Below are 72,089 nucleotides of genomic sequence, written 5' to 3' on the forward strand. Positions count from 1 at the left end.
TTAAGCTATTAATTTATTATTATTATTTTTTTTTGGTCATAATTGGTTTTTTCTATTATAAGGTGAGCATCCATGATATAGAAATTTCACTCCACTTGAATAAGACTGGTTTGCGTCTACCTTTGATATCTAATATCTTTTGTTACTAGGTTCTGTCTAACCAGTGGATTAGTCTAGTGCGGCTGTGAGTGTCAGTATTTTGTGAGAATGTACCCAAAACTGTTCATGAATATGAGTGTGTCTAAAAAGAATATGTTAATCATTGGTTAGAGAAATCATCGTTAGAAAAGTTGGTTCAGTACATTTCTTTCCTACAGCAAGGACAACAATACTGATTTGTTCTTACGCTAATCCTAAAACACAACCAACTAGGTATTGGGAGGAAAGAAATTTTTGAGTGTCGAACGTAGAGTATTTTAATTTTAATTTTTTATTGTTGGTCAGTAGAAAGACTCCAAATCTTACAAGGGAGAAGCGGGAAAGGGAAGGATTTGAGAGTCGATCGAGAGACTAATATCTCTATGGACTAAGTTGGGTCTTGGGAATACCTAGATTAATGTTAAACGCTTTTCCAAAACACAATCAGGTGGAGTGGCAGTCAGCCAGCTTGAAAATGACTTGGTAAGATTAAGGCTAGAAGCATTAAATTTAAGTTCACCCACACTAGACTAATTTAGACTCAAATTGGCACCTTAACAAGTTTTTTTTTTTTTTTTTTATATAAAAAGACCCAAGCCCAGATTGTAATGGTTATAGATATCTAATGGGTATCCAATAATCTTTTTTATGGTGTGTAATTACAAATTAGAAATGTAAAAGTTATATGAAAATAGCCTTAAAAATAGTGGAATAGAAAGAATGCAAAGAGTCCTATAGGGTTGCTTTTTTAGGGGGACAATGTGAAGCAAGCTCATTCCCATTCCGACCAGGAGCTGCTCGAAAATAATAGTAATAGATGAATTCAAAGATGCTAACAGAGTGATCTATGCACTTGTATCCGTCTGTCCAGAGGCGGTTTAGTCCACTTTAGGGTTCCAATAACTTAGTTGGATCTGTCAGTTTCCCCCTAGTATAGAAATCGTTGTAAACAATTGTCATTTGACTCCAACAAAATTATCACTATGCTAATTAAGAATAATAATTGAATGTCATTTATACCAGAAAAAAATGTTAGATGTTTCAAAGTTCTTTAGATTGGAATACTCTTTAAACAATAAACTGACATAGGACGCTGATACAGTAGAGTTTTTGAATTAATTCTTGATGGGTGGTTTACGTGCTTGTGAAATTGTGTATACACATAGATTATGGGTTATGGCAGAGTCTATTCTAGATTAGGATCTTGACACAGATTATAGTAAATCAAATCTAACTAAGACCTATGCAGAGTCTGGTTTGGGTAGGATTTGAATCTATAGTCCATACTAATACAAAGGATGTAAATTGAATTTCAATAAGACTTGACCCATTAACATTCTTATTAGGATCAGAAGAAAAAATTACCAATAGTGCTTCCCCACCCACCTCTTTCTTCGCAGAAAATAAAATAAATGAGTCTTGTTTATGCTGTTTTCTGATATAGTAAAAGACCTTGGTAAGTAAAACTGAAAAGTGCAAAATAGCAAATCTAAAATTGAAATATTACCGCTGAAATATTTGTTTGCTAGAATTATAAAGTCATATTCGCTCAATAATAAGTTGAATTTGAGTACTGAATAACAATACTTTTTTTTTTTAAAAAAAAAAACTTTTTTATTTCAATTGATGGAAATAAGACAGTACATAATGTCGATCAGACTCCCTTTCCGTGTCACAGGTAACACGAAGCATATGACCATCATGCAGGCATCCTTTTAATTAGCATGAAGTTATATGTCAACAACATGTTCTATTATTATATTAAATTAATTTTTAAATATTAGTTTTTAATTCTAATAAATTTGTATACTAATAAATGCGCCTTTGGAGAGAAAGTATGTGTTTATATGTTGTAGAGATTAAGATGTGTACATCAAGAGAATAGTCATTTGCTGATGTTTAGGAATGCCAATTAACTCATACTTTACTGGCATTTTTATGTAATGTAATTAGTGGCACTTCGACGGAGTGTAGGGGACACTGATGCCTTTTAGAACTTAAAAAATGCTATTAAGAGAAACTAAAGTAACACTATAGGTAATTATCCGTACTTTTCTTAGACAATTAGTGAGAATTTTTTTGTTTGAGTAATAAGAATAAGAATGGTCAATGATTCCCATGACTATAAGTTCAAGTAAATAACTACAAGACTGCATTTTGTCAAGTAAAATAATAAAAGGCTTTACTAAAATATAATCAAAGTTTTCTTTGAAAATCTTGTGTTTTAATTGCTTATTAAAGGAAAATGTGTTTTAAAGATAATTTGTATGTTTCTGAGTAATTAGTGTGCAAAAATATGCTTTCAAAATATAAACATTTGAGAAAAATATTATTTACAAGGCGGTGAAATTTGATTTTTCCCGGTCAAAATATTTCTATGCTTATCTAAAAATATTTTTTATTTAACATGCAAATGATTTTCTTAGGTAGAAAAGAATTATTTTTGTATCAAATATTTTAGCTAGTGTTTTAAAACAATTAGGAAATGATGTTTCCAGATGAAGGGAAAAATGGAAGTCCATGTTGGTTATGGATTTTAGACGACTGATTCTTAAAAAAAAAAAATGGAATTTCAGTTGGTGAGGAAAAGGAAATTTAGTCAAGGGAGCTTGATTAGGAAAAAGGAAAAAAGAACAAGGGGACTTAGGTCGCCTAGTAAGTGGAATAAGGGAAGGAAAAGGAAATTACTTTTGAAGAAGGATTTGGAAGTTGTGTGCAGCTATTGTTAGCTATGAATACCCCTAGCCCTAAAGCTTGAAACTTGAGAGCATGCGTTCACTTTGAAATCAGAAAATTCTAATAAGGAAGAGTACAGTCTCGGACAAGGCTGGTGAGACGAGATAGATGCAATGTGACCAAGAAAATGAAAAGAGTTAACCTTAGCTGAGGTATTTTCTAGCCTTCTTAGAAATTCAAGAATTTCAAATTTGTTGAGATTGTCTAGGTTAAAGTTTAGATCTCAAACGATAAGACCTGGTACAAGTATCTTTTTTGAATCATTTAAAGATCAAGAACACTTGAAACAAGTGAAGTTCTGTATGAAAGAAAATCAAGAAATCGGAATTAGGGTTTCTAGTTCTTTAGGCGTATTTCTGAAATTTGTTTCAGATACTAGGCATCTTTTTATTGAGTGAAAATTTTCAGGTTGTTAGGGCTATGTGTCTAATGTTAATTTGTCTATAAAATTTCATGTATAAAATTAAATGTTTAACCCTAGTTTTGGGATTTTGTTTTTGTCCCAAGTCCTATTTGATAGAATAGGATATTAAATGAATTTTTGTCAAGAAAAGAATTTGGATAAATTTTTCGTCCAAGAGACTTCCACAAGAATGTTTAAAAGTTATTTTTGAGTCAAATTATGAACATGCTATGATTTTACAAATGTTACAAATCTAGTTCTTGAATTAAAGAAATTAGTTTCCTAATCTATCAAAACCTTGTTGATTCAGGTAGTCAAAATTTTTGTTGTAAAGTCATGATTTTTGAAGTAATTTTTTAGAATAAAAACCATGATTTGAAGGTATCATGACTGTACTATAAATCTGGAGGCTTTGTGAATTTCTTAATGAGTTTAACATTTGTTTCTTTAAAAATATTACATTTTTTTGTAAATCTGGAAATTCATCTATGAAGGTTGATTTGGGATGTTTGAAGAATCATAATTCTTGATAGGGATCCTTGTTTTTTTGTGGTGAAACTTAGCATGTTTGAAACCAGAAATAAAGTAGTCTATGCAGTAAAAAATTCACAAGTTGTTAATCATTGTGTGAGTAACTACAAATTTGGATAAAAGATCAACCTGTGACAATTACTGTTTGAGGATCAAGTCAGATTTTGAAAATAAATATTTTCGATTTTCAAATCTGAGTGTAGTTTCTAATAGTGTCTTTTCTTTTCTAATTTGATTACTGGATTGTGAGATATAGTTGTTTTTCTAAAGTGAGCTCACTCTGGAAATCTGTTTTGAACTTGTAGTGTTATAAGAAACCAATGACAAAGTCAATAGGACTCAAGTGAACCTATAAAGATTTAATAAAGTTTAGAATAATCTCTTATGTATTAATTAGATAATTTAGCCTCAGGTTGAAAGTTGAAAAAAAAAAGGATCGAGGAAAAGATATTGTTGTGAAGTTGAAGTGAGTGATCTCACTGCCTTTGTGTTGAAAAGCAACGTTTCATGAAGTTTAAATGCGATTTTTCTATGTGAAAATCGGATCATATGTGGCTTTATTTCAATGGTATTTGAAGAGTAAAAATTTGAACTATGTAGGTATAATGTTTATGAAATAAGCATTGGTAAACGATATGAACAAATCTCATTTGTAATCATAACTGTCCTCGGTAAGACTTGGTCCAACCTTATGAATATAAATATGAATACGAATTCGAACTATGTGATGGGTTCTCAATTTAAGTGCAAGTTAAATTCATAATATACCCGTTTGATTGTAAATATACAAATCAAATAGTAGTTTAGAGCATGTATCGGGTTAATCCCATCAGGAATTCTATTACAAGTACTAAGTCCTTTACATGCTCTATTATTTAGACTATCTATCAAATAAAAACAATAGAAATAATAATACTTGCTAGTTAACTAGTTTAACTAAATAACCTGCAAGATAACTATGGGCAAATGTCACTAAATACTTGAGTCTAGGGAAATAGAGTCCACTTATGATACAAAAGATGCAAGTGAATAGATTTACCTCTTATTACTACTTTTGTTTAATTAGAGATTCATTTTCAAATTTACCAAAACTCACTCTCATGATGTAGTGATGTAGATTAGTCTAGTTTTTCCTATTCTCATAGTGAACAACTAGATCTACTCTTTTGTTCATCATGAAACACAAAACTAATCCCCTTAAGTGTACTTCTATTCTCATGAGTCTACTTATTAAACTCCATTTATGTTGTTCCATCATTATTACCAATTTTCATTAAATAATAACAACTAAGAACTTGTTATTGGTGATTAAGCAATAACAAGTAATAAGCATGAATAAATGGACAACTTAATAAAAGAGATAACAAGTCTAAATCATATTCAACTCATATCAAGTAGCCATAAGTTTCGTTTACTCCCTAGATCTAGAAAGTTAGCTACTCATGTGATATAAGACAATAAAGAGCATAACTTCATTGCATGCAAATATAATGAATCACAAGTAAAGAGAAAGATGGAGAAAGCTTAGCCAAGGTGATGAACAAGATCCCAATATTCTATTTCTTCAACAAAATAAGTGATACAATGAATTCTCCAAATTTTTCTTACAAGTTTCCAGTTAGGGAGAAGAAGAAAAAACTACAACTAATTTCTACCAAGAACTAGCAAAAACTTCCAAGAACTCCCTCTCTCTTCAATGATTCTTACATATATAATGTTAAGAGAGTCAAAAAGTGAAAAATGATATGACATAGAGCTTTTCTTTTCTTCCCTAAAGAATCTTGAGCATGTGCAGTCGAAATTCTAAAGTAAAATTGAGTTGAAAAGCAGTATGAAAATAGAACAAGTTGCATAAAAATAAGGCACAATACGCGATCCTGCTATACGCGACCTAAGCCCACGTATTTGAGGTCGTGTATTGGCTTCTGGTACGTTTTCTTGCTTCTTTTCTGCACCAATTGATCAAAACTTCCTGCATGTTCAAGTGTTTGCCCATGTAGTTCACCAATAATACTTGTATTTGATGCTCTTCTACTTTCCAAATTACCGTTGAATCAAGCGCTAATGAGTTTGAATTGAATCCATCTCGATCCAACATTGATAATTCACCTCAATTCCTGCAATTTTAGCCAACTTTGCACATTAAGTTGCTCAATTGAAACTCACAAAATTTAGAAACTTAGAGAGTAAGTTACATCTTAAAACATCCTAATTTGTACAAAAAAATAGACACAAAATACTACTTAGAAACACTCATAATAAACACTTATTAAATTTTTCCACACTTAAATCATTGTTTCTTCTCAAACAATAAGAAAAATGATTCAACAATGATTTAAGAAGTGAAACAAATCAAGTGAATTTGAACATCAATCTCTCTCAACTCGACAAACTTTCATTAAGCAACCATTCATATCACCCTCAATACTCATCATATTATGCAAAAAAGAAATAATTATACCCAAAATTCAATCTAACAAAGTCAATATCTCTATCTCATCTAGTGTTACAAATAACTAACCAGCATAGTTACCTTAGAGTTTCATCCTTTGAAATGAAATGTTAACTTTACGAACCTAAAGAGGTAACTATTCACTTTATTTCTCTTTTATTCATTCTTAAAAGGGTAAAAGTGTCTTTTTAAATGAAAATCGATATTTTTAGATGAAAATCCCCGGTTACTCAACACTTCACTTCTTTCTCCTTAATTCAAATACCTTTTTACGGAAAAATTGACATTTATAGATGAAAACTCCTGATTACTCAGTACAAGAATTTATTAGAGTTTTTTTTTTTTTGTTTTGAACAATTCCCTCAATAATGTAGATACAAGGAAGAAAACATTTTAGCAACTATTTAAATCAATTACATGTAAAATCAAGTAAGACGAGAGTTTTATTTATCATGCAAAATTGTAGGCATAATTTTTTCTATTTTACAAGATATACTTTCTCACATGCAATAGTAGTAATCACACAATAATTGCTTTCAAGTCAAGTGAATATTGACTTTTCAAATTGCTTATTTCATCTCACTAATATAGGAGAAATTGAAACAAAAGGGACTTAATTTTCATGCATTTGTGGGCTACTCAAATGAATGACTTATAAAAAATTTTGGCACAAATTTTGAATTATGGACAAGATTTTGAAAAAATTTTGATAGAATGTTTCCTTAAAATTGGACAAAACTCCCTACTAGTAATACTCAAAAATCAACAATTTAAATCACAAAATAATTTTTCAATAACATGTCCAAACATTTAAATGCAGAAGTAACCTTTATTTAAGACATTTAAGACATTCTTCTCCCTACACTTAACATACATATTGTCCGCAATGTGTAGGGAAAGAAAATAAAGAAAATAAGAACAAGTTACTCCCCAATTCAATGGCTACGGTCCAATTCAACCTTGAGTCACGAACCATCGACGACCAAAATCAATTAAAACTGTCACAAATTTCAAGTGCAAAATGATAAATGAAAATTAAATATTCTACAAAGAAAAGATGAAAAGAAAACTACTAAGAAACATGGAAGCAAAAGCAAAAGGCATCAAGAGGCCAGTGCGTCTTCAATCATCTGCGGTTTTATCATCCTGAGGAGGTGATATGTCCAAATGCTCTTCAATGCGCCACATGCGAATATCCATTAACCCAGTTGATATACAATTGTATCCAATCGACTAAAAAATCTCTGCCAATTGGATTGAGGTGGTGGAGGAGATAGAGCAGCAGTGAAGGTCCAATTTTGTTTTGGCCATGACATGCTTTCTATCGCCGCTCCTGAGTAAGCAAAGGAATATGCTCTATAGCAATTTCCATGCCATGAAGTGAAGAAACTAATAACTCTGTACTGGGGCGAATAGCTACTCGAAAAACTCTATTCAAATTCAGTCTCACCCGCTTGTACACTAACGATAGGAGATGGGGAAATGCAAGCTTGAAAGAAGTAGTGCGCTGTCTCGCCATCGACCTTATGTTACTGATGATGATGTTGGCAGCAGAATGCAAGCATAGGTAGGTTCCCGATTGTAGAACATATAGTCCAAAAAGTAGATATCACTTTTTTGGACCTCCCCGTGACCACTCTTTTTTGGGATCATGTTATGCGCTATCATATAGATAATGAGACGATGGTGAGTATAAAAAACGCTAGCAACCATGTCTCTTTCCTTGAGTATCGATAAGGTTGATACTCGAGATCAAATCGAGACATGGCGTGTGATGGATCCCATCTCTTATTGCAAGCGACGAACCCTTTCTTCAAATCAACAACTGGACCAGTATTATTACAACTCAAAATGCGCGCAAGGAGATCACGAGTCAAGTAGATTCAAGTACTGCACACCCGAGAGTCCACCAACTCTCTACTGTGACTTGCCTTGTTGATAATGTTGGCATAAAACTCACGCACCAAGTCCGAGTAGTAATGAGTTGGCAAAGTGAGAATCGACACCCAATCAAATTGGGTAAATGTCTCAAAAATATGATAAACCATCTCAATCTTCGAACTAACATGTTTTTCAAATATAAACTCCAAATTAGCATGAGTTTCGTGCCACTCTTGATTCCTTTGAATTGAAAACCTAACACTATCATAAACATCGGCCTCGGAGCGTCTAGATGTACTCCCTCGTTGACGCCTCGTCACAGGTTGAGGCGAAAGAGATCTCTCTTCTTCACTTTCTTCTATCTCCTCGCACATCTCTATCTCTTCACTTTCTTCACTATTCTCGGTGCTAGAGGAGGAAGGCTCACGAATAACAGGTCCTTTTCCTCTTGTCATGGTATCTCAATCACATAAAATGATGTTTGAAGAAAAAGATTATGCCAAAAGCCTTATGAAAATCACCTCAATTGACCTCCAATTGAAAATTTTAAGAACTAAGAACCCTAACTCTCAATCTCTTAAAAACTGAATTTTTGGATGTTTTTCTTGGATTTCAATTAATTAAAATGGCTCTATGAGGGATAAATGGTGTTGGGTTGATGATTTTTAACAAAGAAATGGAGTAAAATTGAGTGTTTGTGAATTGTGTGAGTATTGGTTGGGAGAAAACACGAGAAGAAGAAGAAGAAAGGGAATGAAAGAAACCTGTGTTTTTTGTTATTAAAAGAAGCTTGAAATGCAGGAATGAATATGTAGGCTTAGACCTAAGGTCGCATGTTAGAGACCGCATTTTCTATTGAAATGTTGCAGAAAGGAATACACGGCATTAGAAAATGTGACTTTTTGTCGCGTATTGAGCCGTGTTTTCTCTGTTTTGCAATTTTTCTGCAGAATTTTCTAACTTTTCAAAAAATTATACTTGTTGCCCCAATTGGTCAAGTTAAAAAATTTATACTTGTTGCACCAATTTAGCAAGTTAAAAAACTTTACAAAATACTACCCTCTTTTTTGTATAATAGAAACAATAAAAAATTTGGAGTGACTCTTCTCCTTTTTATTATCAAGAAAAAAGTCAAAACATTAATATCTTTCTTCTTGGCAATTTTATTAATATTAAAAAAAAGAAAAATAGGGGGGAGAGAGAAAGAGAGAGAGAGAGAGAGAGGGAGCTCAATTCCTTTTTTAATACAAATAAGAATGAATTCAATATTTTTATTATCTTAAAATTACTTTTACTTTTTTGTTTACTACTCAATTCCAATCATAATCTCGAGAACATTAAAGTAATATAATAATATTAGATTTTCCCTTATTTTCTTTCTTTGTAAAATCTAATTTTTGTCTCCTTCTATCCAATCTCTTTTTCTTTTCCTAGTATTAATAAGTGTGAAAAAAGAAATTTGAGAAAATCCTTTTATTTTTATGTTTTTGGAATCTTACAGTGGAAAAAAAGATAAATAATCATTCCAACTTTTTTATTTTTAATTATATATAAAAAAGTAAATATGTTTAAAAATTTTGGACATACTTTTTAGATTAACGATAGGGTAAAATATCTAGAAAATAATGTCAGAGAATAAAGCGATTATATCACTATAATTTAAAGGGATAAAGTGATAATAACAATGTAGTAATGCTATAAAATAAAAGAGTATTTTTAACCAAAATTTTATTAACATGCTGAGTTGATTTATCTATGGGGTAAACTGACTAAACAATAACATTAAGGGATAAACCAATAGTAGTGATATAGTTTAATGGAGTAAAGTGATAATAACCCTTATTTTTATTATACAAAAGAGAGGGTACTATTTTATGAAATTTTTTAACTTGTTAAGTTGGTTTAATGATGGGATAAATTGCCTATAATTAATTCTAGGGGGTAAATTGATAATAAAGTTATAGTTTATGGGGGTAAATTGATAATAATTTTAAAGATTAAACATGTTTTATCACAGAAATTAATAAACTCCGTTAAATTTGACTATTAATTTTGGGGATAAAATGACTATAAAAAATAATGTTATGAAGGAAATTAATAATGACACACAACCTTAAGGGGGTAAAGTGATAATAGCCCTCTTAATTACCACATAAATATAATCAACTCATGGTCTTCACTCCAAACTCCCTCAAAATCTCCCCGCATTTTCCTTTTTGTCGAAGAGGATAATTTAATCGACTTTGACCCCACCGGAAAAAAATTTATTTATCTCCTACATAATGCCGTCGGCTGTCATACCCTGTGAAATCTTGGAATTATTTTTCCCCTCAAACCATCCCTGCAACTCCTATTCAATGGCTGACAAAATTGCATACAATTCATCCCCATAGGCAAAGCCATCCCTATCAAAATTGAGTACAACTATCTAAATCCAGCCTATTAATTAATCATATTTTCAGCTCCTTCCATCTCATCCTAACGCTATAAATAGCCTTCAGCAGCCTGCTTTTTCTATATCCATATCTACATCTCCAGTTCTCTCTTCAAAGGTGTGCTATCTAATCCATTACTGTAATGTCATCCTTGTCTTCTTGTTCATCTTATCAGTGTTCATGAAAAGTTTTTATATTTGTTCCTGGGTTTTCTTTCTTTTCTTTTCTTCTGGGATTTTGGGCTTGACTGAGTTTCTGCAGCTTTTGTTGAGTTGGCGTTTTGGCATTTTCTTGTATTAGAGATTGAGAACTTAGCAGTTTGGATAATTAGAAAGATGACCTTACATTGGTATATGTGTAATTTATGAATTTATTAGAAAATTGCTACCTATTCACTTATTCTACAGTATTCAGTGCAAAGCTACCGTTAATGAATATTTCTGGTTCCAAGTTTAAGAATGCAATCTTATTGAGTATGTCCTGGGTTTTTGTTTCATCCTAGTCGTGTGATGTCTTGATTTCATGTTCTTTGTCTTTTCATCCTAGTTGTTTGATGTTTTAAGTTCATCCTAGACAATTGGAGCTGTCCTGAACTGTTTCAACAGATGTCTCAGTTGACAGTGACATGGTTCTTACCTTGAAGAATAGCACGGTTAATGTTAATCATTGATCTGGTTTTAATTTCTTCTATTGATATATGTTCATTTGCTTGTTTTTAATTGATTGGTTGTGTTCTGCTAATCTACAAATGGACTTGATGAATGTGTTAAACGAGAAAATTTTAAATACAAATGACTTCAAGCTTCTTTTGGTAATTTAGTAGGCACTTTCGGTCTTAATTTTAGTAGTTGGGGACATTTTTCTTTGTTTTTATGGGGTTTTGTATTGGTAATCAAGGAATTGAGAACTTATGTTATGTAAAAAATTCGAATAACCGAATTCTGGCTTCTTGGGTTGCCTTAATCCCTTTCTTACTTTCTGCATCACTTCTGAGTCCTCACAGACTCCACACCCACAGATTTCATTTCCTTAGTCCTCATGTGCAGTCTTATTGCACCCTTATTCCTCTTACATTCTCCGTCTTCTAGGTTTTCTCTGGGCAACATATCGTGAACCAAGAGCTAGAGGTGCATCATATGTTTCTTTCTAGGATCTAGATCATTTGAATTTTGTTGATGGCCAATGTGCTGGTCAAGTCGTTTAACAAATAAACATACTGCAAGGACCTTTTAAGCCCTGTACTGAATGTTTCTTTCTCAATTTTGATTTTCCCCCTACTTTTCTTTGAAGAATTGACTTATTCTTCCTCTCTATAAATATTTGTAGAGCATGATTCATTGAAATGCTTCCCTTGTCTATCAAGTTATAATGCTTTTTCTTTGTTTTCAATTATCATTAGTGATGAGACTACACCATTCAGTGTCAATTCAAGTTTCCCACTTATTCCAACATCATTAAAGGACATATTGGTTCTTGTCTTCTTATTAGCTTGATGTCTAATGGTTTGGCAAAGAAACTTATTCACCACTTTAAAAGGTTTGCAATATAATGGTTTTTTGCATTGTTAGACAAAAATTTGATCTTTAACATCAAATATTAATACAATCATGCCTTTTTTTGGGTCTATGTTGAATGCAAATTATTTAAAAGATAAAAAAGAATTCCTGTAGGAGTAACAGTGTTGGGATAGCTCATCTTTCAACATTTTGTCCTACAGTCAATAGTCATTGTAGATCAATTTTTGAAGAGTCATATTAGCATAAACTGTTTTTGGTAATTTTATCAAATTTGTAACTGCAAGTGAAAATGAACTGTCAGAGTATGATCATTTTAAAATTGGCTCAAAGCTCAAAATCTTTTGGACCCAACGAAAAGTAACCCCTAATCTAACATTCTATTATTTTAACAATATATTGTAGATGTTGATCTAGCAAATGTCCTTTTTTTTAGTATCATTCTTCGCTTGTAGTAATGGATAGGTTCTTGTGTTATTTGCTTCTTGGCTAACTGTATTTGAACTGTTTCAGTAGTGGTTATGTGAGATGGATCCAGCATAGAGTATTGGGCAAGTGTATTTTGATTTTTCCCTCATTATATTTTGTACGATCATATAGAATTAATCATGGACATGATTTCCTTAAGTTCTTACAAGTTGCTGGTTTCTCATTGTCATCAGTCATACTTTAACATTGCCAAAATATGATAGCAAAGTATAGGTCCGTAAATTATTATTTTTTTTTTGGGTCTGAGAGAATGATCTTTAATCTCTTCTTTGGTTGTTTCCATAATTGGAGAGACCATTTTAGAAATGGGCTTTCGAGATGTAATTTTCTTCATTCTTTCCCTTACTTTTGGTTGTTGTGAATGTAAAGCTTTTAACTATGCTGCACCATTTCTAATCAATTTCTTGTCTCTTTAACTGGTTTGGGACTTGAATCCAGTGATTTTATCTTTCTTCTTTCTTTAACTGGTTTCCTGCCATTATTAGAGTATTACCTTTGATGAGTTGGAGAATATGAAACTTCTACGAATTCTTTAATCAAATGATTTGTATGACTGCAACAATTACCATATCTTTATTGGTTATTGTTGTAGGTTTTGGTTGTAGTTGCTGGAACATTCCTACTTTTGAGCGTTTGACAATGGGAAGCGTTGCCGGAGAGAAACTTAGGTTCTGCATTGACAGAGGTGGGACATTCACTGATGTTTATGCAGAAATTCCTGGACACTCTGAAGGCCGAGTTATGAAATTGTTGTCGGTTGATCCATCTAACTATGATGATGCTCCTGTTGAAGGAATTAGGAGGATACTGGAAGAATATACTGGGGAAAAACTTTCACGAAGCTCAAAAGTTCCCACAGATAAGATAGAGTGGATAAGAATGGGAACAACTGTAGCAACAAATGCTTTGTTGGAGAGAAAAGGGGAACGAATTGCGCTATGTGTCACTCAGGGCTTTCGGGATCTGCTGCAGATTGGCAACCAGGCCCGTCCCAATATCTTTGACCTCACTGTATCAAAACCTTCAAATCTTTATGAAGAGGTCATAGAAGTTGATGAGAGAGTTGAACTTGTGCCTGACGATCAGAAAATAACTCCAGATTCTTCTGCATCTATAATTAAAGGCATTTCAGGCGAGCTTGTCAAGGTTACGAAGCCCCTAAATGAGGAAGCTCTAAGGCCTTTGCTTGAAAGTTTGTTGAAGAAAGGCATCAGTTGCTTAGCTGTTGTTTTAATGCATTCTTACACTTACCCTGACCATGAAGTTTTTGTGGAGCGGCTGGCTTTGAGTTTGGGTTTCAGGCATGTTTCCTTGTCATCTGCTTTGACTCCTATGGTTCGAGCTGTTCCTCGGGGTCTCACTGCCAGTGTGGATGCCTATCTTACTCCTGTTATTAAAGAGTATTTATCAGGATTTATGTCCAAATTTGATGAAGGTCTGGGGAAGTTGAATGTTTTGTTCATGCAATCAGATGGAGGACTTGCACCTGAAAGTAGATTTTCAGGCCACAAAGCACTTTTGTCAGGTCCTGCAGGTGGTGTAGTTGGCTACACACAAACTCTTTATGGGCTTGAAACAGATAAGCCGCTCATTGGTTTTGATATGGGTGGTACATCCACCGATGTAAGCCGATATGCTGGTAATTATGAGCAAGTCATCGAAACACAGATTGCTGGAGCAATAATCCAAGCACCTCAGCTTGATATAAACACTGTTGCTGCTGGTGGGGGATCTAAACTGAAGTTCCAATTTGGAGCTTTCAGAGTAGGACCAGAATCTGTGGGTGCACATCCAGGACCTGTTTGCTACAGGAAAGGTGGGGAGTTAGCTGTGACAGATGCAAATCTTATTCTGGGGTATGTGATTCCCAATTATTTCCCATCAATTTTTGGTCCAAATGAAGATCAGCCATTAGATATTAATGCAACTAGAGCTGCATTTGAGAAACTTGCAAAACAAATTAACTCGTACCGCAAGAGCCAGGATTCATCAGCAAAGGATATGACAGTGGAGGAGATTGCACTGGGATTTGTTAAGGTTGCCAATGAAACCATGTGCCGTCCAATACGGCAATTGACTGAGATGAAGGGCCACGAGACAAGTAACCATGCTCTTGCTTGTTTTGGAGGTGCTGGACCCCAGCATGCGTGTGCAATTGCTAGATCATTGGGTATGAAGGAAGTGCTTATTCACCGTTTCTGTGGGATTTTGAGTGCATATGGGATGGGGTTGGCAGATGTTGTAGAGGAGGCACAGGAGCCCTATTCTGCTGTTTATGGCCCTGAGTCCCTGCTGGAGGTCTCTAGCCGAGAAGCTAACTTGTTGAAGCAGGTAAAACAGAAATTGCAAGAGCAAGGATTTAGAGAGGGAAATATAAAAACAGAAGAATATCTCAATTTAAGGTATGAAGGGACTGATACTGCGATCATGGTAAAGAGCCCTGTTAATGAAGATGGATCAAGAGGTGATTATGCTGTTGAATTTGTTAAGTTATTCCAACGAGAATATGGATTTAAACTTCAAAACAGAAATATCCTTATATGTGATGTAAGAGTTCGTGGTATTGGAGTCACCAATATATTGAAGCCACGGGCCCTGGATGCTGCCATGAGGACCCCTCAAGTTGGAGGTTACTACAAGGTTTATTTTGGTGATGGTTGGCAGGATACACCCTTGTTCAAACTTGAGGAGCTAGGCTGTGGCCATGTCATTCCTGGCCCAGCAATCATTATAAATGGCAATAGCACTGTGATTGTGGAGCCCAAGTGCAAGGCACTGATTACAAAGTATGGCAACATCAAAATTGAGATAGAATCAACTTCAGCTGGGAATAAAGCATCCGGAAATGTTGCAGATGTTGTGCAGCTGTCAATCTTCAATAACAGGTTTATGGGGATAGCTGAACAGATGGGACGGACACTACAGAGAACTTCCATCTCAACAAATATTAAGGAACGTCTAGATTTCTCCTGTGCTCTATTTGGTCCTGACGGGGGTCTTGTTGCGAATGCCCCTCATGTCCCTGTCCATTTGGGAGCTATGTCCAGCAGTGTCCGGTGGCAGTTGAAGTACTGGGGCAATGATTTGCACGAAGGAGATGTTCTGGTTACTAACCATCCTTCTGCTGGTGGTAGCCACCTACCTGATATTACTGTTATCACACCTGTTTTTGACAAAGAGAAGTTGGTATTCTTTGTGGCAAGCAGAGGGCATCACGCTGAGATTGGAGGTATAACTCCTGGAAGTATGCCTCCTTTTTCCAAGGCTATATGGGAAGAAGGAGCAGCAATAAAGGCATTTAAGCTTGTAGAGAAGGGAATTTTCCAGGAAGAAGGAATCAACAAACTTCTCAAGTTCCCAAGCACTGATGGTTCAGCTTACAACATACCTGGAACACGAAGACTTCAAGATAATCTATCAGATCTTCATGCTCAAGTTGCTGCAAATCAAAGGGGAATATCCCTTATTAAGGAGCTCATTGAGCAGTATGGCTTGGAGACTGTCCAGGCTTATATGAGTTATGTGCAGCATAATGCAGAGGAAGCAGTGAGAGAAATGCTCAAGTCTATTGCATCCAGTGTCGTCTCCGAGTCAACCAAGTCTAAGGAGGGAGATTCAGTGACCATTGAAGAGGAAGATTACATGGATGATGGGTCTGTTATACACCTAAAACTCACTATTGATGGTGAGAAAGGTGAAGCGTTTTTTGATTTTTCTGGGACAAGCCCAGAAGTTTGTGGTAATTGGAATGCACCAGAAGCAGTCACTGCTGCAGCAGTCATTTACTGCCTACGCTGTTTGGTGAATGTTGATATTCCTCTTAATCAAGGCTGCTTGGCACCTGTGAAAATATACATTCCTCCTGGTTCATTTCTGTCTCCAAGTGACAAAGCTGCGGTTGTGGGTGGGAATGTCCTAACATCTCAAAGAGTAACTGATGTTATACTTACTGCATTTCAGGCATGTGCTTGTTCTCAAGGTTGTATGAACAACTTAACCTTTGGGGATGATACTTTCGGCTACTATGAGACAATTGGAGGTGGAAGTGGAGCTGGCGCCAGTTGGGATGGAACCAGTGGAGTCCAGTGTCATATGACCAATACTCGCATGACTGATCCGGAGATTTTTGAGCAAAGATATCCAGTTTTTCTGCATCAGTTTGGATTGAGAGAAAATAGCGGTGGTGCAGGATTTCATAGAGGAGGTGATGGTCTCGTCAGGGAGATTGAATTTCGACGTCCTGTTGTCATGAGCATCCTTTCAGAAAGGCGTGTACACGCCCCTAGGGGTTTGAAGGGAGGAAAAGATGGGGCTCGGGGTGCAAACTTCCTCGTTACAAAAGATAAACAGAGGGTATTTCTTGGAGGGAAAAATACAGTCCAGGTTCATGCTGGCGAAATTCTTCAGATTTTTACTCCTGGCGGTGGTGGATGGGGTTCAGTTTGATCCATCATAGCAATTGTCTTGGTGGAATCGAAAACCTTCATTTTTGTACTCCCCCTTTTACTTTTCGATACTTTAGATCCTTCTTTCTGACGTCTCTTAGAAGAATGATGAATATGGCATATTTTCCAAAGGGTCCTGGATACTGTTACTGTTGTCATCAGTATCGGATATTTGATGTTTGATTATACATGTACAAGTTCTTCTCTTTTTACAATGAATAAACATCATTTTCTTACTTAATCGGTTTTTTCGTCCTTGGTGAGGTCTATTAAAATGTTAAAAACAATTTAACACACTTTATTGGACATGCAGAGAATGTAAACCTTAAATTTATCATACTAGAGTTTAGACACTATGATTGGCCACACTAGTGATCTTTCCGTCACTTTTTGCTCATTCTGAGCTTGACTGGCTTAGATACTTATCTTGGCAATGAACCTTGAACATGACTTGGGAGGAAACAGAGGTTGGAGATTTTCATCCCGAGATCAGATTGAGCATGAGTTCAAGAAAATTGAGGCAGAAGGTTTTCTTTCTGAAGATCAGACTTTGCTGTATTAACTTCATCATCTTTTACTAAAGCACCTAAAGTAAGCCAAAGAGTTCTATTTTCAAGTTTTTTTTTTTAATTTTTTTCCAAGCAAGGGAAGTGTGGGTTTTAAGAAGCAAGGATGGAATAGGGGGATTAGAGAGCTTTAAGACTTGAGAGATCTTTAAAACTCTACTTGGATATAGGTCAAGTGATCAAATTTCTTGGTCTACATTCTAATATCCAGATTTTCCTGAAAATGTTTCGCCAACAGATACATAGGTACCTGTCTGGACTGGTAGTGATTCACCGAATTCTCATTGACCTTTTTAGGTCCCCCCTCCCTAGTATAGAGTAATTGTAGTATAGAATTTATCGTGTTGACAAAAAAAAGAGATTAGAATCCAAGACTTATAATTCTTGGGTCTCAATTTTATCCATTTGATCAATGTCTTCTTGGCTATTTTCAAGTTCTCTAAAGCTGCAGGGGACTTCAATATTTGTGGGTTAAGAGTTTTGATCTTTAGGTGTTTCTTTTTTAAAGGAACTTAATATCGCGTATTGAAAATAATCGTGAATATATAGTTGTCCAAATTACACAAAAAGATTAAAAAAAAGGAGCAAAGCAAGCTATTTAATTTTACTATAATCTCACACAAGACTTTTTTTTTTTTTTTTTAAACTTTAATGGCAATATCCCGTACGTGGGGAAAGGATGCCAACTCCAGCTTTTATTAATAAACAAGAGTAGGGGCCAAGCATCTCCCTTCTAAAGTTGCTAGAACTGATGCATGGAGCACAAAAGTGGTGGGGGGTTAAGATTGCTTCTATATTTCAAATCTGTAAGGTGTATATGAAGGGACGGCTCTATAGTCTAGTATCAAAACTGTACCAGTGGTGTGGGAATTAATAAAATATAGAAGAGTAAAACTTGTCAACTAATACAGCCAAAAAACTGAGCAATAGGCCACCGGGATAAAAGGTAAAAGAAGAGTACTCGCTGTTCAATAAAATAAAGTGCAATAAAATAAAGTGCAATAAAATAAAGTGCACCTCGAGGATATCAAGAGCACTTGAGCTGTAATTGAGCGGTTCTTTTTGACAAACTCCAGAGACTTCAGCAGATGAAATATATCAATAACACTCCGTGTGGGCATTATCAGAATGAACAAAACAAAACAGATCACAGTTCCGAGTGAATTTTTTGGTACCATAGAAATCTTGATATGGGTAAATGTTTTATATTTTTTGCAAAAAAATTCACTATACTTTACTTTGTTCTGTTAACTATAACTATGATACTTCAAATTAAAGCAGCAAATACAAAGTAGCCGTAATATATTGTATTTTTGCCAGATTCTTTTTTGTTTATTTTTTGATTACATATATTAATATTATATTTACAAAAAAATATAGATTTAATGAGCTGAATCAACTCAATTTTCTCAACTTCCAGTACGATTAGGGGTGATAATCGGGTCCAAATCGGGGTGATGGGTCGGGTTGAGAACTGAGTGTAACAGAAAACCCGCTGACCTAAACCTGACCCACCAAACCGAAACAGGTCAAGATACTTGACACGAACTCGAAAATTTCTGATTGGCGGGGCGACCCGAAATGATCCGAAACTTAATTTTAATTTATTAATTTATCATTGTAATTTCTAATAAAATTAATTTCGCACAAAACTAATTACATAATCAAGTAATAAAAATTTAAATAAATAATCCCAAACCAAATCTAAAATAAATCAAACATCGTAAAGGTGTTTTATCCCAAACCAAATATAAAATAAATTAAAACAGTATAAAAGTGAAAAATAATATAATACATTATTTGTCCAAATATAATAACTTTAACTTCACACAAGTTAAATAAATTCATTTAGGATTAAGTGATTAATGCCTTTGGAAAAAAAATAACTTAGTTTAGTTAGATAAAATAATTTTTATGTTTATTAAATTATTATTAATTTGCAAACGGGCTATCGAATCATATCGGATTGCAAGGCTCCATTTTTTTATTCATTTTTTGATTAATGTATTAATATTGAATTTACAAAAGTACATAGATTTAATAACAAGGTTCCATAACATATAGGATTGCAAAATGAGCTGAATTGGCTCAATTTTCGCAACTTCTAGTACGATCTTGAGCTCCATCAGCTTTCATTCTAAAGCTCGAGTTCAACATTAATCTCGAGCTTGAGCTTGTGAAAAATAATAACGAGTGATCATTATTTTATTTGTTTAAAAAAAGACATTTATAACATAAATGAATAGTCATTTATAACAAGTAATAGAAGTAAATAACTTCAAATTATCATATGATCAAATGGAGCAAACGAACTCTACATGAAATGAGAGACAACTAATCTTGTTGTCTAGCATTTGGTAGGCAGTGTCATGTTAGATGTTTGGTTTAACCAAAAAAAAAATAGGGGTAAATTAGTCCAAAAAATTAAGTGTAATTGTCATACCCAAATTAGTCCAATACATAAATTTTGTGCAAATTGGGGCGGGTTTTTTTCCCAAAAATGTTATTTATTTCTTTAATATGGGTAAATGCGTAAATAGCAGCGATTTGTTAACTGTATGACCATATTGGTCAAAAATCATGGTGTATGATTAATTTAAACAAATTAGTCCAAAACTTAATTTTTTATTAGTTATGATAAATAAAGTCAAATTTCTGTAATTTTATTAATATCTAGTTAACATAGTTTATACGATTGTTTGAATAAATTATTATATAGAAGGTGTTGCATTAATGTTTGTAGATTGTAATAAAAGTAATATAAGACGGCACAAAGAGTCATTTATAAAAGAAGAATAAAATAGTCATTTATACCATCAATTTGTTAAAATATATTCATCCAATGGAGCAAATGAACTTTGCATGAAATGAGAGGCGGTAACTCATCTTTGGATGAGTAATCTTGTTATCCAGTGTTTGGTTGGTTTTGCGTTCGACGTTTAGTTTAACAAATAAACATCAATATTTATTCTATCAATAATAGCATGAGATGGAATTACTTACTTGAGGATTGCAAAATTGCTTTTGGTACAATGCAAATCTTGACAACGATCTTGAGCTCTATCAACTTTCATTTTAAAACTCGAGTTCAACATTAATCTATGATAGTTTGAGCCTAGTTGAGCTCGAGAAAAATAATAGCAAGTGATCATTATTTTATTTGTTTAAAAAAATAGTTATTTACTTCTATTAATTTAATATGGGTGACTATTCATTTATAACATAAATGAATAGTCATTTATAACAAGTAATAGAAGTAAATAACTTCAAATTATCATATGATCCAATGGAGGAAACGAACTCTCCGTGAAATGAGAGACGATTACTGTTGTCCTGTTTGGATGAGTAATCCTGTTGTCCAGTGTTTGGTTGGCAGTGTCAAGTTAGATGTTTGATTTAACCAAAAAAAAACTCGGAGTAAATTAGTCCAAAAAATTAATTTTAATTGTCATACCCAAATTATTTCAATACATAAATTTTGTACAAATTGGGGTGGTTTTTGCCCAAAAATGTTAATTATTTCTTTAATATGGGTAAATGCGTAAACAGTAGTGGTTTGCTAATTGTATGACCATATCGGTCCAATATCATGGTGTATGATTAATTTAGACAAATTAGTCCAAAAATTAATTATTTATTAGCTATCATAAATAAAGCCAAAATGTTGCAATTTTATTAATATGCAACAAACATAGTTAACTACACATTAATTATACGATCTTATATTAATGTTTGTAGATTGTAATTAAAGTAATATAAGACCATATCGGATTGATGAAATGGACGGAATCCAAACGTGTGCAGTTCATTAGGGGAAAAAATTGGCGCAAATGCACGAGATGGAATTCTATTTCAAACAAGGAAAGTTTTCACAATTGCCGCACTTTCACTTCCCGCCAACATGCCGATGTGTGGTGGGAATTGTGAATTTGAGGGACATTAGTTAATTTCCTATAGGCTTGTGCTTGGTGCGGCCTCCGTTTTCAACGCCGATACCACCATCCCTATACTCAAAGTCTATGTATTAGACAAAATTGTAAAAGTCAATACCGTTAATCTCCTATAGGCTTGTACTTTATCCGAAAACAAGCTTCGCAATTTGTTCTAAAGTCGGGTTTTGCCTCCCTCTGTCTATTTTGAAGATTTTTCCATTTTGGATTGCGCTCTCCTTCACACGAGCACACCCATTTTCTGTATTTCACAATCTCACTGTCAAACATCTTGAAATCACTTTTGCGGATGCTAAACCCAATTGCTCTTGCTTATGTGTTATAAAATAGCTCGGCATGTGACTCGGACGGAAATGTCATTTTCATCACGTCATCACTCTCAATGTCATCCACGCAAAATTGATCGAAGGGGATATCAATTGCAGTGTTCTCGACATTTTCTTCGCCTCCAGTCTCTCTACTGCCATTTCTTCCACATCTACATATGGGTCTTCTGGATATTCATTTAAATTAAACATTGATTGTCTTCCACACGTGCCTCCGCTATCTTCCATTGTTATTCTACAAAACCAAAGATTGACGTTATTATATACCATTCATGTACTGCCAGAATTGGTAATCAATACTCACATCCTTTTTATTACATTTCATTCCCATGTAACCACACTTATATGAATTCAATAATATAAACACGCCACTTTTAAACTTCACTTCTTCCACAAAATTCATAATTAAATTAATTATACAAAAGAATGTAATACATGTCATTCCTTTTTTTTTTTCCTTTAAAAAAAATTAATTAAATCTTTAAACTTAGTCCTACCAAAGAAAAAACAATGGAGTAGCAGGAAAAAAACATTGACTAATTTACGACTCCAGAATCAGTAATAGGATTTAAAGTCTTAAAAGAGGCTTTTATGTTAATTATCCACCATTTTCTCCCACTGCCTTACTTACAATAAAAGTCATAAGTGGACGAAAACAGTTTACTATTTCATCTGGACACAAACTCATTCACAATTTGGTTGGTTAATTTCTTCCAATGCTTTCTCCCTGATAATTTATTCCGATTCTTTCTTTCAAATTTACATACATGAAAACTATGTTCTTACATAGTTTTTATTGTCTATCACATTCCTCTGTTAATATTTTAAATTATTATTATGACATCAAATCCATGTCCTTAACGGAACCAATAGTCAAATAGTGACCCAAAACTTAGTGAAAATAATTAAACAAAAAATTAGTTGCATAAAAATTGACTTGTACTTCGTAAAAATTAATCAAACAAAGAGATGCATATCCCACCGCATAATGCAAGACCCACAGATAACATTTTCCTCTAACATTAGTGATTTATCTAATTATTTAAAAAACATAAACGTGGTCTTTATCAAAATTTAATAAATATTACTTACCTTTTTTTCAATTTTGGGAGGTTTTCTTTGTTGATTTTCCACCTACTTTTCTTCCATATTTATTGTGATGGATCCTTGCCATTCTTGAACAATTTATAGTATAGGTTCAAAGTAATGCCATTTATTATTCCCAACAACCATTTTAATTCATTAAATTTTTAATAACTCATTTCCAAACGCTTGAGTGGCTGTCGGTGAAAGCATTGAATGCAACTTGGACAACAAACATTGAAACTAATCCTCGGACAATCTAGTTGTGGTATAACTAAATTGAATTTTGTCTGATACAAATTTGTTGGGAAGACCATAAATTCTTATGACGTGGACGGTAGAATACAAGAGTATGCTCTTTTGTTTCTTTAAGTCAGGCCCCACTTCTCTCATTTTTTAATACACATGTTCCCGGTTATGCATCTACAACAACCGGTCATGACCCAAGGCAGAAATAGGACATTTTACATGAACACTTATTTTCATCGATCATTGCAATTATCATTTGTTGAGGTGTCACTCCCACATTGGACAATGATAAATACTACACGTCTAGTATTTCTCTCTATACTAGATTGTAGATGGATCCTGTATATGAAACAATTTTTCATCAACCATATAGTACTAAGGACGAACGCCTGGTATCCACGTCGGACGTGGTCGTCCTCCGCGTGGCGCGCTGTGATTGGTCTGAATGAATTTCTCCCCTTTAAAAATCTTCCGGGTGTGGTCATTGCATCTCTCTTCTTCCTATTTCCTTGCCACTGTTTACCTCTGCTGTGGCCTTCTGGAGTTGCTCTCTTGAGGTTGCCACGTCCTCCAGCTGCTCCCACTCCCACCTTGTTGTTTGCCTTCCAGCCTTGTACGCCTCCTCTCTCCCCTGCCCCGCCTTTCATTTTGTACTGTTTCCCTGCTCCTCAATCCTGTCTCCACCCACTCCATCCTGCCTCCATCCTGCCTCGCTCTTCCCCCACTTGCCTCTTCACCCACTTCCAACTGTTTCTCTCCCTTTTTTGTTCTGCTTCCCCCTCACAAGATACTGTTCCTTAGGCTACCTTGCACGCCTTCGCCCGCCTGATTTGACCTCTTGCAGCCTGACCTATTAGGTGACTGCCATCATTAACCATGGTGCTTCTCCTCTTTACTGCTCCTCACAAACCGCTATTTGGCCTTTTGTTCCTGTTTTGGTATTGTTCCAGCTCGTGGCCATTGCCCTCTCCGCTGCACCAGGTAATCTCTGCTGCTCTCTCGTTGCTTTGCTTGCTCTCCCCCCCACCCTGCACCCCCACCCCTCCCTCTCCCTCTGTCGTCCCTTCCGGTTTTCGCTTTCTCCCCCACCCCACCCCACCCCCACCCTATTGTCCATTATAATTCAAAGTTGACTCTGCTGCTTACACCCCCTTGCTTGGCAATACTTCAGCTCAGTGTTTGACTCCACCGGTGCCCCCCCACCCCAAAGTCCCCTCTTGCCCTATAATTGTCCTCGGGTTACCTCTAAATAGAACCCCCATCTTGCCTAGCATTTGTTGCCCGCACTGTGTTCTTCCCATCTTTTGTTCTCGTGCTCCTTTTTGCTCCGATTTATTCACTACTTTTGTGCTCCTTATGCTTGCTTCCCCTTTTGGTGTGTGCCCTGCTTTCCGCCATTTTTTTAACCTTTATCTCGTTTTTGCTTATGCAGGTCAATTTCAGCTCGCTCTTCCACCGCGTGCTTCTGTTATCCTTCGTTTACTGCTTAAGGTATTTTGTCTTCTGCTTGCTTTTGTATCATGCTGGTGTGCTTTAACCCGCTCTTGTTGCTTTCATATTTTGCTCTTTCAGTTGTCTCGTTCGATTATATGCTATTCTTTCTTTTCCTGCACTTAGCTTGCACTTTTTACTGTTGCTTTTCCTTTTCTGCACTCCTGGAATTTTTTTTGCATTTCCTGTTGCGTTTCCTGCTTAGGGTATTTTGTCTTTTGCTTGCTTTTGTATCATGTTGGTGTGTTTTGCCCTATTGTTGTTGCTATTGTTTGATTTGCTTCCCCTGCTCCTCCCCCCCTCTCTCCTCCTTTTGCTCTTTCAGTTGTCTCATTCGATTGTATGCTATGCTTCCTTTCTTTTCCTGCACTTAGCTTGCACTTTTCACTCTTGCGTTTCCTGGAATGCTTTTTTCATTTCCTACCAAAGATATATCTCTGCGCTATCCGTTTTAATGCTCCTCGAATGCACATTATCCAAGGATCGATAAAAATGCTAAAAGGCGTAAAAGGTATGCAGAAATGCCACATGACCAGAAAGCTGCCCTTCTTCGTCGCCGCCGTGAGCGCAATGCCTCAAAAAAAAGAGGCACAACTGTGCCTTGTTCTGTTGAGGCAACTCGGTTTCAGAGGCCTAACCAAAATAGCCACGACTATTTCTCTAGAACTCCCTTAGGTTATACCCAAACTAGCATTCTTTTGGTCGATACTGTGGATAGTTCCCTCCTGCATTCAACGTTGTTAAATCCTGCCGCGGATAATTAGGTTTTCAACCAGTCCGGATATGTTGCTTCGATCTCTTCTGCTGCACCAAACTGCTCCCCACCAGTACTTCCTCGAGATACAGTCATCGTTAAGTGGCCTTCATTCCCATATTTTCCACGCTCCCTCCTCCCTCCTATTACCTGTGGTTTTACTTTTTCTCTGTCACCAATTGGGACCATGTTGCTATTACCTGTAGTTTTTCCCTATCAGATTTCCCTTGTATGGAACCAAACGCGCATTATGAGATGTACTGCATATTTCATTCAAGCTTCTTATTGTTGCCCGGGTTGACTGCTATGTTTATGTACTTTGCCACTTCCCCTCATATACTCTGCCAAAAGAGAAACGTTTTTATTCTCCTCTATCAAGCTCATGCCTTTGCCATTTGTAACACACTAGGCCCTTTGCTACTATCATTTTTAACGGGATAATAACTAGCTATCCAGTGTTTCAGCCACAATGCCTGGCTACTCCCATTTATGATCATACACATTCCCTGTATTCCTATACTTTTGCCATAATGTTTAGACCTTTCCAGGAAGGAATCTTCATCATCCGCCTTCCAGATTAGCTCGCCTAGAAAATATCCCGACCGAGTCTCTCCTCCTTCCTACTGCTCCGAATTGTGAATATTGTGGTGCTAAACGTTTCCATTCAGAACCTCCTTCTTTTTGTTGCTCTGAGGGTGAAATTTCTATTGTTGCTCCTGCTATGCCTTATGCTCTGAAGCGCCTATTCATTGGTGACGATGAGGAATATGAGCACTTTAGAAAGAACTCCCGAACATATAATAATAATGTGGCCTTCACATCTTATGGTGCCAAATATGACCGTGAATTGACCAAAAATACAAAAGGGGTCTATACATTTCGGGTCCAAGGCCAGGTGTATCACTTCTTGGACGGCCTAATCTCTCCATCTAATAAATCCTCAGGTGTTCAGCTCTACTTTTTTGACACTGATGAAGAACTCGCAAAGAGAGTTGAAATTTCTGATAAGCTTTGGCTGACCACTCTTAGGCTGCTGATGACAATTCTCCAGAAAAATCCATATACCAGATTTTTTAAAAATCTTAGGGATCTGCCTGCCCTTGACAACCATACGATAGTTCTAAAATGTTATCCTGGTCTTGATCAACGTGTCTTTAATCTTCCTACTGCCTCCTAAGTAGCCGCTATCTGGACCGAGACAAATGATGCGTTTGTTGAGAAGAGCCCGCACATTCAGGTTTATAGCCATTCAAACGCAAGTTATAGAGTCCAATCGTATTACGCATGTTATGATCCGCTTCAGTACCCTCTTTTGTTCCCTAGAGGTGAATCTGGTTGGCATCGTGGGATCAAGAGGATTTATTCAAGAAGGAACAAAACTGATCCTTTCGACCTGGATGCTGATATTGATCTCCCTTCTACTCAAAATCCTGCAGACTTATTCAGCATTGAAGATCTAGGCATGTCTATTTCTTATACTTATATATTTTTTCTACTACAATGTTCTTTATGTTCACTCGTATTATACCTTCATTTCCCACCTTTTAGCTGCTCAGCAAAAAATCGAACAGGATTATACTGTATCTGCTAGGGAGTACTATTACTATCAGCTACAAATAAGAGACAATGATGATTCTATGTTGCTTCATACTCTCAGACTATTTCAGCAGTTTGTTGTTGGTACCTACATAAAAATTGAAACATCTAGGCTAGACTTTCACAGGAAGAAGCAAACTGAAATTAGAACTGAAGTTCTTCAGGGGGTGATAGATAGTGTTGCTATAGGCCAGACACGAGGGTCTACAGTCGGCCGCCGAACAATATTGCCTTCTTCTTTTATCGGCGGCCCAAGGGACATGAGGAGAAGATATCTTGATGCAATGACCTTAGTTCAGAAATATGGCAAGCCTGACATATTCCTTACCATGACTTGCAATCCGATGTGGCCGAAAATCCAACAAAACCTTCAGTACTATGAAAAACCACAGGATAGGCCTGATTTGCTAGCTAGAGTGTTTAGAGCTAAGTTTGAAATGTTAAAGGTTGAGCTCCTTAAGAAACAAATCTTCGGAGAGGTTGCAGCCTGTGTCTATGTTATTGAATTCCAAAAACGTGGCTTTCCGCATGCTCACTTGCTGCTCATTCTTAAACCAGGATCCAAGCTATTGAATCCCGAATCATATGACAGAATTGTTTCTGCCGAGATTCCGGACCCTGACAAGAATAAGCATTTATATTCCCTTGTCATTAAGCATATGATCCATGGACCCTGTGGTGAAAAAAATCAGCAAAGCCCCTGCATGAGGAGTGGTAGATGCAAAAATCAGTACCCAAAGAACTTTGCACCTTATACAGTTCATGGTGAGGATAGCTATGCATGCTACAAAAGAAGAGATGATGTCCGAAAAATAAAGGTCCGCAAGCATGAGCTTGACAACAGATGGGTTATACCTTACAACCCATACTTATTAGCTTTATTTGATTGCCACATGAATGTTGAAGTCTGCTCCACTGTTAAACTTGTTAAGTACCTTTATAAATATATTTTTAAAGGTCACGACCTTATCAGTTTTAGCCTTCTTGACCAAGGATCTGTTGGTAACATTGATGAGATTACTCGGTTCCAGCAAGGTCGTTGGGTTTCACCTCCGGAAGCTTTGTGACGCATCTACGAATTTCGCCTAACAGAAATGAATCCAGCAGTTTATACCCTACAGGTTCATCTTCCTGACCAGCAATCTGTTTCTTTTGATAAAGATTCAGATTTGTGGTATCTTTTGAACAAAATTGATTTTTCAAAGACTATGCTGGCTAAATTTTTCAAAATGAACAAGTTCAATCCTACAACTCAGCATTTGAAGTGTTTATATAGAGATTTTCCTCAGCATTTTGTATGGACACCGAAAACAAAAACATGGTCAGAAAGGAGTCATAGAAAGGTGATAGGGAGGCTGATAACTATTGAACCTAGAGAGGGAGAAAGATACTACTTAAGGCTTTTGCTTACCCATATTCCAGGCCCAACATCATTCGATGACTTGCTTATGGTTAGAGGTCACAAAACAGCCTCTTTTAGAGAAGCCTGTCTGCAATTAGGATTGATAGAATCTGATTCCTACATAGAAGAAGCATTAGAGGAAGCTGCTACTTTCCAGATGCCTTATTTGTTACGATATTTGTTCGCAATGCTTCTATTTTATTGCTCTCCCAAAAATCCTAAACATCTTTGGGAATCATTCGAAGAGCAGCTATCTTCTGATTACAAACGAAGCTCCGCGCATCATCACTGCACACCAATAGAGATTAAAAGAAAAGTTCTTCAAGATATTAATGTGACACTGGAGCAAATGGGGAAGACCCTCAATGATTATCATTTTATTGAACATTCTTTTGTGTCCTGTTATCGTGACCAACTGACCAGAGAAATTCAAAGTGAAACTGGCATACCGATTGATCCAGAAGATCTGCTTCTTCCTCAAAAATTTAATTCTGACCAGCGGCATGCATTTGATTTAATTCTGGAATCAATATTGAGCTCAAAAGACCAAGCTTTCTTTATAGATGGTCCAGCTGGAACAGGAAAAACCTTCTTATATCGCGCGCTCCTCACTTTTCTTCGCTCTAAAGGATATGTGGCACTCGCAGTTGCCATATCTGGTGTCGCAGCATCTCTTCTCTCTGGTGGCAGAACTGCACACTCAAGGTTTAGGATTCCTTTGAATTTTTCAAAACAAAAAACTTGTCAATTAAGTAAGCAGAGTAGCGTTGCACAGCTGATTGTTTCTACTAAATTAATCTTGTGGGATGAAGCTTCTATGGCAAAAAGAGAAACAATAGAGGCATTTCACTGTCTTCTTACGGATATAATGGAATCTGATGTACCCTTTGGAGGAAAAACTGTTGTTTTCGACGGTGATTTTCGCCAAACCCTGCCAGTTATTGAGCACCTTGCCGCACCAGATTTGATTGAATCCACTCTTCTATATTCACATTTATGGTCTCACATATATAAGCTGTAACTGCGAAAAAATGTGAGGACTGCCTTGGATCCAGCATTTTCAGCTTTTTTGCTTAGAGTAGGCAAAGGCACTGAACCTGTTGATGAACACGGCCAAATATCTCAGCCCCCTCATATGGTTATCCCTTATCGCAACAAAGAAGAATCACTTGACAAGTTATATCCATATAGAGCATTATTACTGATTTATTCTGTCCATCTGCTTTGACTCCATCTCCTAATTACGTATAAAATGTTCCAGGTTACTTGGGACCGTATTTCCTGATCTAAATCTATACTCATCTGATCCTTATCAAATGATAGATAGATGTGTACTTTGCCCAAAAAATTGCTCAGTTGCTGAGATCAATAAGCTGATGATTGCAAAATTTCCTGGAAATCTTCACAAATACATAAGCTGTGATAGAACTGTTGATAGGAAATACCAAGCAGATTATGAAGACTTTCTGAACTCTTTAAATCCAAAAGGTCTGCCTCCACATGAACTTTTGCTCAAAGAAAACTGTCCTATAATGCTTCTAAGAAATGTGAATCCAACGGATGGTCTTTGCAATGGCACGCGGTTAATCTGCAGAAAATTAGTTGAACACACAATTTGTGCCGAAATTGTCTCTGGTCCAAATAAAGGGAAAAAAGTCTTCATTCCAAAAATTCCTTTGCAGACTTCTGATGGTGAAAAGAGTGGTATTCCATTTATACGGACACAGTTTCCTGTCCGTTTGTGCTTCGCCATGACAATCAATAAATCTCAAGGTCAAACTCTTGACTATGTTGGCATTTACCTCAGTGAGCCTGCATTCTCTCACGGCCAACTTTATGTTGCTCTCTCTAGAGCTAAAGATTCTTCGACAGTCAAAGTTCTAATTGCTCCGGGTACTTCTGACGACGTTAAAGTCGATTGTAAAACAAGAAATGTTGTCTTTCATGATATCTTTCGATTCACTGACATATAATATATAAGGTCTGATTACCCATGCCATTGTTTTCTTATTAGTTTATCGTTTACATATTCAGTTAGTCATGATAATTTCCCATTGTTTTCCTCTCTGCAAAGTCATCCAGGATGCAGCCCGTTATCCCAGTCAGAGACGTGCTCCCTGGCTCTGAAGGTTGGACCTGTAGAGTCACTGTCCAAGAGAAGCAGCAAATAACTGGCTCAACAGCGACACCAACAAAAAAACAAGAGTTTATTTTGCTCGATTCAGAGGTCTTCTCTATGCTGTGATAATATATCCTTCTTCATTCTGCATGGTTAAATGTTTTATGTTACTGAATATTTTTTATCTGTATAGGGATCGCAGATAGAGGAGATTATCTTCAATAATGACATCCCCAAAGTCAGCCCTCGGCTTCAGATTTATAAAAAATACCTCATTTCAAATGCCATTGTCAAGCTAATTCCAGAGCAATATCAAACTCCTAAAGTGAAAATCCAATGGGTTATAACCAACCGAACGGTCATTGAACCAGTCAACGATGATGACGATCTCCTACCTATGAAGTTTAACTGGACAGAATTCAGTGATCTTGTTAACTTCATGGATGACAAACAAAAATCCGTTGGTAAGCTTCACCATTGTAGTTTCCTCATTTACTCAGTCATTATATCCATTTTCCCCTGATTAGTGTTATTTTATCCTGCACCAGATATTATTGCTATTGTTGTTCAGGCACTCGATGTGAGACATATCACAAGAAATGGAAAAGATTTAGTTGTTCAGAAATTCGTCATTGTTAACAAAGAGTAAATTTTACCTTACAGATTTCATGTTTATTATATCTGAACTTTTACCTTTCTGCCTTTTACTAAGTTCCTATTTTCTCTGTATTAGTGCACAGACTGTAGTCTTGTCATTGTGGGATGATTTTGTAACTAACGAGGGCCATCAGATCACACGTAACATCCAGAATCAGCCTGTTCTTGTTTGTCGTAGGCTAAAAGTTAGCTTTTACAATGGTATACAGTTTAGCACTTCTGTAATATTTCTGTTACATTTAAACACTCGCTGTTCGCTTTTCCTTTTCATCTCTGAGTATCTTCTTCTTGCTAATTTTCCCCTAACAACTGCCCACCTTCCCCCTCAGGAGTGACACTGTCTACCTGGTTTAACTCTGCAATCCTTATAGATCCTCCTATAGAAGAAGCTGAAAACCTAAAAAAATGGTTATTAATGTGTCCTTTTACTTTATCCCTGTCTTATACATGCTCAACATGTACGCTTATGATTACTGATAATTTTGTCAGCTTTTCCACAGGGCTAAAAAAAATGTTCAGCTCCTTAATGATCTTGTTACTGATGGAGCTTACATGAAGTACAATCCTGATATGGCTCTTAAACCACATCAGAAGATAACTAAGATTATGCTTTTGAAGCCTACACAAAAGGTCGTATTTTTTCTGCATTATGCAATTTGCTGCCCTTTTCACATTCATTTACCAAACCTGTCTCTTCTCTCTCTTGCATTGCTAATTTTTAACCAGAGCTCGTGGGTCAAAGTCTCCTTCTCATTTGAGCACATCTTCCAAAAATTCTGGTATATGGGATGCAAAAAATGCTTCCGCTCTACATCAGCTCCCCATGGGGTGTCTTTTATATGTAATTCCTGCAAAGAAAAGCATCCAGCCGAACCAAGGTCATTGTTTATACACTCCATCAGTTTTTCCCCTTTTTTTTTATCTCTTCTCCTTTTTTCATGCTAAACTTTCTCCTTACTTCTTTTCCATCTTGCTGCTGCATTTCATCTACTTAGCTTTTGTTAATATATATACAGATGCCGATTCGACATTGATTTGACTGATCCAACAGGCACAGTCACTGCTTCCATTTTTGGTGAATTAGCTGAAAACTTGCTTACTTTCACCGCATTGGAAGCAATGGATCACTTCACTCAGGTTACCATCTAGATACGTTATACTCTGTGTGTATTTACATATTTTCCCTTCACACAATTTCCTATACTTAGACTTCTTATGGTGTATTCCTTCTGACTTTTAACTACCAGAACATTGAGCTTCCCTTAGAAAAGATTCATGCTGCACTAAAACAGAAGATTTTCCTGGTTCACATTACTCCTGTTCGATCCATGCTGGCTGATGCAAAACAACGTTACACAGTTATATATTATTGTGAAACTACTGACCAAATGGAGGCTCAGTTACTAGATACCCAACAAAGGCCAGCTCACGTGTTAACCTTTGATGAAGCTACAAACAGTGATTCAGCAGTATCAGGTCCTATTACTGCATTTTTGCATTTCCCCTTTCCCATTACATATTCCACTTCATTCCAATCTCAAAAACTGTTTTTCCCTTTCTTATATAGCAGTGAGCAATCCTTCTTCTTCAAGAATTAAATCGTGCCTTGCTAAAAATTTGAAGAGTCAGAAGGTGACTCCTCATCTGCATCACCGCTTGAAGATGACAGTTCTCCTAAAAGAGCCAAACTATCTTAGACCTGCACTATCACTTCCCCACTCGTCCTGCTCGCATGTTATTTTGTTCGTCATCCGAGATAACTGATACTGCTTGTTTTCTCTTACCCTGGAAATAGCCAGTGGCATCTTAGACTTGTCTTACCATTTTGTTTTTTGCACAAGTTGTATTTAACTATCTCTGATTATATGTTACCTCATTCCAGAGGAATGGTCTTGCTTCTTTTGTAGTGAGCTCGATATAACTGATTACATGTTGAACCTGCCTATTTTCCATTATCCTGGATATAACTCGTTGTATCATATCCTTGGCTTGGCATTTTGCTCTCATTATATGTTACCTGTTTCCACATACATGGTCCTGTTTTTTTTGTCATAAGCTGCCTATAAACGAGTGCAAAATGAGGTTGAACATGCACTGCTGGTTTCATACTACCATTTCTTGCTACTAGCAACTGACTTTAGGGATGAAATTTGGCCATTCGTACCTTATTGATATGACAATTGCAAAAAACATACTTGGCTTGACTTATCTTATATTTTGTTAGTTTTATTCGGGTTATATCTTCATCTTCTTAATATTGATTCTTTCGTTTCTGGCGGACAAAAATATTGCTCATTCTGTCTGCTCTAACAATAGTAATGAATCAGCAAAGATATTTCACTTAGATGTTTTTTAATCTTCAGCAGACAATTTGATACATGAAATATATATCCCAATCAGTCTTCTTGGAATCTATCATCTTCATTTAATTAAATGCTCATGTACATAAATTAATCATCCTCCGGTTAAATGTGACAACCACTATTTATTTTATCTGCAATACACATTAAATAAAAAATGCAATTTCCCCTCCTTTAACTTTAACATACACGCTTTTTAATACCCTTCCCACTCAAGCAATTTTTATCTACCCCAGTAGTATAATCTAACTGCAAAAAATCTGATTTCCTCTTTCCCCAAAACTTTCTCCAAGTACAAATTGATTATAGACAGCTTTCACTGTTTCTTTTCTCTATTTTTGTCCCTTTGCTTATGAAAACTCATAGGTGGTTCAGAGTGACAAGTTATTCGTGTCAATCTGCACAAACTTCAGATCAGTTGTCTTTCATAAATAAGTTAGTAAACCTACTATTGATCTCAGTCTCCACAAACATCAACTCTATTGACTTTCAAGAAATCTGTACTCCACACACATTTTAAGCTACTGTTCAGTCCTATTTTTTTTCATAACTTTCCTTCCCTACATGCTGACCCACTGTACTTCTTAATATATATCACTAACAAGCTCATTTCCTTTCAACCACATTTGAAAGATCTTTATAATACCATCTTAGCCGGTTCTTCCTTTTCTCTAGAATCTATCAACTAAGCTCTTTCCTATTTATACCATTAATCCTAGAATTCTTTTTTTTCCCTTTATCCAACTTGATGGCAATCAACATTCACAGCAGTAATTCTTCCAACCAATCACCTAATAGTTCCAATGTCACTGAAGGATGTTTTTTCTTGAAATGCAACCAGCATGAAAAGGTAAAATTGTTTTTCCCATTTATAAATATATGCACCCACAGACAAACTTCTATTCTACAACTTCATCTTTTACGCTTTCAACTTGCAGATTCTGGCCTCCAGCTTTCATTATATCCTGAAACTGCATAACAAAACTAGCATCGCTATCGTTCAAGGAAATGAAAGTTGGAATGTTCAAGTTGCAGACCAAAAATTTGGAGCTGGATGGACACAATTTCAAAAAAATAACTTGTTTGGCCAAGACAGCTATATCCTCCTGCGCCACATCGGCAACTTAAAATTTGACATTATTCAGTTCACAGAACTTAAAATGCACTCTTATCTTAGATGGACAGTTCCTCTTGTTAATATTCTGCAATTGCAATATTCTGCAAATATTGATGGTCAGTATATCTAGCCTGCTTTTTCCTACGGAGGGTACGTAGACATTTATTCTGGATTTTTGACGTAGTGGTTCTCATCTCAGGTGATATCAAGCCACCATATATTCTATATCAGCATATATCCTCTTCCATCAAACCAGATATAACTCATGACATTATGAATTCTATATCTTTTTACCAGATTTACGACAAAAAGAACAGAGCCAAATTCGTGAGTCTCAATTTTGCATATTTTAATTTGTACATTTTTATTATGTTCTTTTTACTATTTTCGTTTTCCTTCCATACTAGAAAATACCAAAGTTCGTCAGCGTTTTCCTAAATGAAAAAAGAACGCCCGAACTCACTCTCAGAGCTGGATATAGACTCTTTCAAGTAAAGATGAAGGGCCAAGAGTTCAGCGACAACTGGCCTTCCTTTGTTTTCCAACACGATTTGCAGCTCAACGAGAAGTTAGTCTTCATACTAGAGACAGAAAATTCATTTACCGTGCAAGTCTACAAGACAGATGGATCCGAAAAAATTTTCCCCTGGTATCATAACTACTATGTACATTCTTATCTTTGATGTGTAATTTGTTAGCTTTATTCGAATACCAGTCCAGATGCTATTCATATTCTCTTCCTACATTTTAACCTCCAACCTTATTTTCAGTCATCATGTCAGTGCCATCTCCTCTCCCTTTTTGCACCTTATCAATTCAATATTCGCTTCCCATAAAACTGTCAACTTGTAAGACCTAAATATTTACACATCTTTACTGCTTCCCACCGACTGTACTTTATCACTTCCATTATTAAATAAGCAAATTTCAATTAACCGTGAGAGCGGCCCCTGCAAATGCAACTTGAATTCAGCTTGCAACTGATAAAAGCTAAGCTGCAAATAATGCTACCATTACTTACCAGTACTTACAAGTACTATAGCGGTATGATTATAGACTATAGTAGTAGTATTACACTAATTGCAAAGTTAAAGCCACTCCTACTTCCTAATTAGTACCTTGTTTGTTTTTATTGTGGGTGCAGCTGAAGTGAATGCCTTTTTTTTTTTCCTTTTAGTGTCCCCTCGCTTGTTTGCTTTGTGCCTGCGTGCTCATTCCCTCACTGTGGAAAAGGAGAGTTTGTTGATGGTCTTCCTCCTTTGAGCTAAATGATGTTCAGCTTTTAAGCACCGTCAAGTACTGGTCCACAACTACATTCAACAATATTCAAAGAAAATATACAAAATTATTGAAATATATCCGCAACATGTTACCCTCCAAATAAAATATGCACAATTATTAACACCAGATTAACAAATTTCCAAGGATATTCAGTCTATATATTATGCGTTGCAAAAAATTATTAGCAACAGATTAACAAAATTACCAAGGTCCAATAATAAAAAAAAACAAAACGTCAGGTAACTATGAATTAGCATAGTTCCGAGACCAATGTCAGGTCAAACATGATTTTTTACCAACAAAATTACCAATCATCGTTACTCTCCTTTCCTAAACTTTCTCATAATGCACTCAAAATAGTCCAAAAACCCAGCCACTATACACCTGCCAACCCTCACCTACATAGCAGCATCCTCTCCCCTGCTTTACAATTTCAGATTTCATGTGTAAACCCTCACGGAATTGTCAGACACCAGTGCTCTGTCATTCATCCATTTCCAATACACACATGTGAAAATACATGAATCGCTTAGCTGTCTCCTATATCGCCCTACATCTCTGCCAAAACCCTTTACAACCCAATTCATATATTCTCCTGAACCAATTTTCTCCTCACCCGCTGAACTCCCTTACTCTTAAGGTAATCTTCTTTCCCCTCTTCTTCATTTTTCTCCATTGTCCTTTCCTCTTACTGTTTTTGATAACATATCTGCTGATTTTTCCCTCTTCGGATTATCCTTCTTCTACTTTTCCCATTTCTTCTTTTTTTACCTTCTCTATGTACTCAACGAAAGAATCTGTCGGCTTATTAACTTATCTGTTTTTCCCTTCCTTTATAATTTTTTTATGCATCCATCTTTATGATAATTTGGCACTGAATTCACTAATCAAGCTTCAACAAACAAAGCCCCTGTGCATCTTCTTCCTTTATATTTTCCCTCTTACTTCTATTCTCTGTTTGACTTTTTTATACGCTAATTACTTATAATCTAATCTTAATTATTCATAACTTTAGATAGTCCAACCTTTACCTGCTGCTCAGCTTACTAACATCATCTTGCCGCAGCCTTTCCCCCCATGGAAAATACTATCGTTCCGCTCTCAACCATTGATCCAGATCTGCAAGATTGGACAACAGTAATCCAAGTTATTGAAAAAATGCATCTCATCCGTTTCGGTGGACCTCAGACTCATTATTAGCAATATGCACTTGCTGATCCACAGGTTTCGCAATTTTGTTTTTTAGAGCATTTTTTTTCTCCTACGTTTAGCTTTTAACAAAGGCTAACAATGTTAGAATACAGGGACTTAGAGTTAACATGCATATACCTGCACAATATCTTCAACAACTGGACAGTCTCCTTTTACCTTTTAAAACATACTACGTATCAAATGCAATTGTCCGTCCATCCCTTGCTGATGTCCCTGCCGAAGACTACCCATACTATTGGGTTGCCGCCAAGCAAACACTCATTCACCAAACACAGCAACTGCAACGACCTTGTCTTCCACTTTCTTTCCACCTCCATCCCTTTGCCATGTTGGACGCACTTGCAAATACAAATCATTTGATAAGTACAAAAAACCATTTCCATTTTCTATGATTAATTTCCCCCCCACAAAATAAACCTTGTTTTACCATTTATTTTACATTGCTTCTTATATATAACTCTAATAGATATCATGGGAAAGATCCTGCATGTCCTACCTAGAAGAGAAACAACTGTTCGAGGAAAATTGGCCATCAGTAGAGATTATGTAATTGCTGATCCTAGGTTACCATCCATTTTTTGAATTCACATAATCATCATGCCTTTCAACCATACTACAACCACAACAATTATCATTCTTTTTTTTTTCCTTATACAGTCTCCGCCCAATGCTTCTCACTCTCTGTAATCAAATTGAAGAAACCCATGGACCTATTATAGCTTCCCAAGCTGAAGACTTTCCAGTTATTATTGCTATCAGGATCAAAGTCACAACGAAAAACTGTGAGCAAACATATTTCTCGCTTTCTTTAATATTTTTATTGTTTTTTTTCCCTCACCAGTTTTTTCGCCTCGCACCAGATCTTAGCTTGTCAACTGAAAGATCATCAGTCATTCTCATAAATCCAGACGTTCAAGAGGCAGTCGACATGCATAACTGGTAATTTTCCAATGTTTATATCATCTACTTTTACTATTAAACTTCCTCGGTAATTTTTCTATGCATGAATCAGGTTTTCTGCTAATTCTACCCAATCAACGCAGCTTGTAACTAGCATAGATTATACTAATCCCAATGTCCTCCTTCCGCCTCCCAATGATGATCAAACCATGTATATTGCCACTGAAAAACAAATTGTAACCCTCCAAAATCATCTTATTCAATTCTATTCTGTTCACATTTACTTTACCACCGCTTATATTTTCCCCCCTCCTACACCTGATTAATAGGAAGTTGGAACGGCATGGATTAAAGGCTCTGCTGAAATAAGCTATCAAGATAATAAAATGTACCGTATGATATGTCCTACTTGTGAAGAGCCTCATTATTCTACATATATAATGCCAACATTCTGTCAGCATTGCGAACACGGTGTCCAGCTGTTGCCCAGGTTCTTCCATTATTTATAAATCCTCAGATTCATAATCGAACCAATTTCATCTTCCTATATCATTTTTCCCTTTACAGAGCATGTATTTCGCTTTCACTTTCTGATACAACCGGTTCCCTATATGCCATCGCCATCGATGCTCAAGCTGAAAAATTACTTGGATATTCAACATATGAGCTTTATCATGCACACCAGCAGGTGAATATTTATTCCATTTATTAGCACGCAAAATTTTTACCTCTCCTTTTCAACTCTAACCATTAACATTGTTCTTCTTTTCTTTGACTTTCAAACAGAATATTAACATTGGCAACCTCATTACACCGAAATTACACGGACGGACAGTTATTTGCTGCATCCAACCTCCTCTTTCAACAATCAAGCTGTCTCAACCAACTGCATTCAACATTGTAACTTCATACTTTTTGGATGACCTTCTACACATTCATCAGCTCAACTTCAACAGCCTAAACATTCAGGATGAAAACTAAACATGTTTGCTTTTTTCCAGACTTCCACAAATATTCCTGTATAATATATTCCCACTTTATAGCACTACTGTTCATTGCTACAAATTAACTGGGCATATATACCACCGCGCTCACAGCGCGGTGGAACCACCTAGTTTCTTAAAGGGCACATATGCTTTTACAACTATGATGTTCCCTGTTCTCTTTTTCAGTGCCCGAGTTGTACAAAAATCTCAACTTCCTGTGAATTTTCTTAGGCTATATTTGGTACACAATCAAAATGATATTTTCTTTTTGGATTTTTTTCCTTTGTATTTTAATAGAAACCATCAAAATGATATTGCCCTATATCAAACTTGCAATTAAGAATAGGGAAAATCGTTCAAAATGTCCTTCATATTTTGCAAAATGACTTTTTTGTACCATCACTTTTAAAAGTATAATTTTACGTCCCTTACAAATTCATATTGGTTAAATTTGAACCATATTTATGTTTTTAACTAATTTTTGGCTGGAATTCATTACATGCCTTGCACGAATGCACGTGATCATGTTTGAGGGATAAAGTTGTCAAATCACATTTCACATAATCTGATTCATAGTCCCTTACATTTCATAAAATGATTTTTTTTGTTTCTCGCATTCCATAAAATGAAATTTTCCATTCTTCACATTTTACAAAATGAATTTTTTCATCTCTCATTGATCATGTATATGAATATTTTTTTTAAACTCACGTATATTTCAATTTGATTTTACTTGAACAGTATGAATAGCATATAATATATATATATATATATTATTTGATTTCACCTATAACTAAAATTAGTTTGATCAGGTGAAATCGAATAGACATATACAAGTTTTCAAAAAACAAAAGAAAAAACTATTCAAACCCATAATCAATGAGGGATGATAAAAATTTATTTTGTGAAATGTGAGGAACTATGAATAAAATTATTTAAAATGTGATTTGATAATTTTGTCCATAAAAAATGATCACGTGCAAGACACGTGAAGGATTCGGCCAAAAAGTAGTTGAAAACTTAGGTAGGGATCAAATTTGACCAATGTAAATTTGTAAAGGATGTAAAATTACACTTTTAAAAGTAAGGGATGATAAAAGTCATATTACAAAATATGAGAGACATTTTGAACGATTTTTTCTTAAGAATATACCCTTGAAATTGGAAATTTGGTAAGAGGATTAATCGCAGTCTTAATTGCCTTAGCATAGTACTTCCCAGAGGCACCTCAAGCTAGCTAATTTTTTTCTTTAATTAGGTCAGGGAAAATAAATAAATAAATGAGTACATTATTGTCCCCCTCTTCCCCCCCCTCAAAAAAAAGGGAATATCCTCATGATTTTTTTTTTCTAATGACTTTATCTTAAATAGTTCCTTAATTTGCTTTTGGGGTGGAAACTTCTCAAAACAATCATCACCGAATATGCTGTCCACCATTCCAACCACAACAATCAGGAAATTCCCTAACTTTAAAAAATTACACATAGTTAGTGTGTTTAGATAAGAGGTTATTCGAAATATTATTTAAAATAATTACATTAACACTTTTATAATGTGATATGTGAGATAAAAAAATAGTTAGTAAGATAAAAAATTGTTTGAAAATTGTGTTCGTAATGTAAATATGGAGGTTGATTTGTTTCTATGGACATGAAAGAAACCAATTCCTTTCTGTTTGTCTCGCGTCTGGAGACAAATGATATCCAAATTTGTTAACCATGTACTCTCTTGGCACAAAATATATTTCACTTAATGTAACATCATCGAATTCATATCACATTAAAAAATAGTATATCATTCTATATATTTCACTTAATGTAATATCTAATTTACTCTTTCCAATTACAAATTCGTTGTCAAACATAATCAACAACAAATAATGAAAAAAAGTTTGTAACCAAAACATTACAAAGAAGGAACTTTAATACTATAAAATTCTCAATAACTAATCTTAATATTTTGACAAGGATATTTATGATGTTAAAGTTCAATCTCTATAATGTTTTGGTTGCAAATTTTTTGATTATTCGTTATTGATCATGTTTGACAATGGATATATAACAAAAAAGAGTAATTTGGATCTTGCATTAAATGAAAAATATAAAATGATATACTATATTTTGATGTTATATGTGATTTGATCTCTAATAATAAACAACAAATTTTAGTATTTTTCTTTAATATGTCAGTTGGTATTAAATTAACTAAATCATATAGTATATGAGGAACAATAGTGGAATCATGTTATTTTTTCTCTTTTAATATCACTTTTTAATTAATGGTTGGGTGTAAATGTTACGAGATAATTAAGGTCAAAGGAGGGTAGTGAAATAGTTAGAAATTTGAGGAGAGGTCTTTGAAATCATCCCTAAAATAAAATAGTATAAATTTGAAGAAAGATATAAATAAGTGCTGATGGTAACGTTCTACAATTGCAATTTATGCCAACTGCTGATGTCTATTTCATACCCCCAGAATTTACTTCAAAACAAAACAAATTTACGCCTCATCGTCCATGTTCATTTGCTGTAAAAAGCAATTTTTTGAGTTTATTAGCAATGTGCGTCCCTGAACTATCAAGAATTTGTGATCTTGCACCTTAACTAGCTATTGTTGCAATTAACTACCTTATAAAAATGATTTATGACATACTGCTCAATTTGATCGAAAATTGATGAATTTTGATATCAAATTTTTACCGAAAGAATTTAGTTCCCAAAGACCGTTAGAAAAACTCATTGATTTGGTCATATGTCATAATTGAATAGCGCAAGGTAAGGTACTTAAATACTACAATTTCTAGTTTTATAGGAAATCACAAATTGGCAAGAGTTTAGAGACCATATGTCATTTACCCTTTTTCAACCTTGGTTAACCCATCCACATTGCTTTGTAAATGCAGATATATTTCTGTTCTTCTCACACTTATCTTCCAGCTTTTTCTTATCTTCTTTTATCAAGTAGTAAAGTTTTTAATTTATGTATGCTTAGTAACATAAACAAATAAAAATTAACATTGATACTCCCTATTTGTTAATGACACTTTTCTTAACCTTTTTAACCATGGAAAACATTAGAATCTCCAAATACATTCAGTCTTGGATTAAGTATTGTTACACTTTCTTTTAACATGGTTAATTACTACGCGGGGCATATTTTTTAATCCTTTGAAGTTAATCAAGATGGAAATTGACTATTCAAGACTGCAAAAATTAGTAGGAAGATTTTTGCTTAGAATCGCCTCAAAATAATATAATAACCATCAACACTTTCTCAATTTCAATTGAATATTTTCCTCTGCAAGGTGTGAAAAATTTGAACAGCTAAAGATGAATATGATGTATGTGTTAATCAGAAGATAAATAAAAGAAATAAAAAAATGGTTGGGATCTCGATAGTTTTTACTTTTCTTGAACTTAAGCAGAAAACGTAAAAAGAAAGCTGTTACATTTCAGTTTTTTTCTCTTATATCAAATATACATGTTTTTTTGCAATAAAAACATTCTACATAGATGTAGTTGACATTAAATATTTCATGACCTAATTGAAAAGCAAAATAAAACTCAAATTGGAATGAGGAAAGAAAATATTCAAAGAGTGAATGATTTATGCATGAATCAATTGATCAAAGATGATAAGTTTCTCTTTTTCTATCATCATAACAAAAATAAAAATTTCTAGGGGAAAAAAGAATTCAGATACTAGCGAGTTTCTCCAAGTAATTTGGTCGTTTGATTGATTAATACGGCATAGCTTTTGCAGTAGTCCAATTCTCAGATGACCAAACTCTGTTGGAAGATATACCAAACTTCACCTATATTGGAGACCTTCAATATCAGAAGTTTTAATATGGTTAGAGCAATCCCAATAAAACTTAGCACTTGAAACTTCAAACATCACTTGCCTTTTTCTCTCCTTTTCACCTTTCAGATATCAAGAAGCTGTTTGATCAAATCCAAGAAAGAACCATGGCGTCATGCTTCCAACCGCAAGGACTAAACGTGGAAGAAGATTCAGCCATACTATTCTCCACTTCTGATTCACCAGGAGGATTATCATCCATCAGCACTCGATGTTCTTCTTCATCATTCCATCATTCACCACCAACAGATCCATCCAAACAATCCTATGAACTCAGGTTAAGGAAACTTTCCTATACTATTTACAAAAATGGGTCTTTTTTCTTTGGAAAATTGAAGAAAACTAAGCCCATTAGTATTCTGAAATCAGTCTCTTTCACTGCAAGAAGCTCTGAGATATTAGCAGTTGTTGGACCGAGTGGCACTGGTAAATCTTCCCTTCTTCGAGTCATCTCAGGGAAAGTCAGGAACAAGGATTTCAAACCAAAAAGTGTGTTTATTAATGGCTATGCGATTACTAACACTGCTCAGCTGAGGAAAATATGCGGTTTTGTGGCTCAAGATGATGATCTGCTGCCTCTTCTTACTGTCAAGGAGACACTGATGTTTAGTGCTGATTTTCGACTCAAGGAAATGAGTACGAGAGAAAAGGAAGAGAGAGTTGATGGATTGATGGTGGAACTTGGACTTGTTCATGTTGCTGATGGATTTGTAGGAGATGAAGAGAACCGTGGGATATCAGGCGGAGAAAGAAAGAGAGTCTCAATTGGAGTTGAATTGATTCATGATCCATCAATTTTACTGCTTGATGAGCCAACTTCAGGACTGGATAGCACTTCAGCACTTCAGGTGATCGAGTTGCTTTCGTCTATGGCAAAATCAAAGCAGAGAACTATACTTTTGTCCATCCACCAGCCTAGTTATCGAATGTTTGAGTATATATCGAATTTCTTGATCCTTTCTGGTGGAACTGTTGTCCATAATGGTTCGCTAGAATCACTTGAGGAGACTATAAACAGATTGGGATTTCAAATTCCTGTGCAGTTAAATGCACTTGAATTTTCCATGGAGATCATGAATGCACTTGAGGAATCATGCTCTGAAACTACTGATGATCTCTTGATTAATTCAGAGGATGAAATGTGGCGAAAAGATGTTGGTAGAGGTCTATTTCAACCTCCTGTTGATCAATGTGGAGTAAAAGGCGGATTTTTTATCAGAAACATGTATGAAATTATGGTACTTTGTTCTCGATTTTTGAAGATAATATACAGAACAAAGCAGCTGTTACTTGCGAGAACTATGCAAGCTCTTGTTGGAGGATTTGGGTTGGGAACTGTATATCTAAAAGTGCGGAACGATGCAGGAGGAGTCGCAGAAAGGTTAGGCCTATTTGCTTTTAGTCTTAGCTTTCTTCTTTCTTCCACAGTTGAAGCACTTCCCATATATCTTCAAGAAAGACGAGTCCTGATGAAAGAAGCTTCAAGAGGTGCCTACAAAGTTTCTTCTTACATGATCGCAAACACACTTATCTTCCTTCCCTTTCTATTCCTCGTCGCGATTCTCTTCTCAGTTCCTGTATACTGGCTCGTGGGGCTTAACCCTTCAATTTCTGCTTTTGCATTCTTCGTTTTCATGGTTTGGCTCATTGTTCTGATGGCTAGCTCCTTGGTTCTCTTCCTTAGTGCCATTTCTCCAGACTTCATCTCAGGGAACTCTCTGATTTGTACAGTTCTTGGTGCTTTTTTCTTGTTCTCTGGCTACTTCATCCCAAAAGAGTGCATTCCAAAGTATTGGCTCTTCATGTACTATGTTTCCTTATACAGATATCCTCTGGATTCCCTTCTTACAAATGAATATTGGAGTTTGAGAAGTGAATGTTTTTCTTGGAGCAATGCTACTCAAGATTACAGTACCAAATGTGTACTTACAGGAAATGATGTTTTGAAAGGCAGAGGACTTGAGAGGGATACAAGGTGGATCAATGTTGGGATCATGTTAGGCTTCTTTGTATTTTATAGAGTGCTTTGTTGGGTAATTCTTGCAAGAAAGGTTGCAAAGACCACAATATGATCAGCAATGTCCACTAGGCCCATGCATTTTGTAATTTTGCATATTATGGACCAATGTTAATTAACATCTTATTTACTATTTTAATGTGCAGACAAACAATGTTTAATGAGTACTACAATCTATGCAGACAATGTGACAATTTCTTTAGAATTTTGAGCTTGGACCAAACTTTTGTGGGAGTACAATGTTGACCTTGAACTAAGTTCAAAAATTTGTTATTCTGTAGAATTTTATGTTAACTAGATTCAATTAATTTATGTCACCAGCTCTGAGTGCAAGCATTCATTATATTCTTACATTAGAATGATGATCTTGGTCAATGGCAAATTCAGAATTTTGTTTTATTATTTTGGTGCAAAATGAATTTTACGACGACATGTCCAGAAAAAATAGTATTTATTCAAAAAGTATGGCAGCTCGTAAGATTATGAATCTTGTAGTTCCTAACACAAAGTCAACTAGCAATTTTTATTTTTATTTTTTGATTACTAGCAAATCATATCTCAAATGTATTTCAATTGTTGAAGCCGAAAAAGAGGCGGACATCAATAAGTTATCTATTTAGAAACTTTATAAAGAACGGAATGAAATACGTCAAACTGAAATGATGACCAAATGGTATATCTATTAAGCATCTTAAACAAAGAAACGGTTAAAGTATACAATAAACCATTCAACCGAGGCAAGTTGCCAAATGCTAATTTTAGACAGAGGAAACTTTTCAGATAGCCCCTAAACTATCGCCTTTGCACGGTTTTGGCTCCTCAACTATAAGTTGTCACAAATAACCCCTTCAAAAAGAAAAAACTTACTTTAAAGATTTCCGTCAATTTTGGCCATTAGAGATGACGGAATTAGGGGCAAAACCAACCAAACAAAAAAATCAACCCATGAAAACAGCCTAAAATTCATCAAATTAGGGCTAGAAAAAATGGAAGATGAAAGAAGATAAAGAAACATTAAACTCCATATCATTGGTTGACTTAATATATTTCATTTTTAATCAAATCGTGAGTTGATTTTTTTTTTTGGTCGATTTTACTCTTAATTCCATTACAGTGATTGCTCAAAATTGACAGAAGTCCTTAAACTAAGCTTTTTTTTCTGTTTAAAAAATTATTTGCTACAATATATAGTTGAGAAGCTAAAACGATGCAAATTGAATAGTTTAGACTTTGGAGGCCTGCCAGAAAGTTTCCTCGTTTAGATGCTTGATACCTTTAAATATTAACTTCAATGTTTAATTGAGACAACACATCAAATAAATACAAATTTGACTACCAAAATAACGTATCAATTCGAATTGTGTCATTACTCGGAAATCCTTTATAGAATTGAAACCGATAACAAAGAAAAAATATTTATTTGATCACAACCACCTTAAAACGATAGGTGTAATGAGCAAAAGAAACAAGAACAATATATAAATATGAATCTTGGTAGCATCATAGAGTAATTTGAGGCTGCAGCTGCCCTTCTTATGGCGCAGGGGTGTTTTAGAATACTTATGCCGCAAACTTATAGCGCAGGCTGCAGCTGCCCTTCTTGGCCCAACAAGCTGCCAGCAACCCAGATGCGCACAGCCAAATACTTTGAGGCTGAAATCACTGGGCCAATTTCTAAACCCATTTTAGTAGTCATGGGCTAATGGACAAAAATTGCAGGTTGAACTTTATTTTTTTATGTAGTTTGTTACTCTTTGTTATTTGATTTAATCTTTTATCTCTCTCTCTCTCTCTCTCTCTCTCTCTCTCTCTCTCTCTCTCTCGTGCTCTGCTGCTTTGTTAATTTCTTTCCCTTTAAACTTCTTAGTTCTTCTCAAATTTTATTTATTTTTCAGTCAAATTGGCAATAATTACATTGAGCCCATGGGTATCTCCAAAGATCTAAAAATGATCTTCCAATTACAAAAGAATTCAGAAAACTCCGTTTCGACTAAGAATTGAATAGAGTTTTCTTGTATTTAGACAAGAGAACCTTATAGAAATGTAAATGTGGATTCTGACAAAATGCATTGTGGAATCTTTCCGTGGCATATTAGCGGCTAAATACATTTTTCCCGACTGAAAGTTTGCGACCAAGTGTAATAGCACGATCAGCCAAATTTTTGAGTGCATTTATGGCACAGAACTTATAATTGGAAATTGTTGTCCAAACGGTCATCAAGATTTCCTAAAACCCCCTATAAAGCTTGTTCGAAAACTGGTGGTTGAACTAAATAACCAACTTTTACTTTGCAAATTGAGTTGTTTTGCCTCATGTGGAGTCTTTCAGGTAGCTGGTATTTTGTCATTCCCTTATTTGCATGTAGGTAAAATAGCAGGCATGATACTATTAAGTCAAACCCAAATAGAGCAGGACATAATGCATAATAAAGCAGGTAATCAGATAGATCATGCAATGGTATACAGTAAAGAGCACGTTCATGGCAAAGGATATAGGTTGCTCTCAGGAGCAAGTTCCACGGCAGCTTGTCGGCCCATTGACTCTCCGTTAGCCATGAAATTATAATGTCCGTAGATCACTACTACACCTCAATCTCCATCCACCGATCATTTCCTTACCGGATCCGAATGTCAAAGAAGTATCCAAGATTCGTCGATCTTCTCGACCAAACCCTTATCGGCTCGATTCGACCAACTAGCCCTAAGTTGGGCTTATAGCCCCGGATAGACGTGGATTCTGACAAAATGTGGAGTCTTTCAGGTAGCTAGTATTTTGAACAGCGTTTCAGGTAGCTAGTATTTTAAACAGAGTTTTCTTGTATTTAGACAAGAGAACCTTATAGAAATGTAAATGTGGATTCTGACAAAAGTTTGTTTGTGGAATCTTTCCGTGGCATATTGGCTACTAAATACATTTTTCCCCACTGAAAGCTTGCGACCAAGTGTAATAGCACGATCAGCCAAATTTTTTAGTGCATTTATGACGCAGAACTTATAATTGGAAATTGTTGTCCAAACGGTCATCAAGATTTCCTAAAACCCCCTATAAGGCTTGTTCGAAAACTGGTGGTTGAACTAAATAACCAACTTTTACTTTGCAAATTGAGTAGTTTTGTTTCATGTGGAGTCTTTCAGGTAGCTGGTATTTTGTCATTCCCTTATTTGCATTCGTTGAGTTTGAACATTGTTACAAGAGTAGTAAAGAATGGTGGAGTTAGGATCTTAGCTTAGGGGGTACGAGTTTTGACTATCACGTAAGATGTGATAATACTAAGGGTTAATCACAAAAGCTCTCCTAATGTATAGTCACTTTTGCACTTTGTCCCTTATTGTTATCTTTTTTATATCACCATTATAGTGTTAGAGTTGACTAAAAGTTTCGGAATAAAGTGAGAGTCGACTAAAAGTTGACTAAAAGTTATCTTTTTTATATCTATTTTAGTTACAGTATTTCCCCTTAAAGTATAACATCTTCTTTGCTTTATCCTCTAACACCATTTTTTATCAATTTGTTTGCTTGTTCCTAAAATCATTAGTGAATTCCAATATTTGATAACACTCAAGACAATTAACATCTAAAAAATCAGCGTTCTTAACATAATAATAAAAAATACTAATATTTTTATATTTGTGGTCTTAGTTAAATTTCATTCCATAATTGTACTTTTTTTTAGATTGAGGAGAATATCTTGCTAATTTGACTTAATATGGGCAAAATTTGTTATTAAAAAATAAAAATGTGAAAATATTTTTAAAGTCTAAAAGTGATGGAGGTATTGTTAGTTTCTCTTTGGGAATGTACATATGGCTAAACTTTTCTTTTAGTAGCTAGATGTTTTTTTAATATGGAAGTGTACATTAATGTGTTGGTAGTACTAAAAAAAATAAATATGGTTGATTTGAAGTTTAAAGTTTCCAAAGTTGTTCTTTTAATATACCATGCTTAGATGTTATTAAAATTTATTTGGATTTCTAAAAAATTTATTACATCTAAAGATGTTTTTTAATCATCTTTTTTTTTTAACCATCTTTTTTTCTCACAAATATCAAAATGCAAAAAGTGCTATTATTCTAAAAAAAATATCAAATAATCTCCAATCCAAACAAACCCATCTATAGACCTTTAATAATATTTTCATAGTTAGTTTTGGACTAATATTTTTTCCGTTATCACATGAGATGAGCGAGATATTTTTCTTTATCTAAAAAACCTGTAATTATGGGGATAAAATTTAATAAGACCTATATCCATAAATATATAATAATTTTTATTATGATGTTAGTGACATTAATTTTTTAAAACATTATTGGTCTTGAGTGGTATAAAATATTAGAGTTTGCCTGATGGTTTTAAGGACAAATAGACAAATTAAGGAAAAATGATATCAGAGGATAAAGTGTAAAATGGCTATACCTTAAGGGAATTTAATCTAATTAACCCTTCAGGGTATCAATGTCTATTTCCGTTACACAATGTTAGAGTTGAATAGCATTTTAAAGTGAGAAAAAAATAACATTATGGGATAAAGTGTAAAACTGGTTAAATCTTAGGGGTAATTTTGTGATTAACCCATGCTACTTGATAGACATTTATGTTATTAATACCTCTTAATCTAAATAGTAAATCAAATTAATGATAGAAATCATTCTATTTATCTGAGTTTTGGATAATTAGAACATGAAAAGGCTAACATTGGGAGTGGAGACCGCAGACATGGTGCAATTTAAGGGAAGGCAAAATTAAGAGAAGGCAATTGCCCACCGTCAATTATATATGGCTTCATCGCCAACTATAAACTAACTGACTTTGAGTTGGTATTCGGCATTTAGGCTTGACTCATCTATCTCACGAGTGTAAAATTGTACTTGAGTCTGAATTTTTAAAATAGGTCCCAAACTCAAGTTCGAGATTGAATTCGACTTGTTTAGAACACAAAAACAAACTCAAACAAGTTTGAGCTCAATGAATTTGAAAAAAAATATGCTCTGAAGTTTTATCTTATAAACGAATATAAAGATTCATTACGCAATCGCTGATCAATCATTTCCTAATGATGTCCTCTAATATGAGTTAAAATGCTCAAAAACAAGCCCATAATGATAAAAGAACTTATTCGCTTTTCTTTGCGAACCCGAACGAGCTGGTTGCAAGCTAAGCTTGGCTTAACTTGTTTGATAGTCTTGCTGAACTCCTTCTACAAAAGCACAAGGTAATTTAGCTATAGAATTCCTACAGCATTGTTAAAATCTGGAAGAGTAACAAGGTGGGAGGTCCTTGTTCATGAGTCATTGTTGCTGTTCTAGAACAACAGTCAACTTTTTCTTCTTCTTGTTGTTGAAAGGTTTTTGTTGGGCATACTTGCAAAACATTGAGCAATGCACTTTTGGTAATAAATAGGAACTAAAGAGCCCAGGGAAATTAGTCAATTTACTTTTGGTAGTTCGATCTGCCCTTACTAGACAACGGACTATTAAAGGTTTACCTGTGTCAATTGACATGTTCATTAAATATCCAAGTCGTTTGCATCGAAGAAAACTCAGCCATGAGTCACCGTGATCGGAGTTGAATTTACACAAACTTTTTTCTACCTAAAAAAGAAGAAAAAACTTGATTGAGGTTGCTTGGATATTGATTTGAGGTTTCATCTGCGGTGGAAAGCTGAGTCATCTGTGCATGGTGGAAAGAACCAAGCAAATGAGGACAACACATCAGTGTGGAGCCAAACAAGGGACAACATGGAAAGAAGATACCGGAGACCGGATAGAACAATGTGCCAATAATAATAAAAAAATAAGAGTGCATTTTCTCGAAAGACAAATTGCAAAATCCACCTGCTGCCTAGCTGATCCCAGTTGTTGTCCGGGTTCAAATACATGTTCATCCCCACTCCTCACCCGAGCTGTGCTTACCTATTAAAATTTACTTGTCTGAGACCATTTTTTAAATATTGCCTCCATGCTCACTCCTGATCACCAATTTGGGAAATTTATTCAATATGCCTTTTGCTTTACACAAAAGCATAGCTGGCAAAAAAACCCAAAACCTAACAATCTGCCCAATCCGTCCATTAATTTTAAAGGATGGGTTGGATCAATTGGGTTATGGGTTTTGTTGGGTTGGGTAAGAACAACCCAACTTATTCATTGGACGGGTTAAATTTTTTATTTGGGTACCCAATATCCAACTTGTTTAAAAGCAATTCAAAATAACAAATACAATATTCAATACACATATGCCCAACTATTTGTATTTGGACATGTGTTAATAATTCATTGATTAATTTGTATTCAAAATTCTCATATATATATATATATATATTTTTTTTTTTTTTTTTTCAATCAATTTTTTAATTTTTATTTAAAGGAAAAAAGAAATTTAAAATAAAAACTCATGCTTATTTTACTTTTATAATAGTATTTAAACTTGTTCAACTTCTATAATAATTTATTATGCCTTTTAAGAGTATGCTGTTTTCCTCCCTTTTTTTTGTGGTTGTTCTCAAGTTGCTACTTGATTTTGTTTGTTAATATTTCGTGTACGTAAAATAGAGGGCCTGTTTGACACCCTAGTTTTTTACCAAGTTTTTTAGCTACTAGTTTTTTAACAACTTTTGCTACAGAAACTCCAAAAAACTTCCCAAAGTTTTTTATCTACACACTTCAAAAATCTATACACAAAAAATTTTCCAAAAACTTTTCTTCCTCCCTCACCCAACCCACCACACCAGCCACCACCTCCACCACCTCTCCCCGCGCCGGTCACCTATTCCGGCGCCGGTAACCTCAAAAAAAAATTTTGAGTCCCTCACCCTCACCCCCTCTCCTCCCTCTTCCCCTCTCTCTCCCCCGCCACCCTCCCCCTCCTGCTAGGTGCGATTTGGTCGCGCGACCAGATCGCAGAGCAGAGAGGGGGAGGGTGGCTGAAGAGGGGAGGGGGGGGAGGGAGAGAAAGCAAAAAAAAAAAAATAATGCACAGCTGTCGGCCTTCCTCGGGCGTCGGAGTGCGAGGGAGAGGGGAGAGAGAGGGAGAGGGAAGAGGGGAGGAAAGGGGAGAGTGGGCAGAGGGGTGCCGGGAGGGAGAGGAGAGAGGTGCGGGCAGAGCGGGAGAGAAAGGAAATGGTGGAAAAGTTTGGAGGTGGGGGGGAAAGGGGTGGGTGGGGGAGGGACAGGGAGGAGGGAAGAGGAGAAAAGCAAAAAAAAAAAAGAGGAAGAACAGAGGTGGTGCTAGCGGAGGTGCTGGAGGTGGGAGGCAGAGGAGAGAAGTAACGGGGAAGGGGAAGGGGGAAGGAAGAAGAAGAAGAAGAGGAGAGGAAAGAAAAGAAAAAGGAAAGAAATAAAAAGAAAAAGAAAGAGAAAGAAAAAAAGAAAGAAAAAAAGAAAAGGAAAAAAAAAGTTTTTCGTCCTACAAAAACTTCTACAAAATTTTTTCAAAAACTTCTACAGTGTACTATAGTAAAGTTTTAGACAAACTCCCAAAAAACTCAGGTTCCAAATAGGCCCAGAGTTTTAAATGTGTTCTAATTGCATTCCTTTTTAATATTTCATGATTACTTTTGTTTGTTAATATTTCATGTATGTATAATATTGTACAAATTTCTTTTTTAACATTTCAGCATTATATAATTTCAGATTCTTCAAATTTACAAATAAAAGCTTACTTTGTATCGGCCTAATTTTTTGCTAATTCAAAATAATGCGATCCCGATGTGGTAAAAATGTCAGAATAGTTCATGAATTCTCCTCTCATAAACGGGATTTCAACTAAACTTACGACGCACATCATTTTACTCCCTAATTCTAACAACAAACAAACAGTTTGGCTAATGGAATTAATAGATATTCCTATAATTAAGAGAATCTTTAGGTGTTACAATTTTTCAGAGAATTACAATTACTTTAAGAAAGTTTTTTCAAAGGAGAAGTGTAATAATTATAATTGTGCGTATTCACATGTTAAATTATTATATAATATAAGCCTATTAACAGCATCGTTAGAAATATCATATTCATAATTAATCGGGCATCCAGCAAAGAGTTGCTTATTAAGATACAAAACAAGCAAGCATAGTCTCACACAATCCCAAATATAAATTCCCTATATAACATGTCTTATATATTAAGAGTAGATGCACGTCACAAATCAAAGTTTTTTAAGGGACACAAAAATTGATATTGGATCAATGGAAGAGATTATTGAAAAGATTAAGGTGGTGTTTTGTGTTGGGGGGGGGGGCGGCGCTATGCTCTTCGTTAAATGTACAATTTATTATCTAAAATTCACAATACAAGCAATATGAAATATTATTCTGTTTATGATATGTTTCCAAGGAACTTAAGAAGTGAGCGTGTGTTTGTATACATTTATGTATGTGAAAATGTGTTTATATGTTTTAAAAATCTTTTATGTGTGTTAAAATATATTTGAAAAAGTTTATGTATTAAAATGTATTAATTAATATGTTGGGTCATATTTGGGTTATTTCATATTATTCTGTTTATGATATGTTTCCAAGGAACTTAAGAAGTGAGCGTGTGTTTGTATACATTTATGTATGTGAAAATGTGTTTATATGTTTTAAAAATCTTTTATGTGTGTTAAAATATATTTGAAAAAGTTTATGTATTAAAATGTATTAATTAATATGTTGGGTCATATTTGGGTCATGGATTTGAGATTACCCAATGTGACCCAACCCAAAATCAACCCAATCTAAAGTTTGACGGGTTGGGTATAACCCATTTAAGTGAAAACCCATTATTAACCCGCCCAACCTGTCCAATTGCCAGCTATACACAAAAGAGTATTTAAATTTTTTTATTATTATTTCAAGCTAGGGGGTGATACGTATCCATTATAAATAAATTTTTTAAAATTAACGATTATGTATTTCCAATAATGGAGTTTAATTATTTCTCAATCTATGCAATATTCAATAGAAGATTTTGGGGGTCTAGTAGTTGCCGCCTTCTCAATGAAAATTTGAAGTTTGGTAGTTGCGGGTTAGATCGAAATTTTTTATTTTAAATGTTGACGCCTTTAGATTGAAAATTCGGACTCTAAACTGAAAATTTGGAATTTAAATGATGGCGCCTTTAAATTAAAACTTTGTATTCTAAATGCTAGAGCCTTAGGATTGTTTGACTTATCATCAGCATATATATATATAGACACACACACGCTTATATATACATGTAAGTTTATCCTACTCTCGCATGACATTTTGTATATAAATCACATAATCTTAGAGAAATGGAAAATGAAATGAGAGGAGTATTTCATGAAGCAAAAAAGTTATTAATTGCATCAGAATTTCCAGATTCCCTCGACTAGGAAGACATGGTATATGAACAACTGACGAAAGCAATAAGTTGTTAGTATTATGAATAAATATTTAATTAGAAATTGGATGAAAATTAGATTTTGCTTATGCATGTAAGAGTTAAGTCCCTACATTTAAAAAAATTTAATAGAGAAGAGGTAGGATTTAAGAAATAGTGGGTGGGTAGAGGAATTTGAATCTAAGATCTGTAATTCTTGGGCCTCAACCTTATGGTCCTATTCTGCCTATTATGCATTTTGAATGATAAATTATCATATATACACTACCATCTGATCTACAAAGGGAAAAAAAAAGGTTCTCGTATATTGTTTAAACGTAAGTAATAATATTTTATTAAAATAAAAAAATAAAAACATTAATTTAGCAAATAAATTTTTTATCCAAATCAAAAAGAAAAGATCCAATGAAAATTTGTACCATAATATAAATGGTAATTGTGACGAGTTTCAGTTGATGAAATATTACAAGAGTTAAAATGGATTTGTGTATTAACATGAGAAATCATTTACACAACAATTGAAAAGATTCCTTAATTTTCAAAATAAGAAGAAAGAAAGAGAAGGGGAAAATTAAAAGAAAATACAGTAATAGTAAATGTGTATAACAAATTTTAAAAATACTTAGTGGATTTACTTAACCCCATGAATAATTGAGTTTTAATATGCGTTTACATTTAAATGAGTCATTCGAATCCACTGACTCAAAACTCAGATTAGAATTGAATTTAAATTTTGAGCATGTGATACATGGCATGTAATCTAAATTTGAATTTAATTTGAAAATTTGTACATGTGATGCATCAACGCGACCAGATGTGGTCTTGCCTATGGAAACTAAACATCAAACAGAAACTAAAGACCTTCATGTGGAAATGCATTAATAATGCACTCCCAGTCAAGGAAGTCATCTTTAGTAGGTCTAAGAAAGGAGATCCCATCTGTAAAGCATGTGGTGAAGGGGAAGAGACGGTGGAACATGTGTTGCTGAACTGCAGTCAGGCTAAGCAGGTTTGGCAGATTGCACCAGTACAATGGGGGGGTGCAAAGGACAAACAAGGCTGTTTTAAGGCCTGGTGGACTGAAATTACTGGAGCCAAATCGAGGCAGGATGGTGAAGAACACCTTGCGCTAACAGTTAACATCTTGTGGCAAGTATGGAAAAGCAGAAATGAATGGGAATTCAACAACAAACAAAGACATGCCTTGGCTACTATCCAGAAAGCTCAAGAGGAATGGATGGAGTTCAGCGAAGCCTACAAACAGCAGGAGAAAGCGAGCACAGCAGAAACAGATGCTTACCAAATGCAAAGAATAGAATCAGAGAATGCAGAGGTGATCAAAGTTAAGGTTGCTGCTCTGAGCAAACTAAACAGCAATAAGGTTGGAATAGGTGTAACTGCTATGACTGAAGGTGATGCGATTGTTGCAGCCTGGGCTATTAATGAAAGAAGTTACAATTGTACTCAATTGGACGAGGCCGAGGCTATCAAGATAGCTATGTGTAAATTGGCTGTCAGAGGTTGGAGAAAAGTCAAGATCCAAAGCTGCAACAAACACCTGCATCAGCAAATTAGCGCGGGGAGTGCATCAAATATCAAGCTGCATACTCTTGTGGAGGATATTCTTAGCTTGAAAGTGCTGTTTCAAATGTGCTCTTTTGGTAATATATCTAAAATTGATAATCATGTTAGTACTACAGTTGGGGAGTATGCCTTAGGCATATTGCATGATGAGGAATGGATAAATCCTCTGTGCTATTGAGCACTTTTGTATAGAATTAGGGGCCTTTGCTCCAAGTGTAAAGGTTAGTTGATGATTAATATATGGCTAATATCGTTTCGGAAAAAAAAAAAAATGCATCAACGCGACTAGTGTATCTATTATTAATAGAGGAAAGATTTGACCATTTCTATACTATCTACGTAAATTATCAAGTCAAAGGATGGAAGCACTATCGTGTCGTGTCAACACACATTTAATATTTTCTAAACTTTCATTTATATCCTTACTATTTAGAGTATTTAATTATTTTCTCTCAAATAAAAAATTATGGCTTCAAGGGTAGCTTTGTTAATTAGTTAGTTACATACCCTTCTATTTTCTATTTTTAAATAAGAACTTAAGTTATGTTAGTAATTATCCAATTGAAATCAAGTACCAAATAACCAACTACTGTAAAAAATTACCATATCATAAATATTCATGACATAAACTAATTTTCATAAATGCTAATTTCACAAATGACCAGTAAAACCTCTATAAATTAGTACTCGATGAATTAATAACTTCAATTTAAAAAAAATTTTTTGATTTCGACTTGCTTAACAAGTTAAATTAATAATTTTGATAAAATAATAAAATAATAATTTTTTGAAAATCCTATATAATCGTTTGATTCTATTCATATCATAAATTAATAAAATGACTCTTACTGTCCTGTTTGGGACATTCTTTATTCATTTCACGACCCAACAGTTTATATTGGTATTTGCCGTTAGCCCCCTTAAGATGATAACAGCCTCTGCCAGTTACCTTCCCTCAATTGGGTCCCAAAAACACGTAAAAAGATGCTCATGCTGACTTGTACTTCTAGTAGGCATTCAGCCTATGGTGGGAAGTTCATCGGAAATGGGGCAGGAACGGTACAATCGTTCCTGAAGGTCAGGATGTGACTTTAGAAATTTATGTGGTTCAGATTACAGCATGTAACTCGATTTTCATATCATATGTGGGACTTATAAAAATTTGTTCTAAAATTATTCCGTATATAAAAAAGGTTACGTGACATGCAAAAAATATTACGCGCTGTTAAAAAATGCATAGACCGCAACAAACTATTGCACCTGCCCCTTGTCCGAAGTTCATCCTACTTTCCACCGTAGAAGCAACCTTTGATTTGACATATCCACTGGAACACGGTAAAATTGTCATATTGATTTGATATATGGTAAAATTGTCAACTTTTCAGGGCATCAACTGGAACACGGTTGGCACCAGAACTAATTATTGGAGACAGATGCACACAAACTCTCTGTCCTTTTGTGAGAGCTTCTCTCTCTTCAATGAAGCACATTTCTCCTGTGTTCTAGGAGGCCACACACCAAACTGTCCAAAATTCAAAATAAACTACTATATCGGTAGAACCCACCAAGATCTGCATCTATGATCTCCAAATTTCATTCCCACATTCGTTCCTTGGCAGTAATTACTTACTAGGACAGAGTCCTGCACTTTGTTATGATCGGTTGACGAGAGAATTCGCAACTGCTACTCGAGAGTGTGCATTAGATAAACTCCATTCCATATTAACCTGCCAACCACATGGAGGGATAAGATGTATTAGACAAACCCTATGTCACAGACATATGTCTCAAGAGAGATTCGAATTCGGGATAATAGGAAGACATGACGCCAACTCTACCATTTCGGCCAACTCAAGGGACTTTGTTCTGATATGTGGACTTTTCCTTCCTCCGTAGAAAAAAGAAATCTCTTTAGGATTTGGTCTTGTTTTGTTCTTTTGATTAGATCTTTTAAAACTTTCGAGGGCACTAATTGCATTATTTCTTTACTTTGACGGTATTCTTGGAGGATAGTTAGTGGAGCAGTATACAAGAAATAGGGCAGGTTTATAGAATCAATTATGGAGTGGCTGCATTAGCATTAACAGAGAAATCTTTTCATCAAATGCAGGCATGTGTAATATATTCCTATGATTTGGAAAAGAAAACTAATAAAACAACTATATATAGGATCTAAGCAACTTTCTATTTATAAATTATCATCTGCATGAGATGTTTGGGACCTCACCTAAGAAGACTGTGGTAGGAGGTTAGTGGGTATACAGACCCAACTAGACCAAGGGAGTGCTATGGCACAACCCTTAGTTTTTTTCGCTGCAAGTGATGTTTGAACCCTCACCTACAGCCCAAGAAAGGACTTAAGCCCCTCCTGTGGCCACTAAGCCATTGGTCCAGTGGTTTAAAGGCTTGCACTTAAAAAGGTTGAATTTGTTAAAAAACTGTGTCTAAACAAGTCTAAATCTCTGACATATAAGCATCCAACAGGTTTTTTAAGATTCTATTGCACATAATATCAACCTAGTACACCTTTTAAGTAGTTTATCAAAGCACAAAAGTTTAGTACATTCTCTTCTTTTTTCAAAATGCAGAAATCTTGAACACTTTGAGGCGATTAATCAACACACAAAAAAAAAAAAATTTATTATTGACAAATCCGTTGCATTACATGCAATGAACATAGCCCAAGTTACTGAAAATAACAATAAAAATATGTTTCCAGGACAATGAGATTAGGTGGAAACATTATTAAAATAGGAGGTTGAAATAAGGTAGTGAAGAGCAGGAAATTCATCTAAACACAGAGATCATTGAGCAATGTATCAGCATGTTCTTGTATCGCTTTCCAGGCCAACTCAACATGCCTGTAGTCAGTTAGAGATGCCCCAACAGCGAACCTGATGGTATATACTCCTCCAATCATACCATGAGTCATGTAAACACGACCAGATGAATTGATGGATTCCAAAAGTTTGCGGTTGATCTCGTTCAAATCTTCCTCACTTGACATGATCTTTTGGTTTCCAGTTAATGCAAATGGAGAAAGCCTAAAACATACCACAGAAAAATTCCTAGGAATAACAACTTCGAAATTGTTATTCTTTGCTATCAGCCCTTCGAAATGTTTGGCCATTTTGACATGGTTTCTTATGAATTTTTGGAGGTTAACGATGCCATAACTTCTTAAGACAAGCCAAAGCTTCAAAGCTCTGAATCTGCGACTTAATGCTATCTGCCAATCTTTGTAGTCCACCACTCTATTAGAGTCAGTGGCCTGGTTCTTCAAGTAATCAGGCTTTGTCGACAAGGCTTTTATAAGGGCATTGGGATCCTGAACCCAAAGGCAGCAGCAATCCAGGGTGGTAAAGAACCATTTGTGTGCATTAAGACTGAAAGAATTTGCACCATCAATTCCATCAAGAAAATGTTGAAACTCTGGACATATACATGCACTGCCTGCATATGCAGCATCAACATGAACCCAAATCTCATGCTGCTTAGCAAGCCCACAGATCGATCGTAATGGATCCACAGCAGTTGCTACGGTTGTCCCAACTGTGGCACATAAGAAAAGTGGGACTAAACCAGCATCAATATCTGCATTGATTGCAGAATGCAATGAATCTGAAGAGAGCCCAAAATTGGTGGATTTTGTCGTTTGGATGACACGAAAATTGTTCGAATTTATCCCAGCAATTTGTGCAGCCTTTTGGACAGAAAAATGTGTTTGATCTGATGCATAAACAACCAGCTTTCCAATATTTGCTTTTCCAATTTTTCTAAGCATCTGATCCCTGGCGGCAGTAAGGGTGGCTACCATGGCCTCACATGTTGTACCTTGCAGTACACCTCCTCCACCACCACTAAACAAGAATGAACTCGGAAGGTTCAGCATTTTTCCAAACCAATCCATGACAACATTCTCCAACTCAGTTGCAGCCGGGGATGACATCCAGTTAAACCCAACGGTACCGAAGCCAGTGCTGAGAACTTCGCCAAGAAATCCAGGGATGCTCATTGAACAAGGGAAAAGAGCAAAATGAGTAGGACTTTGCCAATGTGTAATGCCTGGAAGAATATCTTTTTCAACATCATTAAGAATTGTTTCAATGGATTCAGGGTGATATGGAGCCGAATCTGCCAAACGGCTCTTAAGGTACCCTGGATCTACTTGGCTTCTTACGGGATATTTTTCAATATTTTGATAATAATCAGCAAGGAAATCTATGATCATGTGGCCTTGCCTTCTGAACTCCTCAATGTCTAGAGGACTATCAGGGTTTGAAATTTGGCTAATCAATTCACCATTACAAATACCCATTTGGGGAGGATGTGAATCAAAAACTATGCTAGAGTACTTGTTAAAATGGGATTGTGTGAGTTGGATACATTGTGTTTTGATATAAATTTATAGGAGTTTCCATTCAACTCATGGTTCTTGTTGTGGGCTGTGGCCGCGTCGCTGTCGCAATTGTTCCACATCCATCGCCTGTATATGGGTTGGATATCAAGTAATAAGCACATTATAATATATAAAAAAATTTTAAAAGTCTGAAAAAATTATTAAAAATAAAAAATAGCATAAAAGGCATAATTTGAAAAAAAAATTCATATCGACTCCGAATTGACTTGGATATTTTGTCCGATTTCATGCATCACGGATTCGAATCGACCAATATCGATCGAGTCAGAGCGAGTCACCACAGATATAGAATTATTCATGATTCAGGAATCAATATTGTACTGATCCCTCCGTTCTGATTATGACTCAACCGAGATGGCTAACTATGATTCAACTGAACAAGACTAACTACAGCTATATATTCGATAATACTCTGTAGTTATCTGATTAGTTACAAACTAACTAGCAATTGTCAGGAGATCATTTTGTGCTGCTTCGACGAGTCACACAAGGAAGTCTATCTTCTACCGAAAAATTTCCAATTTTGTGATGAATTTTAAAAAAATTCTACAAAAGAGGTGATTTTGATGAGACATTCCGTAGGAGGGTCTTCGCATTTGGGGAATACGAGCTCAGCTCTATTGAGCTCTACTTATTGAGCTCTCCAGTGCACCTCTCTGTTGCATCTGCTGCTACTGCAGCAACTATGCTGCCTTTATGGCTGGGGGTCCATAAACTAAAGAAGCGGTCCTTGGTTTCTTTTTTTTTTTTTTTCTCTCTTTTGTCGTGGCTGGGGGTCTTCTCCTCTTGTTAATAATATAATATGACTTTTAATGTCGAGTGGTAAAAGGAAAAGGGCTCAAAGGCTCTCAAGAGTTGCAAGTAGTAATCCTGCTAAGGATGATGGCCCAACTAAAAGGTGAAAACCAAATGGTTATGGTTATCATGGTTATAGTAGTAGGAGTAAGTACTATCAAAAATAAAATAAAATTATGGATTATTTTTGTTTGTTTTTTGGTGTAAGCTTTATAAGAGTTGGTGACTGAAGAACACAACAGTAGCGTGGCTGGATCATGAGAAGATTGTACGGGTTTTTGAAATGTTACTGCTGCCTGCCTCCTCTCTGCCCTCTCTTCTTGCTTTTACTTTTCTTCTCTATCTCTGTTACTTTACCTGTACCATACCTCCCCCGCTATTACTATTCCTACTACAGTATTTCCTATTGGCTTTTCTTGGTATACGGTGAGCTCGCATTCGCGGAATGCGAGCTCGGTGAGCTGGCATTGAGCTCGCATTCCAGGAATGCGAGGTCAGCGAGCTCGCATTCCCGGAATACGAAGACCCCATTTGTATAGAACAACGTTCAAAAATCGTCCCAGTTGTAGAATGACTTTTTTTTTTCATCATAAAAGAATTCACCCATCTTCTACCTCGTTTCACTAATGAAGTTTTTGACGGTTGAAACTGGAGCCCTATACAAGAAATTTGGCCGGTTTAGAGAACCAATTATGGAGTGGCTGCATTAGCAATAGAAGAGAAATCTTTTTTATCAAATGCTGGCATGTATACGGGTTATATTCCTATGGCGTGGGGAAGAAAACTAATAAAACAAAGATATGTAGGATGTAAACAACTTAATATTTATAAATTACCATGAAATCATCTTAATGAGATATTTGAGATCTCAGAACATGGTTTAAAGTCGTGGTCTCAGTTGCGATTGCAATCGTTGCTGTTCCATATCGATCGTGATGGAATTGTCACGATCTTGATGGAATTGTCATTAGTATTAGTATACAATTATCCCGAACTTAGATACTTACCTATACATTTGGGAATAACTTCACTTTTGCTTTTCTAATTTTGTAACTTATTCTCACTTTGCAATTTAAATTTTAACTTTGGATAGTTTATATCCTAATTTCTCATATTTGTCTCCCTTCAATCTACTTAGTGACAACAATAGCAAAACTAACTGTTCGTACACATAAGACCTCTTTTGCCCAACTGATAGGGATTGTGAGATGGTAGTAATATACTACTACTATCTCGTGGCTGAAGTATAAGTTGCATGTACACTTCTCTATTCCTTTAGTTTTACTAATGCTGCTATCAATTGGGTTTAAGTGGGACAAATCTAAAAAGTTAAATATACAAATTGTTCAAAATTAAAATTCATGATATAAAGTAAAAATAAGATACAATTTCGGGAGTGGAAAATGAAATTAGTCTAAACAGTGCTAATAGTAAAAAAAAAAAATGTATTATGCGTGCTCTTTATTTATTATTTTTAATGATAAATATTGTACATCAAACAAATGATACAACCTACAGTATGAATGAATGATGCTTGCTTTTTTGTCCCTCCATTTTCGTACAATTATCAAGCGATTTCCCCACACTTATGAAGTAGGTAATTCATGCAGGACGGTTGTGAGCAACCATCATTGCTTCCGCTGTCGGCAGCTTCATTTGACTGGCAGGATGTTGCCAGTAAGGTAGGTGAAAGAAACTGACCAAAATTGCTGCCTACCACCGCTCTTACTTAAATATCATATTCAAAATTCCCACGTTCCCGATGTGTACACTATGAGCACCACTCATTTTTAACCCACACATTCAAGGCCAGTAAATAAAAACACAAGATATGGACGTCGCTATCTCTACAATGTGAGAAACTGTTTTACCGACACCATCAAATTACAAGAGTCAATTCTTGTAAATGACCAGAGCCCCCACTTCTTGTAAATGACCAGACTTTGGAGCCCATATTGAGTGGCTACACAAGGAAATGCAAGAAGCACTACAAATGGTATTGGGCGTTTCTCGCTTGGTCTTTGCACTAGGCCCGACTACACATGGAAATGTCACGCAAGGCTACAAAGTTCTAAAGGTGGAGAGCATGTCTAAGTAGATAGTTGGGATAGTAATGAATTTTGCAAGGAAAATTCTCAATGTGGGGAGGGGGAAATGTCCTATTGCAAAGATGCAAAGTTTTAAACGTGAGGAAAGTGAAATGTTCCGCATCAAAACAAAATAGGGAAAAGAAATAGTATATAATTTGAGGCCCATGAATTATTGAATAAGTTAAAGTTAATTATTTTGAATTCGTGATTGCCAGCTCAAAAAATTCAAATTGACAAAACTCTGATGTTTACCGTGTGCACAAGTTTGTGTTACTCGTGGGGCATGAAAATCGCATCTTGATCAAAGTGTGAGCCAGGTTGGAAACCAAGGTATATTCAATAATGTATCCATATCTGTTTTAAGTAGTAAAAAATACCTGCATTGCACGTGTTAACGCACTAACCAATTTAGAAACATGTGAGACAAATATGAGACAAATTTTGCACACCTTCAGCCGACACATGTTTAACCAACACGCGTTTAAACTTCAAAACCAAGTAAATAACAATTTTGTGCCACTGGCCATTTGGTCCGGTGGTCATCACCTTAATGGTGATGCTGGAGGTCAGGGGTTCAACCCCCGCCTCCCACAAAAATTTGCCACAATATATGGCTGGTCTTAGTTGACCATTCCCTTTACCCCTTCCCTTAGATTAGGCTAGAATAGGTTATAGAACATCTATCGTTACGAAAAAAAAAAAGTAAATAACAATTTTGTGTTAGAAAAATATGAGAACAATGGTTTTAAGGTACGTTGTGGATGTCACTATCTTTAAGATTTAATTCATCCCTACAATTAGTATGCAAAAGGGTTCTAAAAATTAACGCTCTAGGATATACACAGCCCCTATTTGACAACATATTACACCAACATGGGCAAACCTTTGAGCACTCAATATTTGTAGGATTGTCAGAATATTTTTCAGAGTGCTTATTGTAGAGGAGAAAGAATAGTGAACTTTTTGTTGTTGTAACCATTTGATAGTTAGCTATATAGGGTGCTATGTCTGAACAATAAAGAGAACAAATCCCTCGTTCACTTCAACAAACAAATGAAGAGTTACAAGAGTCATGCCCATTCACAAACAAATAATTACACATAATTGACATAAAACAAAAGTCCCACTATTTTGAAGTTCTCCTACATTTTCCAATTAAAGACTTGAAGGCTAAACCAGGCACAAAGCTAACCAAAGTAGAAAACGAGGTAGGCTATATATCTATAGGATCGAAAAGCAGAAGTTGAGAGTTGAAGAGTGATGGATTGGAATTCTGGCGATCTTAGTTAGGAAGGAGATATTAAAAGCCAGCCTGGGGTGAGTAAGAGAAGTAACTGAGTGCAAAGAGTTGGGAGACCAGCCTCTTTCAGAAAGAAAGAATGAAGCAGAAAAGGAAAGGATATCATAGTGCACAAGCAAATGAAGTTAGGCTCATTTCCTACCCTAGTTTGAAGTAGAGCAGAACCATCCTAGTTCAGTGCTGTACCCATCCCAAAGAAATTCATTCTCAAAATGTTTTAACACGTACTAGAGTTTGGATATATATTGGTTTTAGTGAATTTCAATTTGTCGATATCCAAAATCCAATTTAGATTGGTTCGACAAGTTTTTCAGTATTCCTTTTGTAAAATATGACAGATAATCCTAACTAGTTTTTTGGCTCCTGCATCAATCACCAGATCTTTTTATTTTTTAATTTTTTTTCTTTTGAGTAGTTGTAAAGCTGTGTAAGAACTAAGACGCACGAATAACTCATTGTCAACACGACTCTTTCCAAAAAGAATTTCTCGTCTGTCTATCGCTCGGTCAATGCTCAATCTTGCTACCATTCCCTCGTCTTCAGAGAAGGCACAAACTCTATCCATAAACTAGTAGTTCAAACGTGCCTTCCAACATCTTGGTATTGAATCTGCTTTTTCTCCCAAAAAAAAAAAAAGTATCACAATATTCTTACGAATTCATTATAAAAAATTGTTATATTCTAAATGTTTAACGACCAAATTATTTTTCTTAAACAAATATACTTGAATTTGTTATAATGTTAGTAATATAGATTGAATAGTACTTTAATGCATAGAAAGAATTTAACAAGTATTCTTTGAGATAGTTATAAAATGCGTATAATGATTATACACCTAGAACTACATATTAATTTTGTTTTGGGTAAATTACTGATAACCCCCATGTGGTTTCATCTATTATCATACGATCCTCCAAACGTTTCAAAATATTTACTTCACTCCCTTATAACTTCATGTACATTGAAAATTTAACGAAAATAGTCTTTGTAATGTCATTAGTTAAAATATCAGTAATGCCCTTACTTAAATGCCAAATCAAATGACGACTTAACCACCTTGTACAAAACCATGAGGAGATTATGTGGATAAATACAAAAATCACAAAGGGGGAAAAGTAGATATTTATACAATACTACAAGAAAAAAGGTCATTAGTGACAACATTTCCTAGTGATGACAAAAAGTCGTCACAAAATGAGGTTGTTTAGTCACGACATTCAAGGTTGTCACAATTGACTCAAAGCAGCTAAGTTTTCAGTGATGACCCTTAATTGTCATCACAAAACTACTTCGCGCCATGGGACTTGGAAGGCACGAGTTATACGATAGTGACAACTTGATAAAAGTTGTCAGTAATTCTACCTCTTTCTTTGACAACTATAGCGTAGTTAGTGACAACATAGTATCATCACTAACTTGAACATCTCCAATGCATTTATTTAATTGTGAGCCTCAATATTAATTTAATTTTTTTTAAATTTGGTTATTTATTAAACTAGTCATAGTTACTCAAATAATAATAGGTTTTTAACTGGAAAAAATTAATGAAAGTTTCTAGTTAGAACAACTATATAAACTATTACAACTTGAAAAAGAGTACATTTACCAGTTCTTTGAATTTAACAAAAATTTTTCATCCATTATAATTTTTTAATAAATATGTTAAGAAGTAGTGATTAGAAATACATTAGTAAATATAAATAAAAATTGAAGCTAAAAATTGACTTGGATTGTCTTGATTGACTAGTACCAGAAATGTGTTCAAACTAAAAATGAAAAAAAGTGGCACAGGTACTATACAAGGAACCACACTAGTGGGTTTGTTTGGATTGAAGATTATTTGAAATATTTATTTGAGATAATTACTGTAGCACTTTTTGTGATGTGATGTATGTGAGATAAAAAGGTGGTTGGAAATTGTGTGTATGATGCAAGCAAAACAAAATTTGAAATTTTTTTTTGAAAACCTCTTAATCCAAACAGACCCTCCCCAGATCCAGATGTCTTTAGTACTCTTCACACTCTAAATCCCTCAGTGAACTCCTTTATTCTCAACCCCATTTATTCATTTTCCAAAACCGTAGCAGCAACGAAGGGAGCAGCCGCCGTCGTCAAAGATGCATATATTCATGAAAACCCTGACGGGGAAGACCATCACCCTTGAGGTGGAGTCTTCTAACACCATCGATAATGTCAAGGCCAAAATCCAAGACAAGGAGGGCATCCCCCAGACCAGCAATGCCGCATCTTTGTCTACAAGTAGCTGGAGGACGGCTGCACCATAGCCGATTACAACATCCAGAAGGAGTGTGAGACCCGGTTGTCCTAAAATATGATTTTTATGTGAAAATAATGAATTTTAGAGTAAATTTTATTCCGAATAATGCGAAAATCCCTATTTGGGAACTTGAGAAACCCTAATTGTGCAAAAATTGAAAATTTTTAAGCGAAACCCTGGTTAGTCAATTCTAAGGCAATTGAATGTTTGGATGTGTATTAGATAGGTGTATGTATGTTTTTGTATAGTATTATACAGGGTTAAGTGGGTTTAAAAGGGTAGAAAACCCTAATCAAGGAAAAACTCTAGTTAAGTGGTGAATTAGAATGATTAAGTTGGAATTATACCCTAATTCTAGGTGTGACATGGAAGTGTTTACTTGTTGGATTTTAAGTGTGATAAAGATTGGTATGGAATAGGTAAGTAAGGTTTAAGGGTGATTAGTGCAATTGCTAAGTGTGATTAGGAGTTTTAGCCTAGGTTAATTATATGCTCTATGGAGTAATTTGAAAGAAAAGGAAAGTTAGTTGGGTAAGAATTGAGAAAGTAAGAAATCATGGAAGCAAGGACTTAAAGGCAATTAGCATACTTTCTTGTGATTGGCCAAGACTTCAAAATATCTATAGTGTTGGAAGTTGTGATGTCTTATAATCTTAAGACATAAGAGACCATAGAAGCATAAGTCTTAGAGTTAAAACAACAAAGGAAAGAAAAGGGGAAAAGAACCGTGAGAGAGAGAGAGAAAAGGGAAGAGAACCGTGAAGAGAAAAAGAAGAAGAAGAAGAACCGTGACTTGTTTCTTGCTTCCTTCTTGCATTTGAAGCTTCCATCTTGAAGTTTGAGGCTTGCTAGCTCTACTTGAGGCTTGGTAGAGGTTGTCTTGGCCTTATCCTTCTTCCTTGTTCAAGGTAAGAACCTCTTATGAAACCCTCTTGGATGATTAAGGCTTGTAGCCTTTGAATTTGTTGTGACTTGATGTTATTGTCTTGGTTAATGTATTGGAGATGATTCTTGGTGGTTGTATATGAAATTTCATGGTTTACTTTGAAGGAAATATGCACCTTTAGGTTTTGGCCATGGCTATGGAACTTAGGGTTTCTTGTGGCTTTGATTATCTTGGTGGTTGAGTTTGGTTATTGGCTTGATTATGGAGAAGTTTCATGGCTTAAATTTGATTAAATTTGATTGCATGATAACCGGCCAAGAGGAAAAGAAATTAGAGTTGTTGTAGTTTGGTGTTGGTTCATGTTTGATTGATATTATTGGCTTGCAAATGGGTTGTGTGAGATGTTAATTTGGTTGGTTTGGAGTGGGGGTTAGGGGCTGTTCGTGTGAAGGCATTTCGGGAGTCTTGGTAGGGCAGTGAGAGAGTGTGGTGTATGTGTTAGAATGGAATAAAATTGCCTTAGAAGCTTACATATTTTATGCGAATTCGTCCCACGCGATTGCGCGCGTTATTCTTGCGAAATAGCCAAACAGGACAGTTTAGAACTGAACCTTTGCCTTCGAATTTTGACCAAGTTACAAGCTGTTTGAGCTTGTGACCAAAACACAAAACTTGTAGCCCTAGAAGTGTTCTGTAGACCTGCAAAGTTTCAGACCCATCCGATTCATGTGGCCTGGGATATGGTTAGTACAAGTCTACTGTGCACAACTCTCTGATTCCAATTCAATTCTGGTAGGCATTCTGACCGTATCTGGTTCGTCTAGATGCCATGCGAATTGGGTCTTGTCGCCTTCATAAGAAATGTAACTCTTAGTTTCAGCGTCGAAACGGTATAAAGTACACCTCAAACGGAGTTGTGTAGCCTGAGCTATAGCCGTTCAAAGTTGGCTTGTCCGAGAAAATGACCATATTCTGGTCAAATCTGTTTTGGTCTTGATGACCAGTTTCCGTTCAGAATTTGGGTTGTCGGCCTTCATGAAAGTTGTTCCATTTGGAATGAGCTATCTAACTGCCAATTTTCAACTCATTTGGCCATGTGTAGCATAGAAAACAGTTTGCACCTCAAAACTGACCATTTGTGCATGGGTCAGATTCCGTGGATGACTTTGTTTGGTTCTTTTGGGACGAAAGCTTCCAGTTTCAGTTCTGGATGTCTTCGTAACAATTGTTGTTCATTCTTTAAGCTTCGAAATGGCGTCTCATACGCCTTAATCCGATATTCGTAGCTCAACTTATGAGCAAAATGGGAACAAGTATCAAATCTGCCTTTTCTCACAAACGGCCGTTTCCGTTGTCGCTAACCGTTTCCGTTTCCGTTGGGTCGTTTCTACGCGCGCGCGTGCCGTTTTAGCCGTTTTGCTTGTAATCTGCTATATGTTAGCCGTTTTAGCCGTTTTTAGCCTAATGTGATACAATTTACTATTGCAGACAGCGGTGGGCTTGACGGAGCAACTGGGACCCACTAGCGGACCCCACGACGTCTAGTTCCTTATCTTACTCGTTTTGTATTTTTGTAAGTATCTAGGGCTATGTGTCTAAGTCAACGCCCTTATGTGTTATGCTTTAAATGAAAGGGACTTTAGGCGAGCGTGTACTTTATCACACTCGACCTAAACCCTAAAATGTACCTGTACTTGTGCTTGATTTGTGCCAATGACATGCTGTTAAGACTAAACCCCTAGAGCTTGTAGCTCGGCGTGACATTTGTGATATGTGTGACATGTGATATGTATGGGGCCCGATCTCAGAACCTAGTTGGACTAATCGAGCCGGCAGGGGCCTGGTCGGAGCTAGTCTAACTTAGACTTGAGATCATTAGGTTAATTAACTATGTGAATTGGTTTGTGTGAACCAAATATGTGAACCTGTGTGCATGAACCAACTTTGCTCGAGCTATTATGTGTGTGTGGGTGACTGGCCAGTGTGGGTGCTAAGGTGGATGGCGGGTTGACAAGTGGAGCTCTACGGACCATAATTTGCGGTCGACGGAGTGTCGGCAGGTGGTCAATCATGACAAACTACTTGGCTTTGAAGCCAATCTGTATCCTACATATGTGTTATTATTTCGCTTATAACTGGGTGCTATGTGACTTTAATTGCTCCTACTATGTAAAATTTACGCTTTTACCCCTGCGTACTTACTAAGCGTTTAGCTTACCCCTTCTTTTTGTTTTCCTTTCAGGGGTCGACGCGGGGACCACTTGTGGGAGTTTGACTAGTTTAGTTAGGTTTAATACCTTTCTTTGGGCAGTTGATAGGCGTGTAATAGTAATAGTGATAAGTGTTCGGACCCACCTTAGGGTCCACCTTATGGTCATAGTTGTAGTGATGGCATGAAGCAGTAGTTCGGACTTCTACTTTTGAATTGTATATAGAACATTTTTGCTGCTGTATGTGATGTACATAGTGAACTTTTGAGCATGTATATAATGTGTATAGTAACCGTTTGGGTGTGAATAGTTGTTATTAATTTTTGATTTCGAGTCCTGGCGCGAGCTAGGCAGACGGCCTGCTAAGCCCTTTGGTACGCCTTTGGGTACGGTGGGGTCGTCACAAGGAGTCCACCCTCCACCTCATCCTCCGCCTTCGTGGTGGCGTCAAGAAGTGCAAGAAAAAGACCTACACAAGCCCAAGAAGATCAAGTACAAGAAGAAGAAGGTCAAGCTTGCCGTCCTCTAGTTCTACAAGGTCAATGCTCAGGTAGGTCCTCTCATGTCTCTACTTGTTTCTCTAATTTTTCCCCAATTAATTTGCCTAAATTTTTTCCCCAAATATTTTTTTGCAAAATTTTTTTGGTGGCTAATTTGAGTCATGGATTTAATCATCTCATTCTGCAAAAATTTGCAAAATTTGCCCTAATTTTTTTTGCAAAATTTTTTTGGTCAAGGAATTCAAGGTGGGGGATGAAGTATTCGGAGACATTCACGAGCATGTTTGTACCCAAAGGGATGTGGGTCACTGGAGGAATACCTACAGTGGAGGAGAAGGTACTAGCTTCGAAGCCCAAGAATTTGAGTTTTGCCGAGGCAGCTAGCCTTCCTGTTGCCGTTGAAATAGCGTATGGGGGACTTGAAAGCGCTGGGCTTTCAGCTGGTAAATCACTTCTTGTTCTAGGTTGTGCAGGTGGAGTTGGATCTTTTATCATTCAGGTAAAAATTTTGGCCTTTCTTTTTTCTTCGTTCAACTTTATCATTTTCCTTAAATAATTTTGGATTTCTTCATTGTCTAGGTCTATGCAGCTGCTACTATCTTTCTTGTACCTTTTTTGGAGAGGAAGGGAAATTTCCTGAGGTGAACTTCAATTTCATTATTTTTGGGTTATTTTCTTGCGTTGCTTCTGTTTTGGAAATGATTAGCATTGGCCTAACTTTCGATAATAAAAAAACCCCTTCTTTTTTTTTTTTTTACCAGTCATTGATATCTATTTTTATTGTCTCTCTGTTATAAGTTTTTAGTATTCCATTTTGATGGATGAACTTTTTTTTAAACTGCAAAAGGATTGGAAATGATTCAGATAGGTTGTCTCCAATTGAGTCAATAAGTGCATTGGTTGGGAATGAGCCAAAAAATGAAGGGTTATTGTCTGCTACATCCTTCTCACATAGCAAGCTGCTGAGGGTTCGAACTGCTACTGCTAAGCTTTTTTTCTTGCAAAACCTTTTCTTTAAGCTAATAGTATTGATTGCAGTTGTACTATATGTTTCAGATTGTAATGCAAAAATACATAAGGAGCTATCTAAATGAGTAAAAGCCTTTTTAGTGATAGCATCTGGATGTATCTCTCTCTGAAACTGATCAATTCGTATATCAATAGATAGCCTTTTGTTTTGCCACCATTCATGTGTTGTTGCACATTTTGCCACCATTAATCTGTTGTTCTGTTTTGGACATAATTTACTCTCTTCATTTATTTTCAGAACTAGTGAATTTGGGCTGCTTTTCATTTTGAGTTTGAATGAGAATCTTTGTTTTCATATTTGTCTAAGTTACTTTAAGTATCCAAAAAAGAGTGTGAGAATTACATACTTGTTATCATGTCTCTTCAGTATAATCCAAAGTTCTATGTTTTGTCAAGTATGTTAGCCAACAGAATTTTTTTTTCAGATTCAATATTAAATGTATGTCTCAAAGAAAAGTTACTTAGATGTTCCTATCAATTGACTTTCTTCTTGATTAATGTGCATGTTAGATTGAGCAGGTTTCTGATCTAATGCAATGCTTTGAAAACTAGCCTTCAAATCAGTGAACCTAAAATAACCAATATTTTTAACTTTAAACTTTCATTTGCTTTGGTGCAAGTCTGTCAAGTCTGTCTTTTTTATATTAATAATGGTTCGTTTGTGATTTGTTGTTCTGGAATTAGCGAGCTTCAAATATTTTGCAAGA

At 35.6% G+C, this 72,089-nt stretch overlaps 5 protein-coding genes across 5 annotated transcripts; 4 read left to right on the forward strand and 1 right to left on the reverse strand.

Moving 5' to 3' along the window:
• The first annotated feature begins 10,486 nt into the window (after nt 1-10,486).
• Nucleotides 10,487-17,265, forward strand: LOC113783399 (5-oxoprolinase). Its single transcript, XM_027329524.1, has 2 exons — nt 10,487-10,693; nt 13,172-17,265. The coding sequence occupies exon 2, from the start codon at nt 13,219-13,221 to the stop codon at nt 17,023-17,025; it is 3,807 nt and encodes a 1,268-aa protein (XP_027185325.1). The 5' UTR covers nt 10,487-10,693; nt 13,172-13,218; the 3' UTR covers nt 17,026-17,265.
• Nucleotides 17,266-26,648: 9,383 nt separating this feature from the next.
• On the forward strand, nt 26,649-28,106 carry LOC113782196. Its single transcript, XM_027328104.1, has 3 exons — nt 26,649-26,680; nt 26,767-26,903; nt 26,992-28,106. Exons 1-3 carry the CDS (start codon nt 26,649-26,651, stop codon nt 28,104-28,106), a joined length of 1,284 nt encoding a protein of 427 aa, XP_027183905.1.
• Nucleotides 28,107-43,041: 14,935 nt separating this feature from the next.
• On the forward strand, nt 43,042-45,006 carry LOC113782665 (ABC transporter G family member 23). Its single transcript, XM_027328542.1, has one exon. It carries the CDS (start codon nt 43,042-43,044, stop codon nt 45,004-45,006), a length of 1,965 nt encoding a protein of 654 aa, XP_027184343.1.
• A 10,149-nt stretch (nt 45,007-55,155) lies between these two features.
• On the forward strand, nt 55,156-56,052 carry LOC113782197. Its single transcript, XM_027328105.1, has one exon. It carries the CDS (start codon nt 55,156-55,158, stop codon nt 56,050-56,052), a length of 897 nt encoding a protein of 298 aa, XP_027183906.1.
• Nucleotides 56,053-58,485: 2,433 nt separating this feature from the next.
• LOC113783334 (tyrosine/DOPA decarboxylase 1-like) lies at nt 58,486-60,303 on the reverse strand. The gene has a single exon (XM_027329436.1). It carries the CDS (start codon nt 60,190-60,192, stop codon nt 58,666-58,668), a length of 1,527 nt encoding a protein of 508 aa, XP_027185237.1. The 5' UTR covers nt 60,193-60,303; the 3' UTR covers nt 58,486-58,665.
• Nucleotides 60,304-72,089: the final 11,786 nt, after the last annotated feature.

This window comes from Coffea eugenioides, chromosome 9, assembly GCF_003713205.1.
Source record: "Coffea eugenioides isolate CCC68of chromosome 9, Ceug_1.0, whole genome shotgun sequence".
NCBI classification, from domain to species: Eukaryota; Viridiplantae; Streptophyta; class Magnoliopsida; order Gentianales; family Rubiaceae; genus Coffea; species Coffea eugenioides.

What these genes read in the sequence shown, in the direction of transcription:
- LOC113783334 (XM_027329436.1), bottom strand. Translation starts at nt 60,192, where the DNA reads ATGGGTATTTGTAATGGTGAATTGATTAGCCAAATTTCAAACCCTGAT.
- LOC113782665 (XM_027328542.1), top strand. Translation starts at nt 43,042, where the DNA reads ATGGCGTCATGCTTCCAACCGCAAGGACTAAACGTGGAAGAAGATTCA.
- LOC113782196 (XM_027328104.1), top strand. Translation starts at nt 26,649, where the DNA reads ATGCGTTTGTTGAGAAGAGCCCGCACATTCAG. An exon ending in AGAAGAGCCCGCACATTCAG is followed by an intron (nt 26,681 to 26,766) that starts GTTTATAGCCAT and finishes TTTGTTCCCTAG; the next exon opens with AGGTGAATCTGGTTGGCATC. An exon ending in ATTCAGCATTGAAGATCTAG is followed by an intron (nt 26,904 to 26,991) that starts GCATGTCTATTT and finishes CCCACCTTTTAG; the next exon opens with CTGCTCAGCAAAAAATCGAA.
- LOC113783399 (XM_027329524.1), top strand. Translation starts at nt 13,219, where the DNA reads ATGGGAAGCGTTGCCGGAGAGAAACTTAGGTTCTGCATTGACAGAGGT.
- LOC113782197 (XM_027328105.1), top strand. Translation starts at nt 55,156, where the DNA reads ATGTGGAAATGCATTAATAATGCACTCCCAGTCAAGGAAGTCATCTTT.